Source organism: Megascapheus bottae, chromosome 13, assembly GCF_031878675.1.
Source record: "Megascapheus bottae isolate mThoBot1 chromosome 13, mThoBot2.hap1, whole genome shotgun sequence".
NCBI lineage: Eukaryota > Metazoa > Chordata > Mammalia > Rodentia > Geomyidae > Megascapheus > Megascapheus bottae.
The window spans coordinates 6,188,273-6,258,105 of NC_143521.1; the positions used below are offsets into that span (position 1 = coordinate 6,188,273).

General features: G+C 38.2%; 1 protein-coding gene across 2 annotated transcripts; it reads right to left on the reverse strand.

Annotated features, from left to right (window-relative positions):
* Window positions 1-4,791: 4,791 nt before the first annotated feature.
* Window positions 4,792-54,494, reverse strand: Gucy1b1 (guanylate cyclase 1 soluble subunit beta 1). Of its 2 annotated transcripts, none has more exons than XM_090343208.1 (14): window positions 54,396-54,494; window positions 53,766-53,839; window positions 38,852-38,952; window positions 37,064-37,182; window positions 20,883-21,080; window positions 19,484-19,714; window positions 17,883-17,999; window positions 17,089-17,222; window positions 12,234-12,431; window positions 9,775-10,012; window positions 8,306-8,446; window positions 7,687-7,841; window positions 7,261-7,387; window positions 4,792-6,194 (listed from the first exon to the last, which is right to left on the reverse strand). In XM_090343208.1, the coding sequence occupies exons 1-14, from the start codon at window positions 54,396-54,398 to the stop codon at window positions 6,171-6,173; spliced, it is 1,860 nt and encodes a 619-aa protein (XP_090199334.1). In that variant the 5' UTR covers window positions 54,399-54,494; the 3' UTR covers window positions 4,792-6,170. The 2 variants fall into 2 exon arrangements, with proteins under 2 accessions (XP_090199334.1, XP_090199335.1); XM_090343209.1 differs by lacking the exon at window positions 54,396-54,494 and adding an exon at window positions 54,072-54,092.
* Window positions 54,495-69,833: the final 15,339 nt, after the last annotated feature.

The following is a 69,833-nucleotide window of genomic DNA, read 5'->3' on the forward strand; positions in this document are numbered from 1 at the left end:
AGAAGGTGCATTACTTCACATACATTGATACCCTTTCTCATGTCTTGGTTCCCATTGCCCTCCCTCCCTCCCCGACCCCTCATCTTGTTTCCCCCCCTTCCCTATCCAATTTCAAATAGCCAAATATGCATATATCCAATATATCAGATAACAAAGTGAAATACTGTAACAATATGATATAACCAAGGGACAGCAAAAGAGATGAGAGATAACATAGTACATTAAGGACAACAATCACTCATTATATGGCTTTTGTTTTAATATCCTAGAGGTCTTTTCATTTAGCGTCATACTGTATGGCCTTATGTATCTAGGTTTTGCTCTACTGCATATCTCTGCTAGAACAGCCCAAGGTTTCTACTGATTATGACAAATGAGGGAAACCATTGAGCCTATCTTCCGTTGAGTATGGATTACTTCACTTAATATAATTTTTTTCTAAGTATTTCCATTTCCTTACAAATGGGGTGATGTCATTCTTTCTGACAGCAGCATAGAATTCCATTGTGTATAAATACCACATCTTGTTGATCCACTCATCAATTGAGGGACATCTGGGTTGGTTCCATATCTTCACTATGGTAAATAGTGCTGCAATGAACATCATTGTGATAGTGGATTTAATATGTCCTTGTTTCTGGATGGTTGGGTAAATGCCAAGTAGTGGAATTGCTGGGTCATAGGGGAGCTCTATGTTTAGTCTTTTGAGGCACTGCCATACTGCTTTCCATAGTGGTTGAACGAGTTTGCACTCCCACCAACAGTGTAGTAGTGATCCCTCCTGGCCACATCCCCTCCAGCATCTGTTGTTATTAGATTTCTTGATCCAGGCCATTCTAACTGGAGTGAGGTGGAATCTTAGAGTTGTTTTGATTTGCATTTTTTTATGACCAAAGCAACAACCATCCCATTAAAAGATGGGCCAAAGACTTAATGAGAGTCTCTCTGAAAAAGAAATAAGAATGCCCTGTAGACACACCCACTTCTCTTTTGAAATCAAGGAACTCCTTGGTGATTTTCTGCTTATATTCCTGGAATTGTTTTTGGAGTTCTGCTTTAATCTCTTTAGGCATGTCCGCAATCATCTCCTTGAACGGTCATGTCTTATGTCTCTTCAGGTGTCATTTCTTTGGATGGTGACTTCCTCTCGTCCCTTCACTCTTCTTTGCTTTTGTGATTTGTGTGGGACTTGGATTTTTTATGAATTTCATGATTTGTCTCTCTGATTTCTGCATTGGGAGTTCAGAGCTTGTTAATTACTATTATAGGTTTGCTTTGCGGTCAATAGATGGCAGTCTTTACTTGGTTTGGGGCTTATGGTTCTTTCTGGCTATCTGTGACTATGTGTGGTTCTCAGCCCAATTAATTCTGTTGCTGACTTCAGGTAGGTGGGTCCAGGTGTGGATTTGCTCTTTTGGTGTTTCTGGAGTCAGAAAGAGTGTACAGTTGAGTTCTCATAGTGGCTCTCAGTTATCTGTGTGAGTGTGTGGGATTAGCTGGGTAGAGATGCTATTGGGGCTTGTCCACCAGGTTCTCAGCAGCAGGGTCCAGCTGCGGATGTGCACCTTTGCTTCTATTGTGGCAGGGCACACAGCTGATTCCCGGTATGATTGGGCAGCTGTTGTTGGCATGCCCACCTGTTCTGAATGGTGAATGACACTTGCTTTTTGAATGCGTGGATCTCAGCTGGGTAGCACAGCTCTAGTTTTCTTGAACACCTGGTGACCAGCAGAAGGGCTCCGCTGTAGGTGCTCTCTTGGTTTTTCCGCCCTTAGGTGGGTGTGTTCCCGATTCCCAACAGGAGTGAGTGGCTATTGCTGAAATGCCCCCTGGTTCCCAGTGGAAACAGATAGTTGCTGGCTGTGCCCACCCTCTTGACTTAGCACTGCTGTAGTGGGGTGGCACTCCCGATTCTGGGTCTGAGAGTGCATCCTTTACTGCTGTGCCCACAAGTTCCTGTGTTCAGCTTCACGCCTAGGTCTCAGCCCACCTGGTGCTGGTTTACCCGCCCTGTTCCCAGGGGCCAGGCCCAGCTTGTTTGAATTACTGGAGGGGGCTTTCCATTTTGTTTCAATATTCATGAAAGACAACAATGTATTATCAGATTTTTGTTGTTGAGCTTCTTTTGTTCTCATGATGTGAGCTGTTCATGACTTACATTTAGTGCTTCCTGTTACCAAAGTTTTGCAAATTTGCATTTTATGGATTATCTCTCCAGTATTCTCAAAAAGTATAAAAAATTTCCAACTTCTCTGATTCCTTTGTTGTAATTCACTTTTCCAAAAATTCTAGAGGGTAGCTATGCTAATCCATTGTTTATAATTAAGAGGCCTGGCTATGGAAAGGCTTGTTGACTGCATCAATACTGGTTGTTTGCAAAGTCAAGACAGGTTGGCCAAATTTGCAAACAAACAAACAAAAAGTGCTACTCTTTCTAATACTTTCTACATAGATCATACCTTACACCATCATGGCACTTGGGGAGAACAATGATTTATCTTTTAAATAAATCAACACGAACATAAAATCTGTTTAGTATTGTAGTATTTCCCATAAATGTCCCTTCTATGTCATCCATTGTGTTTAAGGGTATCATCATCAACCACTCACTAGTCATTAGCTCTCTCTTTGGCTTTCATCCATTCCCCATTCACTTTGGCTCATCCATGACTTAGGTACTTTTAGTTTTGCTTCTGCTCCATAAGCCACTATTTTGCCCTAGCAAACAAGTCCATGCAAAATGCCAGTGTTAGCTGGGTACCAGTGGCTCTCACCTGTACAATCCTAGCTATTTAGAAGACTGAGATCAAACAGCCCAGGTTTGAAGCCAGGCAGAAAAGTACATAAGACTCCCCCAATTTACCAGCAAAAAAGTCAGAAGTGGCACTGGGGCTCAAGTGGTAGAGTGTTAGCTATTAGCAAAAGAAGCTCTGCGATAGCCCCCAGGACCCGAGTTCAAGCCCCAGGACTGGTACACACACACACACACACACACACACACACACACACACACCACCACCGACAACAACAAACTCTCCAGTCTTTCCTCCAAACACAATGGCATTTTAAAATCATCTCTGACTCCAGTTTCAAGAGATTTCATCTATGAGACTATCACCTCTCCTTCATTCAACACATTTATCAAGCAATATCTAAAGGAAAAAGTAATTTTAAGAAACCTCTAAAAGAAAAAAAAGAAACCTCTAGTGTATAAAGCAGCAGACATACAAATAAAAATATACCACTGATTGCAAATATTATGGGTCAGATTTTCAGATTGAGATTTAAGAAGATAAGTACGAGCCTGTAAGCAGTACTGGCCCAGAACAAGACAGAGTTACAAACATAACCACAATGAATCAGTCTGGTAAATGTGACGATACTTTAAAATTTGTTTTCACAATCTCTCCTCATTATTTTTTTTTGCCAGTCCTGGGGCTTGAACTCAGGGCCTAAGTACTATCCTTGGGCTTTCTCGACTAGGACTCTACCACTTGAGCCACAGCACCACTTCCAGCTTTTTTTTTTTTCTATGTATGTGGTACTGAGGAGTCGAACCAGGGTCTTCATGCATGTTAGGCAAGCACTCTACCAATAGGCCAAACTCCTGGCCCTCCTCATTCTTATTTTCACATACTAATTATACCATGGGGAAGATTTCATTTTATTCCAAACAGGCACCTGACTTAGGTCATACATTCTATTCTTTCACATGCCTCTTTCTTATATCCTCTTTCTTCTCTAATCCCTTTATAAACCTTTCTTGCAAGAGAACCTGAACAAAATAAAATAAAATAGACATTTAGAAACAATTGAGATGTAAAAAATGGAATGTAAGTTCTTCAGAGGCAGAGATCTTTTTTTTTTCCCATCGACATATCCTGTGTGAGTCAGCTTGATGCTGTTATCACAAATATCTGAGATAATCGATGAGGGATCAACATTTTGAAGTTTTCAATTCATCATCTCCTGGCCTTGTTGCTTTCAGAACTGTCATGAGGTAGCAGATGGTGGAACTACTGTATGGCATAGGGGAAACAGAGCCCAGGAGAGGGAAAGGGATGCACCCTGAATTACCTAATACTTTCTACTACGTCTCCCCTCTAAAACAGTACTAAGACATTTGAGATCTGTGGACAAAATAGATTCCAACTATAGCAAAGCCTCCAGTCACCAGGACATTGACTACCAAGAATAAAGTCTTTATTCTGGGGACTGATGCAAAAGAACCATAAGTTAGAGACATGTCTGGGCCAACAAACCCAAGAGGCTCTGAACTCCTATTATTAACTAGCCAGAAAAAAACCCTGAAAGTGAAGTTGTGGTTCAAGTCATAGAGTACCAGCCTTGAGAGGAAAAAAAAAGGTGAGTGAGAGAATAAGGCTCTGAATTCAAGCCTTAGTACTGTCACATACTACACATTTCATAATATTAATAAATAATAATTGCTAAAAGTAATAACAAGGGCCAGGAGTTTGGCCTAGTGGTAAGAGTGCTTGCCTAGCTTGCACAATGACCCGGGTTCGATTCCTCGGTACCACATATGTAGAAAAAGCTGGAAGTGGTGTTGTGGCTCAAGTGGCAGAGTGCTAGCCTTGAGAAAAGCCCAAGGACAGTGTACAGGCCCTGAGTTCAAGCCCCACAACTAGCAAAAAATTAAAAAAGGAATAACATACAACTATAACAGTAATAAATTAAAATTCATATAGTATATAAAATTATAACATGCTTCTGCAATATCACATTAAGAAAATTACAAATGTTAATATTGTATTGAAAAAATTGTCTAGAGACAAGTGAAAAAAATAATTTATTGTAGATTCTTTTACACATCAACATGGAACATTTATATATGTATTAAATGGGCTGATACAAAACACTAAATTTAGGGACAGACTTTTTTACATGTAAGTATTTGTACTCTATTTTTTGGAGATAGATATTAATAAATTATTAGCGGCATTATAAGAGCAACAGGCTTTTTATTCCAGAATACACATTATGTTGAAATTAATTAAACTGACTTTCCTGAACATGATGCCCTGGATAAAAAATCCCATTCTAAACTAAGGAAAGGAAGCTCGTTTCTGGAAAGAGCTGGATCAAGAATTGCTCAGATAGCAGAATCTTGGCAGTGCATTTCCATCCTTGTTCCTGGGGAGAGATGTCCCTAGCTGATGTCATCATTCAATATGAAACAGCAAAGTTAAATAAGATCTGTGAGAAGCTAAGAAAATGTATTACTTTATTTTATTGTTGTTACAGTCCTGAGGCTTGAACTCAGGGTCTAGGTGATATCTTTGAGCTTCTTTGCTCAAGTCTAGTGCTCTAACACTTGGGCCACGGCTTCATTTTTTGGCCATTTTTAGTGGTTAATCAAAGGTAAGAGTCTCACAGACTTTCCCTGTCTGTACTAGCTTCCAAACACAATTCTTAGATATCAGCCTACTGAGTGGTTAAGATTACAAACATGAGTCACCAGTGTTTAATGAAATTTAAATTTTAACACAATATAAATGATAGCACTTCAAACAAATTATAGTTGCTACATGACTTAAATCCAAAGATTTAATAATAGTAATGTGCATTATATTTTCAAAAGAAAATTAGCATACTTCAAAATAGTCACTCTTTCCTTAGCATGGTATTAATTCTTACTTTGGAAATCTGAAAATAAATTTCATCTTTTCCTAAAACTTAGATTCACTCCATTACAAAATGATTTCTAAATGATATACACCAAATATGATATAAAGTTTATTCTAGGTTATAATCATTAAAATATACATATACATATATATGGAGCATTAAACAGATTTGATGAAGCATGATTATATATGTACACACACAGCAAAATACTCTTCACTTTTATTTAATTTCAGCACATATTTACTGGATGTCTACCACTTGCAGACCACCAGTCCAGGTAATGCTTGCAGTAGATTTTAAGATACATGAAGCTCACATCATTCACATCAAAGGCTAAACTTTACATAATATACTAAAATCTTAAAAAAAAGAATCAAAATCAGAGCTAATACTGACTGAATAATGGATAGTATGAAACTGATTTAGGAGTGCAGGAAAAATCAAAGAGGACAGTCAAATAGAATCTTCTCCTTGGTTTGAGGGTGTCTGGAGATCACAGCCTCCCTCCCAGTGGAAGATGTTCAGTTATCATCCTGGCTTGTTTCCTTAAAAGAGTGGAAGGAATGTGGGTTTTATTTGGGAGGACCATAAAGTTTACAATGTCCCTTAAATATAGATGTCTCTCACAATGCTATCTGTAGTCACATGGACAGCTTCTATAGATCATACCTATCAAAATTATGGATGAAATTATTCTTAGGACCACCCAACTAAGCAGGTCCACATTTACATCTCATTGATGCACATGCCAAGCTAATGGATAAACCACTTAAGAGGAAAACCAAATGAAAGAAGACAAATATTTAAAACATTGGCATTCCATTCCGTTGAGGTCTGGATTGCATGAAAAGAAATAAGATCTAGTGTCACTGTTTCTGATGAACCAAGGGGTCCACAGAGAACCAAATGTCCCTGGCTTCTGATATGAGTCCACCATCACCCATGTGCAACAGGATCCAGCCAGCCAGGACCTAGGGATAGAGACCAGTCTGGGATGGGAAATGTCCTAGGATAAAGGGTTCTGGCTAGAGTTAGAGCCACAGTATTCTAAGAATCTAAGGGACTTCAGAAATTCTTTCAGAGATTGTTTAAATGCTGTCAAATAATAAATCACTCATCTTGCTAGAAGAAACTCCCGAGGGACTTGACTTTGACTCTATCCCCATGGGAGCCACAGGCCTTAGGAAGTATCATAGGCTTGGTGTTTAAGGAAATATCCATTCTGTGTAGCCCTTTCTTGATGAACTGGGGATCTCAGAACCAGTTCAGGGAGTGCAGAAGAGAGGGAAGGATTGGTCTGGTCCTTCTTAGTCCACTTACCTCAGTCATTTTTGAGCTGGGTTACAAGGGAAGAGCAAATCTCAGGTCTGATCTAGCTGCTGTTTGGCTTGGAATTTCATTATAGGACCAAGACTGGTAGTTATAAAATGCTCCCAAAAATATATATTCTTTTAACTGGTTCTTGAGCTTGAAAGATTTCCATCAGCTTATGGAAGAGTTAATTTCTAAAAGAATTCTTTTCAAATGAAGTCAGTTTTCATTGATTATAGGGGAACTCCCTGTTTTCTATTCTCCTCTTAGGAACAAGAATTATGCTCAGATTAGTCATACCTCTGTCCCTGTGTTTTTTCTGGACAGAAACCAGACTTGCATTGGTTCTTTTTTGCCCTTCATGGACACAGGGCCTCTGTGCTCCAACTGGAATTGAGGATCTGCATTTTCTGGAGACATAAGGCACCTGAAAGAAGGACAGAAGGAGTAGAGACAGAGGAAGACCAAGGTTGTATAGAGACTGGAACTGCAAAAACATACTGCAGTCCTATTTAAAGGTATTAAAGGTTTTAGTAACAATGATCATGTCATGTACTGATTTCCTGTGTAATCATTTAAAACAGAAAAATGGTGATTTTTAAATTTCTAATACAGAAGGAAGGAGTAGAGATGAGAGGTGTCTATAGCTACCTTAACCACCCAGTTAACTTACAGCCACGCACAGTCTCCCCACAACTCAGTAAACAGCAGGATTATTATTCATACCTGTATGTGTATTCAGACACATTGATTTTCCCCTTTTCTCCTGTGGTTTCTGTTCTGCTGGTGAGATTGACAGTGTTTCCAAAGAGACAGTATCGTGGCATTCTCTGTCCTATGACGCCTGTCACCACTTCCCCAGTGTGTATCCCTATTGTTATCTGCAGAGACCAAAGCTTGGCTTCAGTAAGTGTGATCGCATACGCCTGGCATTTTGCTTTCTTTAGATTACAGAATAACATGTCTATGAAAACCACAAGCTTACTCCAAGCTACTTCCTATACCCTAACCAAATTTCTGCCTCCCAAAAGAAATATTTGAATCCTGCTGCAGTTATTAAAGATGTGACTAAAACATCTTGTATGAGATGTGGGAAAGAGATTAATAAATAAAAGGGGGCAAGAGTTTCCTTCTTGTCTTTAGGGATATGGCACAGGCTAATTTCAAGTAGATATTTCCCATTTCTATGAAATTGTGAGCTCAATAAAATATCTTGGTCTTTAGTCTTAAAATAACCTTCTTTGTGCATCTTAATAATTTGCCTGGGCAAGGCTTTGAGTCAGTTCTCCAGAAAGGATCTCTATGAGTATTATAGTATCTTTATAATATCTTTGAATATACAAACCTGAACAGATTCACCATCTACTTGAACCTGGCCAGCAATTTCCATCATGTCCAAGGCCAAGTGGCAAATGGACCGTGCGTGGTGGATGCATGGCTCGGGCAAACCACTCACTGTCATGTACTTATCACCAACAGTCTCCACCTAATGCAACACACACATGCAGAGGTTCAATGGTTAGCATACAAATGACTCTTTAATTTACTCCTCTAGCAAAAAGTATCTTTTCAGGTTATTAGCAAGTTGAACCTCTCTTTCCTCTCAATTCTCTCCCAATTATAATGTATTGAACTCTGAAAAAAATAAACCTTTACAAAGTATTTGCAAAGTATACACTATGGTCTATGACCATGCATATGCATAACTATGGATTTTCCCCCAGCAAACAATGAATTTTCCATCTGAGATCTACTAAAATTTAACAGAATAATGGGATACTGCACTTGTCCCTAAAACAGTGATGATATAAAACTCATTTGCTAAGCTGAGTGCCAATGGCTCACATCTGTAATCCTAGCTACTCAGGAGACTGAAATATGAGGGGAGGATTGTAGTTTGAAACCAGCACAGACAGGGAAGCCTGTGAGACTCTTACTCCAAGTAAACATTGAAAAAGCTCAAAGTGGCTCTGTGGTTCAGGTGGTAGGGTGGTAGCCTTAAGAACAGTTCAGGGAGGGTACCCATAACGTGAGTTTAAGCCCCAGGATGAGCGCATACACAGACACACAGACACACAGACACACAGACACACACACACAGACACACACACACACACACACACACACACACACACACACACACACACACACAAATGTCACTGGCCAAAGTTCAGTGATTTCTCATGGCTAATGACCATTTATTTTCATAAAATACTCAGCAAGTGTTGCACTGTACCTCAGAAAATGACCACAAAATAAGTGTTCCTGTGAGATTCACATGCCTAGAGATTATTCACATTCTTGCCTTATAAAACAATATTCCACTGACTTAATTTTTCCAATATTTTATTTGTTTCTCCTTGAAACTAAGGGCAGAAATACTTATAAATGTTTATCTTCCAGTTGATGTTATCTAAAAGCACACTGGAGTTCTACGATCGTTCTCAAACTCCATGATTTCTTTACAGTACAAAGCATTCATATATTTCTGTAAAAGTGTCTTTTGCAGGCACCCACATGAATGCTATGTTTATAGTAAATGTGATAAACAGTCTGACCAGATTTGGTAACCTAAGTGCAAAGAAGCTGTTGAGAATTCCACTTTAAGCAGAGAATCATCAGCTCCATGAAACGCCTGTTTGAGTTACAGGGAGAAGAAGGTAATTATTTAAGGAAATGGTAAACCAGGATTCATGGAGACTCATTGTACCCAGATGCAGCTACAGTCTGAAAACCATGGTAGCAGAATTTGTAGAAAGAAAACAGAATCTCAGACCCCAAACAGCACTGCCATGGGTACTCAAGAAGACTTGCCTTGTACACAAAGGGGTTTTTCCGTGAATCAGTCAGTGTGTCAAATCTGGTGTAGAGGTCATTGAGAAGATTGACAATCTTCATGGCTCCTTCACCGGATGCATGCTTGCTGCAGAACACGTTGAAGCCCACAATTCCACTGAACAGGATGGTCACATTGTCATATCTTTTGGCAGGCACTGGACGCTTATGTCTCAGCTCGTTGGCAACAGATGGAGGAAGGACAGAATAAAGCAATCTGTGGGGATTGGGAGCAAGATGCTGTAAGACATGCTGGACAAACCTTGGGTGCTTTTGCTGTCCCTTTCATACCACATCAGTGATATTGGTTCCTTCTGACAATCATCAAATATCATCAAAGGGAGACATTGAACCCATAAACCACTTGTTCCTTTTGATCATAGTGTGTCCTAGATTTAAGACAATCCAAACCAAAATTAGCTAAACAAACCAAAAGAAAATTTAGAAAGAACTAGCAACAGAAAATCAATGTCTGTATATATAGTTCTGTGTTTGGCAGCGCTATGATGATGTTGACCATTACAGTTGTCATTATCAGAACCTTGAATGTTGTGTGATAACATGTGATCTCAGAAACCTCTCAGGATGCAAAGAACATTATCTCAATTTTGGCAACTCATAGCAAATGAGGTAGGATGATTTTCTGTAATCCCTACCTCACAGCTCCATGGAAAAGATGGATAAAACAGGAGGGACTGGTCCAGATGAGAAAATATTTTATTTGTGTCCATAGGCAGAACTAAAACTACCACCATATCATGAGGCTCATGCCAGGGGACTAGTTCTGCCTGTACATAGGAAAGACACAGCTGGCCAAATTAGGAGAGAATCAGAGAACACTTGGCTCAACAAGAAGTATTAGGAGTAAATGGAGCCTTCTTGTTTGTTTCTTTCCTAAAGTCCAGAGGTAAAGTTGAGATAGACACAACTGAGATGAGCTCACACTCTTTCTCCTACCCATAATGAGTTTTCTCCAGTGTTCATTCTAAAGTTCTAACCTGAACACAGTTCATGAAATATTGATGCTATACTTGAATATTAAATGATAACTATAGAACTACTCAACTTTAAAGGAAACTAATGGGTTTACCTTGAAAATACTATCCAGAAAAAAACTCCATTCAAATCTATCAATATAAAATTACTCTAAGACTTCCTAAGACACAGGATCTCGAAACAGATGAAGTAGACTCAGAAAGTCAACTCACCTTGAGGAAACCAAAGTCCTGTGATGAGCCTGTCTCAACTACCGGATAGCAAAGACTGGCTCAGTACCCAGACCTAGGAACTCCCAAGGTCTGGTCTAAGACTAGATGCCCCTGAGGGACTCCATGCCTCTGCCAGCTGGCAGTAGATGGAGCCCTCTGAGCATCGATGGCCAGAGCCACCACTGGCCAAGGCCACTGCAGCTGTGATGTGAGAGGAAACAGTGGGCTTCAAGGCCTTCAGCAGAAATGGCTGAGGCTTCTGCCCAGCCTCCTCCCTGGCCACTTTCTAGGACAAATGGAGCTTATGTCTACCAAGAACCTTATGCAGCATTTTATCTATACTTCTGCCAGGAGCCTGAGGGCAGGTCACAGAGCTCACAGGTGCCCAGGCTCTGGACATGGGAGGCCAACAGAGACTTCCCAGGGTGAGAGAGGCTGTGCTTTGGAACACCTGGTCCTTCGACTCCAAGGGACCACACTTTCCCTTTCTGCCTCCAGCTTCCAGCTGCAGCCCTAGTCTAGGACTAAGCCCCTGGCAAAATGGACTGCCAGGACTCTGCCAGGAGAGTCAGAGATCACAAACAGTGGCTGATACCCAGAGGACAGACAACAGTAGCCTGCCAGCTTCCAATATCACCACAGCTGCTGGAATGGGAGCCATTAGCCCTGAGCACAGGGTTGGTTCCAAATGTATATAGTGTAACATCTCCATGATTTACACTGTCTGCTCCCATTCTTCCTACATTCTGCCAGGTGCATGGTGAACCATTTTATCTGGTTGTAGCTTAGAATTATGGAGCTAGGTAAAATGACCTCAAAGGGAAGAACTAGACATGCTTTCAGCCTAATTATACAAAGATTCCCAGTATGTGAATTAAGCAGTTACAGGTAAAGACAAGCATTTGTCTCTAATTCATCTATGCTAATAGGAAACTTAACTCATGAGTTAACTTGTGCACAGCAGCTGACCAAGACCATATACTCTTGTATTAAAATTGGCCTTAAATTTAAATGGTATTAAAAGAAAAGAACACCTAAGGCCCTGGATAAAAATCTCTTAAGAAAGTCAGAAATGTACTGCCTTTCCCTAATATTTGGAAGCAGGCCAAATACGATCCGAAGTGCAAGGAGACATAGATGCCTTTGTAGTTTGAATATCAATCTTAGCTACAGTGGAGTTGTGATATAGTAGCAACAGAAGCCAGGCCCCATCTTTAATCACATTCTTACGTGTCTGTCTTTTTCTTTTCATCTTCCAGAGCTCGTAATGTGAGCTGCAGCCTGTCTGTGAGGATTTCCAGTTCCTGTGTCAGTTTGTATTCCTCCCTAAACTGCTCTCCCAAAAGAACGAGGTCACGTGTGGCATCGTGCAGAGGAATGTCACTCAGGTACAGCCCCCTCCTTGTCAAGTCGTCCAGATTCATCACACTGCCACACAGAGAATGAGGCAAAGTCAGGCCCAATGCATCCGCGTGAGCAGGGATTAATCCTGCCAAGTCCCACCGTACAGAAGGTCACACTGAAGAATTAATAATCTAATCAATATAATGATTTTATTCTCTGACACATTTAAAAGTCTATCAGTATTCAGGAAACAAAATACATTTTTATCAACTTGTACTTTAAGGAGTGTTATGCTTTGGTTTTACAGCAAGATACACCTAGAAATTACTCCATGAAATCTACCAAGATGCTTATCATGAGGCTGTTTGGTTTTCATTTTCTCATATGTTCCTTATCAAAAAAGAGAAAAATTGCTTTTACTCTCTTAAAAGAATAATATTGTTCTCTTTAAAAGCCAGAATTTTTTGCCTTATGGATTCTACAAATTTTATTCCCATTTAGAAGCAATGATTAAAAATGTCCAAAATGCTGAAGAGTGGTTTGAGTAGTAGAATGCTTGTCTAACATGCCACATCAGAACCTGGTTGGGGGGGAGGGAGAGGGAGAGGGAGGGAGAGGGAGAGAGAGAAAAGGAGGGGAAGAGGGAGAGAGAAAGGGGGAGGGAAAGGGAGAGGAGAGGGAGAGGAAGAGGGGGAGAGGGAGAGAGGGAAGAGCACATGAAAGAGTATTTAGGCACAGTTGCTAGTAGCTCATCACTGGTGTGAGTGGGGATTACCATTCAAAGCTAGCCCTGACAGAAAACTTTACAAGAATCCATCTCTAAAATAACCAGCAAAAACCAAGCTGCACTTTGTTACCTGGTATATTGTATATATGTTTATTTGAAATAGGAAAGGGAATGGGGAAGCCAAGATGACTGGGAGGGGGTGGAGGAAGGGAAACGGGGATAAAAACATGAGAAGGGGTATCAATGTGTGAGAAGTAATGCACCTACTACCTGGTGAATGTAACTGTAAGCCCTCTATACATTACCCGACAATAAAAAAATAATTTAAAAAAACCAGGCTGGCGACAACTCAGGTTGTAGAGTACCAACTGAAAAATAATGAGGTTCTGAATAGCAAAGAGCTTGTCTAGCTAACATGAGAGAACCTCAGTACCAAGAAAAATTCGAGGGCATTGTACTTCAATAGTGTGTTGTAAACTTAAGAGTTTCTGGTGTGTGTGTATGTGAGCATACATTTTTGAGGGGGTCATGGGGCTTGAACTAGGCCTGGGTGCTGTCCCTGAGCTCTTCAGCTCAAGGTTACCACCCTACGCTACCCAGTTTCCTTTTTTTTCCCCCTAGAGGTTAATTGGAGATAAGACTCTCGGGTTCTTTTGTGCCCGGGCTGGTTTTGAACCTTCATCCTCAGATCTCAGCCTCCTGAGTAGCTAGGATTACAGGCATGAGCCACCGAGCCCAACAAGCATACTGTTCTTAATTCTGGCTCTCTCCTATCTATTCCTGCTCCCTTTCACTTTGTTTGTTGGTTTAATATTATTATTTAAGCACTAAAATCTATTAATCTTTGTTATTTTAGAAACAAAATAATAATGTTTATTGGTTGCATGAAGTTCCAGCAAGTATAAAATTGACTGTAAATATATATATATATTCATTAGTTAAAATATAAGTTTCTATTATTGATCTTTGATTCTTTAGTGAAAACTAAGAATTTTTGTGAAGAATTACTAATTTCTCTAAAAGGATGAAGCTTGGTATGACCTTACTAAAAATATGTATTAACAAAAGATTTCTATGTAAGATATTCTCAGAAATGTTCATAACTCAAAGCAGAATTTAGCATGCTAACATATTAAAAACAAAATAATTGAAAATTTTATTGACAGAGTACATTATTGTTTTAGATTTTGTTGAAATAAGCATGAAACTTAAAGCTCTCTTGTAGGAATAAGCATACGTGGACAAAAGTGAATTTATTTGCTAAATTATAAGCATGATGATTTTTCTTCCTTTTTTTTTTTTTTACCTGTCATGGAGTTTGAACTCAGGGACTGAGCACTGTCCTTGGACTTTCTCAAAGCTAGAGCTCTACCACTTGAGCCACAACAGCCACTTCTGGTTTTTTCTTTGTATGTGGTACAGAGGAATCAAACCAGGATCTTTGTGAATATTTGGCAAGCACTCTACTACTAGACCAAACTCCTAGTGCAAAAAAAGATTTCTAAAAGCTTACACTGGAAATAAACAGGGAAAATTCTCATACTAAAGTTTAAGAAACAATCAAATTTAGACATCTTACTGTTCTAAAAATTCCTATTATTTTCACAAAGTATGAATACAAGTTTTTGTTGATAGTGAGTAAGATTTGAACTCAAGTCCTAAAACTTGTTTAACTAGTGTTCTATCACCTGAGTCAGGCCTCCAGTCCTGATTTTTCCTGGTTAATTAGAGATGAAGTCTCATAGACTTTTCTGCCTCAATCAGTTTTAAACCAGGGTCTTCCATGTCTCAGCTTCATTAGTAGCAAGAATTATACTCATGAGTTACTGGTAGTAGTTATGAGACTTTCTTGATTTAAAGTAATTATCGTGGAATTATTTATTTTGTAAGTAAAATCCCTCTTACTTGCATTTTTGTATTATTTAACACATGCTCAATTCTTTTTACAACCATAAGCAGACACTAACATAATCTTTTGGATCCTGTCTGCATGCAGCAATTAACAATGTACTCCACACTGTCTATTTCTCTCTCCAAAAAATCCTTTGTCTCCATGAATATGAATTTCCCCTAATGGGAAGTTCACCCTGAAATGAGGAAGAAGAAAACATCTGATAGCAGAGACATTACTAGATCCCACAGACTGCTGATATTTAAAAATTTGTATTATTCCCAATTTTGTTTATATTATTTTTTATAATATATTTTACTCAGGAAATAAATCATTGTTGTTCTTTTTTTTTCCATTTTTTTATTGTAATTAGTAAAAGGGTTACATGATATTTGCCAGATAGAAGGTGCATTAATTCACATACATTGATACCCTTTCACATGTCTTAGTACCCATTTCATTGTTGTTCTTATATAAGGAAAATATTCCATAATAACCAGTTCTACAATTATCTTTTCCTATTATTCTAATGCAAATTTAGGTATAGCTTCATATTCTGAATTCCTATTCATCTTTTGTTCACAGTCAATCTGGAATTTGAAAAATGTCAGCCATAGTTTGTCCTTGTTCCAATTTTATGATATATTCTGAAGGCCACATCCTGATGAAAATGAGCATTTTCATTTTATTTATTTACTTATTATTTTTTACAGGGGGGTCGGTTTTGGGGCTTGAATTCTGGGAGTTGTCCCTGAGCTCTTCAGCTCAAGGCTAGTGCTCTACCAGTGGCTACAGATCCACTTCCTGTTTTCTGATGGTTAACTGGAGAAAAGAGTCTTACAGACTTTTGTGCCTTGGCTGGCCTTGAACTGTGATCCTCAGCTCTCACCCTCCTGAGTAGCTAGGATTATAGGTGTGAGCCACCAGCTCCTGGCTAAAATAAATATTTTTTAACACAAAGTAGCCTAAATTCAAAAATGATTAGTTTTATAATTTTTCTCACATCTTATGGAAAAGTACATTCAGGGTACCAACTGTATCCATGCATACATGCTATCATGCCAGGTGTTTTACACAATTGCTTTCTGAAGCTTTTTTAAGTCAGTCCTGAGGCTTGAACTCAGGGCCTGAGCACTGTCCTTGGGCATTCTCAAGGCTAACACTCTCCAACTTGAGCCACAGCACCACTTCCAGCTTTTTCTGTGTATGTGGTATCGAGGAATCAAACCCAGGGCTTTTGCATGCTAGGAGAGCACTCTATCACTATGCCAAACTCCCCGCCCCAATGCTTCTTTTAAAAATATAAAAATAAGAACTCAGTTAACTATAGAGTAGTCATCCCTACTAAGTACTCCACAAATACAGTATCAGGTGGCATATGCATGATTTCTCGAGTTTATTAACAAATGTTCAACGAGCTCAGTGCTGTCATGGAGGACTATAGGGCGAGTGTTGGAAAACCTAATTTCGAATCAGCATATGAAAGCATAGGGAATCAAATCTCATTATCAGGACATTCTACAAACAAATATTAAATATTATACTAAACCCTATTTTTTTGTAGGTCATGAGGCTTGAACTCTAGGCCTGGGTATTGTCTCTGAGCTCTTCAGCTCAAGGCTACCACCCTATCCCTTGAGCCAAGCCTCACTTTCGGTTTTCTAGTGTTTAACTGGAGATAAGAATCTCAGATCCGGCCGAGAGTTTGGCCTAGTGGTTAAAGTGCTTGCCTAGCATGCATGAAGACCCAGGTTCGATTCCTCGGTACCACATACATAGAAAAAAGCCGGAAGTGGTGCTGAGGCTCAAGTGGTAGAGCTCTAGCCTTGAGAAAGTCCAAGGACAGTGCTCAGGCCCTGAGCCCAAGCCCAGGACTGGCAAAAAAAAAAAAAAAAAAAGAATCTCAGATCCTTATGTGCCTGGGCTGGCCTTGAACCTCGATCCTCAGATCTCAGCCTCCTGAGCAGCTAGAATTACAACTGTAAGCCACTGTGCCTAGCTACTAAACCCCATTAATATATGCAATTAAGATTCGTGAGTAAACATACAAATATTAAGTGTTCCTGAATTCATTTAAATTAAGATGTAGTCATATGAATTACAATTCACACCACAATTATTACCTTGGTGAACAAAGGAAAAGTATGCTATCTGCCTCAGGTAAGTAGATCATTTGTCCTTTGAGACGTAAGCAACTGATCTCCGTCCCGGTCAGTTCACCCTCACATTCTAGTTTCTCTACGTCCAACAGTCCTTCCTTGGAAAGGTAAGACAAAGTGTTAATTAGTACTTTACCTGACCATTGAGCAGCAAGGAAATAAGAAGGACTTTCTCCTTTGATCACAGAAGGGCACCAGTTAGGGATGTGGTCATGTATTTAAGTTTCTTTCCCTCTCCTCACCCACAGTGACTTTCCAGAAGGGCTCCAGCATATATTACCAAGTTTAAAAAAAAGGGTATTCTTCATTAAACAGCTGACTGTAGTCAGTAAGAAAGAGGAAGCTGTACACTTAGAAGACTGATTTTGCTGAAACTATCTTAGGAACACAAACTATAAGATGAGGAAATGATGTAAATTACCAACAGTCTTTGTTAGTTCAAGTTCTAAAATAAGGCATTGTGGCTCCATGGGGAGTAGAAGGTGTTGGTTTTATTTTGTGAAACTCAAATGTCCCAGCAAGACACTCTCTAAAACTTACTTGAGATCATTATAATTCACTTGCCTGAATTCCATGCTCCTCAGCCAAGCCACAAAGCCACAGCACTCCCTTTTTAACAGCCATCTTTCTGAGGATTGCTTTCCTCTTCCTATAATTTCTCCATCTCATAGAATGTGAACATTGGTTTTCCTCCTTTCTTTTTCTAATTGCTAACATCTTCTTTACTGATATTTAATTTTTTAAAAGGCCTTGATTACCTTGCTTCTCAATACAAAAACTGTATTGATGTGTGAAAGGATTCCGTGGAAACTAATGTCAATGTGAGGACGAACCAGCGAGAAGACAGAGAGAAGACTGCAGTTCCCAGGCTGGAGCTGAAGTGGAGGTAAGAAAAGGACATTTTGTTAATTAAAATGATCATTATAATTTGAGGGGTCACTATTAGGTTAAGCATTAGAGTACAGAAAATGTACTCTATAGACTTGGATTTTTCTTTATGCAATGAAGTGATGTCTTGGACATCAGGCTGAGTGCCAGTGACTCACTCCTGAAATCCTACATACTCAGGAGGCGAAAAGCTAGAGATTCTGGTTCAAAGCTATCCCATGCAGGAAAGTCAGTGAGACTATTCCCTCTAATTAACCAGCAAAAACTCAGAAGTGGAAAATAGTTCAAAAACCAGTACCCTTCCCCCAAACACACAAACATATACAGACACAAATACAACAAACACACATATACACACAAATTAGTTGCATAGGCAAGAAACTTTATACATATATAGTTAGCTGAAATTCAAATGTAAATTAGTACAAAGAAGATAATCATTTCTCAAAAGGAGGAAGAAGGAAACATCATCATGAAAATGTCTGTGTCAAATGCTTATGCCTTCAATTCAATTTAAATATCAAAACAACTGCAGGCACTTTATTCAAGTTCATCAAAATAAGGTTGGTAATAACAGCCATGAGTGACACTGATTGCTTATGACAGTGGGCCATGTAGACTTAGTATTCTTCATGCATTCTGTGTTTGGGTCCAAACAGAGGGAAGAAGGACTGAGGCACAGAGACTCAAACACTTGGGGCAGTGACAGTGTAGTGCCACTTTTCTGCTGCCAGATTTAGAGATTTCCCATTTCCAAGTAAAAAGCTCTTCTCTAAGAGGAGCCTAAAGCATTAGTGCATGAGAAAAAAAAGTATGGTTTTAGCAATATAAATCAAATGTCAACTCTAACAATATTTGGTCCTGAGCTTCTTTTTCTACCAATGGTAATTTCTATCTTGATTTTTTTTTCACCAGTGCTTGGCTTGAAGTCAGGACTGAGCACTGTCCTTGGACTTTCTCAAGGCTAGAGCTCTACCACTTGAACCTCAGCACCACTTCCGGCTTTTTATTCTATGTATGTGGTACTGAGGAATCAAACCCCAGTCTTCGTGCATGGCAGGCAAGCACTCTACCACTAGCCCAAACTCCCAGCCCTCATCTTGAATTTTTTTAATGCCTTTCTTTTCCCTCAAAATGTTCATGTCTGATTTTTTAAGCAGATTTTTAATATGGAGATTGGCTTTCTACATGCACACAGAAGGGAGAGCTGGTTGCTATGCCAAAGGTTTCTCCTTTGCTCATGAAAATAAGTCTGTCAATTCTCACTAACCACTTTTCTCTGTGCATGATTGAAATGGAAACGCATGAAAGGTGTCCTGGGGAAGCTGTGGAAAGTCTAAGCACACTTAGGTTAAATCGTGGCAAATGCCTGTGTGATGTCACCTGGTACATACTCAGAGGGTGGAATGAGCATTCAGAGGCTCAGATATGACAAAGGTGTCAGATTCTGTGGAGGAGTGTAGTGGTTTACCTGGGGGAGCACTCTGTATATGGCATTGCCACACTGAGTGACCACGAGGTCCCGGTCGAAGATGATGTGGAAAGGAAAAGCTTTGCAGAAGGTATATGGGCTGATACGTGACTCCTGGGTACCATTTTCTTCAAATCTATCAAGGTCTTCATAAAAATCTTCTTCTTTTGATTCTTTTTCTTCAATTAAAAATTGAGTATGATCACATTCTTCATTTCTTTGCTGAATAACCTGAAAATCAAAGGAAGGAAATTATGTGTTGTTTGTTTATTTGTTTCTGTTTTTTTTTTAATTTGTTATGGAGCTTGAACTCTGGGCCTGGGCATTGTCCCTGAGCTTGATCCTCAGATCTCAGCCTCCTGAGTAGCTAGGATTCTTGGCATAAGACACTATGCCCAACAGAAATTATGTTATCTGTATTTCTGTTTACTTAAAACACCTAAGAATTCTGCGCACTGGTAGCTCCCACTTGTAAACTCAGGAGGCAGAGGTCTGAGGATTGTGGTTCAAGGCCAGCCCAAGCAGGAAAATCCATGAGACACTTATTTCCAATTAAGAACCAGAAAACCAGAAGTGGATCTGTGATTCTAGTGGCAGAGTGCTGGCCATGAACAAAAAAGCCCAAGGACAGAATCTAGGCCCTTATTTTTCAAAAAGAGAAAGAATCATGAAAATGTATACGCTAACTGCTTATGCCTTAAATTCAATTTAATTATAAAAACAACTGCAGACACTTTCTTCTTCAAGTTCATTAACATGCTAAACATAGTAAACACATAAAGCAGCTGACCAGGAGACCATATGACAAAAAAAAACATGCCGATACTCCTTGTCACACAATTGTAATATGTGAGATGCCTTGAAATTACCACTCAAAACTAACAGCATTTGGTAAGGTTCCATACTGAGAACTTTCAATAAATTCGCTTGTGTATTAAGCCAGATTTTTTTCATTCATAAGACAAACATTTCAACTACATTTCAGTGCAGACAAGAATACACACAAAGATAGAAAAAGGAATCTGAAAAATCGTAAGTTGATACACATTCAGTTTGACTATGCATTGGAAGAGTCTCTTCATGCTGAAACCAGCACCTCAATCAGTCACATGTTCTTCTGCCTCCCAGCTAGTGAGTGCTCACAAGAAAAACCAAATAAGTCTCCTCTTGCCTCAAGCAATGTTATCATTAGAAGAAAAGTCTGCTGTCTGGTTCCAAAAAATAAATATACTACATACTACATTCCAACATCAAATATAAAAGATTGCTCAGGATTTTACCACTCTGGCTTATATGTGCTTCTTGTGAAATCCACTGGCAGGTAAATTCAGATAGTATCATTTGCAGTATCAAAAAAATGTCATCAGTGCTCAAGGCAGCCTCCATCCTTGACCCTTACCTTCATATCTATTTCAGTGCCATGTATTTGTTGAGCAACAGTTTTGATGATCCCAATAACAATATCTTGCAGTCCTTCTCTCTCTGAGTAGTAGTGCAGAATGAGGCCTTTGCCCTTCTCTGCATCAGTACACCTGAAGGAAGGCGCACGCATGCCTGGGTAGATGGTAGCAAGGTGATCGTGTAGTGCATCGAGGTTCTGCAATAAGGAGGAGAGAATGATGAATCAATAAAACTTCCACAATGATAGCACAGTTTTCAATGCAAGATATAGAAAATGTCTTTGGTGTGAACGTACCAGGACAGGTCAGCAGAGTCAACAAGTTGATCTCATAGCCTTTACCAGGATCTATCAGGCAAGTGTTATAGAGAAATTGGAAGGAAACTAGGAAAATTATGACAGACCTATGTGGCTATTAATACTTAGAGTGTTTGAGGAGAGAACAAACAAGTGGTACCTGAAAAGAAATGCCTCCTATAGAACAAAGAAGATAGTTATGTGTGAAAGCAAAGGCAAGTATACATAGAAGGGGTTTAGGATAGAAGTATGTATAGGTTGTGTTAAAAAAAAAAAGAAGCCCTAGAGCAAAATCTAGATACATAAGGCCATACAGTATGACGCTAAATGAAAGGACCTCTAGGATATAAAAACAAAAGCCATATAATGAGTGATTGTTGTCCTTAATGTACTATGTTATCTTTCATCTCTTTTGCTGTCCCTTGGTTATCTCATATTGTTACAGTATTTAACTTTGTTATCTGATATATTGGATATATGCATATTTGGTTATTTGAAATTGGATAGGAAAGGGGGGAAAACAAGATGGGGGGGAGGGAAATGGGGATCAAGACATGAGAAAGGTTATCAATGTATGTGAAGTAATGCACCTTCCATCTGGCGAATGTAACCCTTCTATTAATTACAATAAAAATATATGGAAAAAAATAAATTAAAAAAAGAAGCCACAGTGACCTCCTATAAAAGTCTTCTGTTTTCTCTATCACTATCAATTTATGTTTATTTTAAACAGCACCAAGAACAGAAAGCACATTGAAGTAAAAACATTATTTTATAGACATATTTTTAAGCATGTTTTACAAATTAAAGTAGTAGAATCTCTTCCTATTCACCAATAGTCTCCAATCAAGGCAAAGAGTTATGGAAAACACATAGAATAACTTTGAAAACTGAAGTGTTAGAAAAGTACACCACTCACTTTGAACCAGCAAATTTTCCCCAGCATCATTCACTATTCAATAAAATACAAAACCCATTTATATAAAGTGGAATACAAAACTCGTTTGTATAAAGAGGCCACAGTAAGAATGTAAACGACATATTTAGTGTTTGTAGTTTGTCATTGCGTCATGTTTGAATGACCTTCTCAATTGGATAAACCTGATTTCCTATCAATTAGATAAACCCAATTTGCCTCTATCACACTGATTTCTGTTTTTTTTAAATTACATCTCTTAAAATCCAGTCATGTTAGTCTCTACCCAAACACCCAAACCATCAACTCATCCTGATTGCCTCTAGCAACTGCTGTTACATGCAGATGTAATCCAATATGGTGATACCAAGCACTTGAGAGTTTATATTAACTACAGATCTTCTGTTTCTTTTTACATGGTTGATAATAAAAGGGTCTGTTTCTATGACAAGTTCTTCACTGAGAAGGAATAACTGAGGGCTTCTGTTCACAAACTCCCAGATGACTTGTAATCTTTTGAAAGAAAAATCTCCAGTTTTATTTTTGTCTCCATTTTCCCCAAAGTCAAAACTGACATTGGGGCTACAAGAAAAATGTTTCTATTCTAGTTTAGCTCAGGTCTTGCATTGTGTGTAGCTCATTAAAAAGAATGGAAATGGTCTCAAATGGGTATTTTTTTCAGAATTTCTTTTTACAAAAAGCTTAAATATTTAAAGATGTCAATATAAACATATAGCTATCTGCTTTCCCTTTCTATCCTTGGTAGTAATATCCAATTTCACATAAAATCAAGCCACTGACATGCAGCAATGCTAAATGGTATCATATGTGTTACCTTGGACTTAATGAAGGTCAGACATTGCAATTGATCAGTCAAATCTTGTATATACTGACTTTTTAAATATACAGCTACCATGGAGCCTCTGTGGGTGGGAGGGGGGGGCTGGGGCTAGGGAAAGTAGGAGAAAAACAAGGGAAGGGGTAACAATGTTTGACAAGAAATATATTCATTACCTTGCATATGTAACTATAACCCCTCTGTATATCACTTTAACATGAAAGTAAGTTTTTTTTTTAAAAAAGAGATACAGATATTATACCCTAGGAATGGTTTGAACCACTTGATTTTATGATTGAACTGAAGATTGAACTGAGGGCCTAAATACTCTACCATGTAAGTCGTGCCTCCAGTCCTTCTGCTTTTTGTTTTTGAGATAGGGTTTCACTAACTCTGCGTAAGATATAAATAATCCTTCTACCTCTGTCTCTTTGACTTTGCTAGGATTATAGGTGTGTATTCATCATGCCCAGTCTCAGAGTTATTTAACATGAAAAAAGTGAACAATATTAGATTGTTAAATTTGATAAAATATTACTTACATTTGTTCCTCAACACACATGGAAAACTAAAAATGCAGAGTAAGAATGTTCAAGTTTTATGATTTTTGTGGTCACCAACTCTACAGAGATCAATTTGGTTATTGAATTTGCTACTAATTAATTGGACAAGTAAAGTGCTTTTCTGAAGCATGAAAAATTTAGCAACACTTAATGTCATATTGATTTTCTTTAGATAGTGGCTAACACAAAAGATACTCTTGGGGTTTCTTCAGTTACAGCTTTCCTCACTTGTTTATACTGTCTCAAAGTTAAAGTGATGGGGCCAGGAGTTTGGCCTAGTAGCAGAGTGCTTTGTCTAGCATGCACGAAGATCCAGTTTCAATTCCTTGGTACCACATACATAGAAAAAGCTGGAAGTGGTGCTGTGGTTTAAGTGGTAGGGTTCTAGACTTGAAAAAAACCCAAGGAAAGTGTTTAGGCCCTAAGCTCAAGCCCAGGACTACAAAAAAGTAAAGGAAAAAAAAAAAGAAAATTGATTACCACAGCTTCCTTATTCTAAGTAATGGGATTCATAATTCAAAATGAGATTATTTTTGTTTGAGCCAATTTTTATTGCTAATAAATTTGGCATTTCATATTTGTATTATAATAGTTGCACCAACTTCAAAAAGTCACAAACATGATTCTCAGAAGAGCAAGAGTAAAATCGTTTGCAGATTGGATAATGCTACCTCAATATAGTTGAGTATTCACATAACTGTAGTAACACATTCTGAGGGATCAAAACTTGACATTAAAACTTATGTTCTGGACCTAGGTACTTGTGGCTCAGGTCTGTAATCCTAACTACTCAGGAGCTAGAGATCTGAGGATCACAGCTTCAAGGCTGCCCAGCAAGAATGTCCATGAAGCTCTTATTTTCAATTACCTATCCAAAAGGCTGGAAGTAAAGCTGTGATTCAAGTGGTGAACCTGAGCTCAGGGACAGCATCCAGGCTCTGAGTTAAAGCCCCAGATCTGGCTCATATCTCTGAATGACCTCAGAAGCAACTTGTGAAGAACAGTCCAGTATACAGAACTGTACATATGTTTGAAAGCCAAGGAGACATGAAAAATGTCAAGACATATTCTACCACCTAAGGAAAGTACCAGTAAGCAATGGATCTTATCAATAACTGGCAAAATAACAAGACACAAAATTAACCCACAAAAATAAGTAGCCTCTCCATATACCAACAATGCACAAGCAGAGAGGAAAATTAGGAAAACAACTCCATTCCCAATAGCTTCCAAAATAGAGAAAGAAATCTGGGAATAAACCTAACCAAAGACACAAAAGACCTTTATAATGAAAGCTATGAAAATTTGGAGAAATAAATCAAATAAATCAAAGACACCAGGAAATGGAAAGACTTTCCATGTTCATGGATAGGTAGAATTCATATTGTAAGTAATAGCTATTCTGACAAATATGGTCTACAATTTTAATACAATTTCCATCCACAATCAAATGAAGTTCTTTCTAGACATACAGAAGGAAATCTTGAAAATTCATAGGGAACAACAAAAGACCTCAAGTAGCTAAAATAGTTCTAGGCAATAATAATAATAATAATACTGGTGGTATTATAATCCCAGACTTGAAGCTCTACTGAATAGCTCTAATAACAAAGACAACTTGGGCACAAAAATCAACCAAAAAAATCAATGGAACAGATTCGAAGACCCAGAAGTAAAATCATATACTTACAGTTATCTGATATTTGATAAAGGAGCCAAGGACATATAGTTGGAGTGGGGGAAGGAAGATACCCTCTTCTTCAATAATCAGTGTTCAGAAAACTGGCAATCCATATGCAGAAAACTAAAAGTGGATCCCTGTTTGTCATCATGTACAAATATCAACTCAAAGTGGACCAAAGATCTCAACATCAGAACTGTAACTTTGGAACTATTACAAAGGGAGTAGGAAATACACTAGAACTCACAGGCATAGGTAGAAACTTTTCGGAAAAAGTTCCAAGGGCATAGCAAGTAGGAGAGAGACTTGAGAAATGGGATTACATCAAACTAAAAAGTTTCTGCACACAAAGGACAAAGTTACTAAATTAGGAAGACAACCAGCAGACTTGGAGAAGATCTTCACCAGCAATGCACCAAACAGAGGTCTAACATTCAAACTATATAAGTAGCCTAAGAAACTATCCCTACCCAAAGCTAATAAACAATCACTAAATAGTCAAAGACACTAAAAGAGAGACTTCTCAGAAGAAGAGACAAGAATGGCAAAGGAAAATTTGAGAAATGCTCATCATCCCTGCTCATAAAGGAAATGAAAATCAAAACAACTCTCTGACATTCCATTCCACCCCAGTGAGATTGGCCTACGTTGTGAATTCAAATAACAACAAATGTTGGCAGGGATGTAGGTAAAAATGAATCCTACTGCACTGTTGGTAGGAATGTAAACTTATGGATTCACTCTGGAAAGCAGTCTGGTTCTTCCTTAAAAAAATACTAAACATAGATTCTCCCTGTGGGCCAGTCATACCACTCTAGGACATCTACCTAGAACATTAGAAGCTAGGATACCATAAAGACTTGCACATCCACTTCCATTCACAATAGCCAAGTTGTGGAAACAATTCAGATTTCCTATAATAAATGAGTAGATCCAAAACATGTGGTACCTACACATGTGGAATTTTACACAGCCATTAAAAAGAATAATGTCATTTATAGGGAAAGGGGTGGACCTAGAGCAAATCATGTTGAGTGAGGCAAGCCAAGAGCACAGAGAACAAATGCACATGTTTTCTCTCATATGCAGATGGTAGATCTAAAATACACTGGGATATAATAAATTATATATGTCTCTAGGCATTCATACACAGTGAGACGGAAGGAAAAGACTCGTAAGAAAGGAACAGAAAGATAAATGCCTATATGCATCCGCTCATACAAATGAATATTTATCTAAATGAACTCCAGGAAATGGAAATAAGAAATTTTTTTGTTTATATTCTTCTCTTTTTGTCTAGATTGTTTGTCTATATGTCTTTGGGAGTGTAAGAGCTAACACAGAAATGGAGAGACAAAGGGTGAACAAATGCAGCAATAGTTCTCGCTGGACACCATGTTGAAAATGAGCTCTACAATTTGGAAGTGGGGATAGGAGGGAAAAACTGGGAAAGAGCAAGGGAAGGGATGATGTTCTCCAAAAGGCAATGTACTCTTTGCCTTACTTATGCAACTGTAATCTCTCTGCTTTTAATATTTCTCAAATAAAATGTGAAGCAAACCTCAAATATGCTTGTACTCATTTTCTTATTATCTTTATACAATTATTTAAAAAAGAAGGGATACTTTATTTTGAGGTACCAATCTAAGGTTAGTTTAAGGATGCAATTTTAGACTACAGTTAAAGCATTTATAAATGTCTTCATATCATTTGTATTTTTTTCTATTAGCCAAATTGATGTACTTTTTCTACACAGCAATTCTGCTATCTCTAGTCCATTTCACTTTACCATTTAATATTTGTTATTCATAAAAGAAAAAGTAGTTTTGGTGCCTAGTAAAGTATGCTTGGGTTCCAGTCTTAGAGAGATCCACAGATTTAGAGAGCAAATATTTTATCATTCCTTTGAGAAATTATAAAGTTCCATATTTTTGAAGATCATGCAACTCTTGAAAGTAAATGCAAATTTCATTTTTGCAATAGGCATGCCAAATACATCTCCTTCATAGTAAAGGAGACTATACAAATCCCTAGGTAATCCTCAAGAATACAAAAATATGAGCCATGCATTGAGATGTGAAAGAGATCTGAAATCAGTCATTGATTCTGTCCCTCTTTCTCTCAATATTTTCAATGAAGATCATGTAACATGGAATTATCTCATGAAGTTTTCTAAGAAGCCATTTGAGAAATCGATAATTAAAATAGTAGTTTCAATCCTAAATAATGGGAAGCACAAAACAGACATAAGGTATAAAATCAGAGCAAGTAATACATTATGCTTTCAGAACATTTTTCTACCTTTGCTTCTGGAAGCTATTTCCTAAGATATAAATATCTTCCAAATGAAATGTTCAGAGTCATATAAAAAAAAGTAAAAAGCCCTAAATGAAAAAAAAACTGTACCAGAGCCACTGATATTATTTAAATAGGAATAGCTGTCCAGCTGTATATAGTTATCGTACCATCTTCTTAAAAAGAATTTGTGTATGTGCCTGTTTGCTGGTCCAGGGACTTGAACTTAGGATCTGAGTTTTCTTTTCTCAAGGCTAGCACTCTACCACTTGAGCCATAGCCCTACTTCACATTTTTATGGTACATAATTGGAGATAAGGGACTCACTCACAAAATTTCTTTCCTAGGGTGGCTCTGAATTACAATGCTCATATCTCAACTTTCTGAATAGCTAGGATGAGTAAGGTTTGAATCAACAGTGCTTGGCTTCACTGTATCCGATATTGTTACCCGGTATATTGTATATACAGTTATTTGTTTATTTGAAACAGAAAAGGGAAGGGAGGAAAACAAGATGATTGGGAGGGAGTCGGGGGAAGGAAATGGGGACAAAAACATGAGGAGTAATGTGTGAGAAGTAATATAACTACTACCTGGTGAATGTAACTGTAACCCCTCTATACATTACCCCCAGAATTAAACACACACACACACACACACACACACACACACACACACACACACACGAAAAAAAAAGTTCTTGGCTTCGAGAAAAATACTTTAATCAAAAGAAAACCAGAAACATATCAAAGAATTATATCTATGAAAATATATAAACAGATTCTTGGGATTTAAACCCATGTCAAGAATAAATAAATAATGATCCTTCATCCAAGTGCATATCATGGCTCAGGCGTGAAATCATTAGAAGGCTAATCAGTAGAGCATTTCAGTTTGAAACGGGGCAGCATAGAAAATTCTGGAGAGTTCATTTTCAAAATAACTAGCAAAAAGCTAGACTATAAGCAATGACCAAGTGGTAGAGAACCAGCTGAATTAGCAAACTAAGGAAGTGGAAGACACATGTACTAGCACAAAGTAAAAAAAAATAAAAACGATTCCCTCACCTATAATGCCACATCTGACAATTAATCCATATTGTGTGGGATTATGAGAATATATGCTAGTTATTCTATGAGAAAAAATAATCTGGTTTAAAAATATTTCTTACTATTGTTCACAGATATCTTTCAAAATGAAATTAAACCCTTGTATGCAATTTTTTAATTGTAGATTGTAGATGTTAGATTTTTTAATTGTAGATTGTCATTTAGGTTGATGAGTAAACTGTTTATTTTGAAATTCCAAAGTTAAAAATGAAACAAATGGTGCATTCTTTTCAAAGAAATAAATAATTTAGGGACTTATTAGAATTTTACAGCTGTTCAGGAAAATCCTCATATTTCCCAAAATAACTCTTAGCACAAACATTTAAGAATTAGATAACTCATCAATCCTTTGATGCTAGTTGGCTGGCCAAAACACAATGTTGTATTTTATGAGCCAAAACCGGGAGCTAACTGGAATTGAAGAAAATCTCATTGGAGATTGATCACAGACACGAGTTCAGAAGCATGAATTTATGTAGATTGAGTGAATAAAGGAAATTACCACCACACCAGCATCAGCAGGTAGAGCTAGGACTCCAGCAAACAATGTAAATGTAGTGCAATATTCAAATGAGGTCTTGTGTAGCTCAGTGAGGTCATAAGTTAATTCCTAATGGTTGTTTTCTAAACTACACTTACTTACTTTTCAATAGTTAATATATATTATCTTCATTTACCCCTGATACTGAATATAGAATGTCATAATGCAATGCTACTGAAAATGGCGGGTGGTCCTGCCATGTACTGACTTGATCTCATTCCCAGAGGTCCTATATTATCCTGTTCTTGTGATTTTATAATAGCTCTTGATTCATTGTATATGTCTGCACATACATACTATCATTGACACAAAGCAAAAAAGAATATTATTCCAATGATCCATTATTCCCACTTATTCATTACTCTGTAACAGATCACAACAAAATGCAATTGCTTGCAACGCTAATCTATTAGTATCATTGATAATTCTGCGGGTTGCCTGACTAAATCTGGAAGATTTTCATGGACTTGAAGTCATAGAATAGCTGGGGCTGATGACTCTCTGTAGTAGATTATCTTTCTAAAATGAGCCATTCAAATGTCTACAAGTTATAGCCGACTATTTGCTCCAAGTTCAACCAGATCTGCTGTCTGAAAGTCTTTCTGTGGTGCTTCAGCTTCCCATGTCATGTATCCGAGTTCCTAGAGGGAGCATTATCTGGAAAACTATTTAGAGACCAGGAATAAACCTCAAGACTTCTTAGGTTGTAGCCCAGGAAGTTTTAATATGTTAGGTCTGCCATAGCTCATTGGTCTAATAATAACTAAAGCCAACCAGGATCCAAGGTGAGAGGAATTACATCTTGTGACAGGGTCAGGCAAAGCCATATTATAGAATGGACATGAGCTGCAGATGCTCTTTGGAGAACATTGCCTACCATTGGAAGTAGTCAGTCAGGAGCATGGGTTAGGGTGGATATGGCTTCCACTGAGCCTTCATGCCTTCAAGTGTTTTCTCCTGGAGTTTACAAATCCTGTCTGTATTCTGCAGTGGTTTAATCAATATGCTAAAAAGCCTGGGTAGAAATCTATATAACCTAAGCATGAAAGAACATATTTTTTGCTGATTTAAAAACAAAAAAAGTAAACTGTGTGTGGGGGGAGAAGAATGCAATAAAAAAAATCAATGTATATCCTCCAAAATTTAAGCAAAGTAAGGGAAGTGATGGCTTGGGAATAAAAAAAAAATCAATGTATATCCTCCAAAATTTAAGCAAAGTAAGGGAAGTGATGGCTTGGGAGAAATGTGTGACAATGTTGAAAGGGGTGACATTAATCCAGATGCATTGCATTCATAAATTGCTTTGTTGAATAGCAGCTCTTCTGTGCAACTAGTTAAAGGTAATCAAAGTATTTTAAAATGAATCAAAACAGAAAAAAATCTTATTGTAAGTCTGATGTTTAAAAACAGTATATCTAGATAATATATGGAAAATCCAGCCATCAGGAAAAAAAAAAAAAAAAAAACTCTTTTGGGCCAGGAGTGTGGCCTAGTGGTAGATTGCTTGCCTAGCATGCGAGAAACCTTAGGTTCCATTCCTTGGTACCAAATAGACAGACAAAGACAGAAGTGGTGCTGTGGCTCAAATGATAGAGCACGAGACTTGAGAAAGTATGAGGACAGTGTCCAGGGCCAGAATTCAAGCCCCAGGACTAGAAAAAATATGTATCCTATTCAGATAAATCATGTTTTCAGTTAAACATTTCTTTTCACCAATAGCCTATAAATGGATGGCTTAACAGAAACTACAAGAAAAATCAACTCCAAACTTCTACACTAAGAAATATGTTTGTAGAAAGTTTCTTCTGAGACTATCTCTCATGTTTTATCATTGGAGCCAATTGGATTTGGGGCTATTTTTTGTTAGAAGTTCAAGATGGTTTAAAACAGGCACAATGAAAAAAATGTACTTAATTTAAAAGTACAAGAGAAATTGTATAATCATAGTCATAAATCTGATATAAGCAAAATCTTCAAGAGAAGACATATTAATATCAGTTATTTAAATCAACTAAATAATGCAAATAATAAAATCAGTGAGAAAAAGGGTACTTTTTTGGAAATAAACTACAGACATTATCTACATTGTTCCCCCCTCCCTTTCTTTCTTTCTTTCTTTTTCTCTTTCTTTCTTTCTTCCTTCCTTCCTTCCTTCCTTCCTTCCTTCCTTCCTTCCTTCCTTCTTCCTTTCTTTCTTTCTTTCTTTCTTTCTTTCTTTCTTTCTTTCTTTCTTTCTTTCTTTCTCTCTTTTTCTTTTTTTTTGTTGTGGTATCAATATTGAGGCTTGAACCCAGGGCCTTGCAACCTTGGATTTGTCACTGAAGGCTGGCACTCTGCTACATGAGCCATATATCTGCTTCTGATGTTTGGCTGTATAATGGGAAATAAGCATCTCATGAACTTTTCTGCCCAGGCCTCCTTTAAACAGATCCTGGTATCTAGAATTACGGGCATGAGCCACCCCACTGTTTCCTTGAACCCTTGAACTTGGAGTATAAAATTTAAGGCTTATTTATCAGCTTGTCTGTAGCTAAGTATGAGCCACCAGTGTGGCACATAATGTTCCATGCTATTTCCACAAAGCTCCAAATTTCACATAGGACTGTTAAAGCAAACATCTGAAAAATGATTAACAGTGATTAACTTTTACTCTGTGTTAAGACTTCTATTTCAGTTTATGCTTCATCTCCAAAGGGGTATTGGAGTTTGTAACTCCTGAGCTGTGACTTAGTTTGTGTTGTACTGATGTTTTCTTTCTATGTTGGTTCCAGTGGTCAATTGTGAATTCCTTCTTTAAAATGATATTCACTGTTCTAGACACAGTCTGTGGAGATACTGCCAGTAAGAGATTATGCATGTCCTCTTGAAGTTTACATTCCAGTCTGACACACAGGAAATGATAATGTGACATAAGAACAACTATGGCTAGGCAAACAGTTCCCTGAAAGCAGGAGAAAAGCAAATCTGATTCATGCGGAGTAGAGATTGGAGAAGAGAGAAGTCTTTCCAGAAGAGACAATTTGACCTGCAGGTGAACACAATGTAATGAGGTGAGAAGATGGATGCTCTAGGCCAAGTGATAAAGTGTGTACAAAGGAGGGAATTGAGAAATGTAATTCACAACCGATTTTTCGAGTCTCACTCCAGCTGCATTAGATCAGACCAGGATAAGAGGCATGTAAATGTGCATTTAAGCAGGCTCTCCAGAGCTGATGTGTTCAAGATGTTCAGAGTTCAGAGACTAGGGACGGAAGTCCAGATATTTAAACTGCCTATTCCTGATGACATTGAAGAGTAGAAGTAGGATGATGTGAGGGTGGTGAGGATGAGGTGGGAGGTGTTGGGTTTTGCCAGAGGCAGGGGTTTTAGAGCTCAGTGTGAAAAGCCCTGTGCTGTGGAGTGGTTTCTTAGTCATGAGCCCCAAATAGAGATGCCCTGGCTTTCGTCTGTTGCACTGAGATTCCTTCAGATTTGTCTCATCAAGGAATTCTCCTATTTGCCATAATATTCAATGTACATGTGCAGAGAAATAGAACCAGATAACTGGAGGGAATGAGTGCAGTTCAGGTAGATAGGGGAAGGGATGATGTGGGAAAGGCTGTGTTGTCCTCATAAATGGAAATGCTGAATACAAAGCCATCTGAACAGCTCTTTAACAATAATGACAATAAAGAGTTCTATTTTTCTTCACAGAGAGAAGATGAATGAGTCAAAATCGACACAAGGATCTAAAAACTGGTTAAGAATGTCTAAACTTAGAGAGAAAGGAGTGGAACAGAGGATGAAAATAGCTTCCATTGTCTGAAATGTTTGTTAATATTTCCAACTACAAATGAAAATCTGATCAAATGTTTAAGCAAGAAAATACTGTAGTGAGATGTGTTTATATTTCAGACAAATCATTAGAACGCTAGAATGGCTAAGAGATAGGAAATATAAAGAAAAAGAAGCGGGCAGGGAGTTTGGCCTAGTGGTAGAGTGCTTGCCTAGTATGCATGAAGACCCAGGTTCGATTCTTTGGTACCATGTACACAGAAAAAAACAACAACAAAGAAAAGAAAAAGAAGCAGGAGATTTATCAATCTCCAGATAACTTCCCAAAGAATTATGTGGGAGAAATGTAAAACCCAAATGACTGAGTTCTTTAAATCCAGTATTTAGTAAATACGGTTTAAATATTTGATGACTGATTAAAACTAGGGGATAGAAAATATATAAAAGCTTTTACAATGTCTTCACAATAGTCAATGAAGTTGAGTTCACCTTACTCCTTACTAAACGACTGAAGTGTTCTGTGTACAATGTTTGATTAATGTCTGAGAAGAAAAAGGTTTTACATGTGAGCTAGGATTTTAAAACCATGTATGAACAAATCAATTGCTTTATTGTACAGATACTTGTTTTAAATTTTGTTTACTTAGCCAGGCACTAGTGGGTTATGCCTGTAATCCTAGCTACTCAGGTTGAGATCTGAGTATCATGGTTCAAAGCCAGCCCTGAACAAAAGTCTGTGAGACTCTTATCTCCAATTAACCACCAGAAAACCAGAAGTGCAACTGTGACTTAAAGTGGTAGAATGCTAGCCTTGAACAAAGAGTGCAGAGTTCAAGCTACATGACTCACCAAAAAAAAAAAAAGTTTACTTAGCCTATTCATAACAAAGAGATTTTTAAGAAAAACACTTTTAAAACATTGGATTTGTCATGATATTTACCAGAAAAAAAGTGTGTGTGTTGTGTGTGTGTGTGTGTGTGTGTGTGTGTGTGTGTGTGTGTGTGTGTTGCCCTAGTATCAGGGCTTAAATACAGTGCTTCTCATTCTCACTTGGTTTTTTCAGCTCATGACCAGTGCTGTATCACTGAATCCATCCCTCTACACCCTGAAAATTGTGCAGTGGCCTCAATTAGTATTTCCTTCATTGTTGTTATTGAAAACTCACATTGAATTTAAAGATACGTTTGATAAATTTTAATATAAAATTAGGTAAGAGGTATTTTGTAATCTCTTTTTGCTCCGTTTGGGGATCTGGTAAATGCTGTATCTCATGGATCCCTGAAAGACACAAGTGCAGAGCTCAGAGAAAGTAATACCTATAATTGTGCTGTAGGACTCCCTACTAACTTCCAGGTAGGGGTCACAATGACTACAGGTGAAAAACTTCCTAAAAGCATTTCCTTACTGGCCCTTTGAGAACAGCATGTGACAGTGGTCAATAGGAGAGGAGCGGGGCACTGGTGGGCTTGTACTTGTAATCCTAAATACTCAGGAGGTTGAAATCTGAGCATCAACCATTCCAGCCTAGGCAGGAAAGTCTGTGAGAATCTTATCTCCAATTAACCATCAGAAAATTGGAAGTAAGGCTTTGGATCAAGTTGTAGAGTTATGCCTTGAGCACAAAAACTCAGGGACAGCCTCCAGGCCATGAGTTCAAGCCGCATGATCAACCAAAAGCTAAAATAGGACAGGTACTTTATCGCAGTGATGGCCCCTTGTATACTGATGTATGCAAATATAATAAAATACAATTCGAGACTATCCCAAAATCTAAATTCCCTCAATTTTTATGTATCATATCAATCCATTCAAATAATCTCCTAAATTCCCCCTACTTCATAATTTCAGACCATCCCAGTAGCAGCTTCATTAGAAAGAGGAAGGTTTTGTATTCTTTTTTCGACACTAATTTAGTAAATCCTTGGCAGAAGCCTGAAAACGAGTTTCCAACATGATTTAACACTGTTTTAAGTTTGTAAGAAAAATGTCTCTGTGTAAACAGCAGACATTTTGATTAAACATGAAAGTTCTTATTTTGGTTGTTAAATGAATAATGCAGCTGGCCTGCAAGTAGTTTACATTCCTCCAATGCTGGGCTTGGGTTCAGCTGGTACTGGGCTGACATCATTTTCCAACAAGGTCTGGCTGCTCTCTGCAGCCCTCTTAGACATGATCTTTGCAGACAGTTCCATAATTTTCAATGTTAAGACACTGTAATAAGAGGGTCTCACACATACTCAGCTTAAAATAGAACTATAATTCCAAAAATACTCTCCCACCTAATATGTAAATTTCTAGTATGTGTGTATATATAAATATACGTAAACACACATACATACACACACACACACACACACACACACACCCACACACACACACAGTCTGTATGCCTGTACTAGAGCATAAAGTCAGGGCTTAAATACATTTAGCTCTTTCTGCTCAAGGCTGACACTCTACCACTTGAGCCACAGCTTCACTTCCAGAGTTTTGATGGTTACTGGTGAAAAGAATCTTATAGATATTTTCCTGCCTGGCCTGGCTTCAAACCATAAGATCCTCAGACCTCATTCAGCTGACTAGCTAGGATTACAAGCTAGAATGACCATTACCAGGATCTAGTAATTTTTTGTGCGTGTCCCAGTCCTAGGTCTTGGATGTAGAGCATGAGCAGTGTTCCTGAGCTTGCATGCTCAAGACCAGCGCTATGCCACTCAAGGCATATCTTCACTTCTGGCTTTTTTGGTGGTTAATTGGAGATGACAGTTCCATGGATTTTCCTGCCTGGTGTGGCTTTCAATGGCAATCCGGAGATCTCAGCCTCCTGAGTCACTAGGATTTCAGGTGTGAGTCACTGACATCCAGCTTCTAGAGACAGCTTTTAACAAGACTACAATATAAAATAATAATCTTTGTGATTTTTTGTGTTTTTATTTTTGAATACACAAACCTGAAATAACCTTTGAAACTCTTCTATCTTCTTTTCTGTAAATGATGACTCCATATTATCAGTTCTCCAACATTTTTCAAGGTGAACACGAAAAGTGCTTTTTGCAAGTTAAAACGTTTAGGTAAGAGTTCATAAATCCTATTTAATTAGACTCCAAGTTATAGGGATGCTATACAAACAGAATATAACGCTATATTATATGTATAATGCACAGAATTATGCCAGTTGAATGCATAATCATGAAAAAGCAATTGAATAGATCATAATTGACCCTGAGAGATTTTTAAAAGAACACTAATTTAAGATTTGCATGTTCAGTGTAAGCGGCTAGGAATTAAGAAGACATATAATATAAAAGTGCTAAAATAGAATACAGTCCCTCTAATAAATATTATTCTATGTGGAAAACATCACTAGTGCTCCTTTTTAGTAGCAGGACACTCTTGTCTAGCTGACTGAATAAAACTATTCTTTTTTTTTTTTTTTTTTGCCAGTCCTGGGGGTTGGATTCAGGACTTGAGCACTGTCCTTGGGCATTCCTCAAGGCCAGCACTCTACCACTTGAGCTATAGCACCACTTCTGGGTTTGTTTGTTTTTTTTGGTGTATGTGGTACTGAGGAATCAAACCTGGGTCTTCGTGCATGCTAGGCAAGTACTCTACCATTAGGATATGCTCCCAGCCCCATGAATAAAACTATTCTTAAGAACCATAAACTCGACTGGCACTGATGTGGCTCAGGTCTGTTTTCTGAGCTACTAGAAAGGTGATAATTGAGAATCACAATACCAGTTCAGTTACTTAACCAGCAAAAAGCTGAAACTAGAGGCTTGCCTAAAGTGTTTAGAGTACCAGCCATGAATGCAAAAGCAGAATGACATCTGGAGGCCCTGAGTTCTGATTTCAAGCCCCAGTACTAGAACAACAACAACAACAAAAGGAATCACAAACTCAGCTGGGTGTTTGTCTGCTTCACATCTGTAATTTAGGAGTCTCAGATTCAGAAAACATTGGCTTGAGATAATCCTAGAGATTTCACTAGACTCCATCTCCACAATAACAATAAAAAGGTAGACTAGTGGCATGCCTCAAGTGGTAAAACAATGGTCACGCAAGGCAAGTAAGTATGTGATCTTAAGTCTAAATCCTGATATCACACAAATAAAACATAAAAACCTTAAAACTTCAAAATGCAGAACTGCAGAACCTCTCATTGCTCACCTGCAGAAATTCTCTGACATTGGATCCTAGGACACGCAAGATGGTATCATAACCAGATTCTTGGCAGAAGACAAAAAACATCTTCCCAAACATTTGGAGAATTTCCCCAGCATTGAGATCTGTTATGTAGGTTTGAAAGGAGGGAAAAACACACAAAATAAGTGAGATACTGTTCATGAGAGGAATGAAAGTAAGATAATGATTTAAAATACCCATGATTCTGTGCAGGGTGAATTTGAATCAAGAGACAAAAATTTCAGCCAGTACAATACAAGAGACACAATATCTGAAAACACAATATCTTAACATGTTACTAGTATCTATTTGTACTTAACTAGCAATATAACTATTTCTCAACATCTATACTTAATTCTGTTATTATTATATATCATCAATGCATTCTTGTTTCTTCAAAAAAATACAAAGGTTGTTTTAAATCATCAAGAATATGCAGAACAATATTTTGATGCAAAATACTTTTATATAGATATTGATATTTAACAAGTTGATCAGAAGTAGTACATATCTCAAGATCCGGCTTTTCTGTATTATCAGTACTATTTCCAAAAGTTTCCATTTTAAATATTATTTTATTCAACAAATGGGTATAAAAATTTATAAAAAAAAAAAAAACCTTCTCTAACTGATTGGATTTCCAACCCCCCTTTTCATTATAATCTTATTGTGTTTATGTAGTTGTACAAAAGATAAACAATTTAACATGTCAGTTTATGAGTATACTGCACTTTGATCAATATCACACCTTCTACTATTCTTCCCATCTTTCCCAACTCCTCTATCCCCTTAATTTTCCTAGTTTTAACTTTACATATAAATATTAAATAGTATCACAGCATTTTCCCACCCTATCTTTCTGCATCAATCCACACCTCTCCCTATGACCCCTCCCTCCACCAACTCAAGGATAAGTTTGTTGCTATTCATGTTGTTAGACTTTAATTGTTCAAAGGAGTTGCCTTAATGAATTTTTTTACTTTTGCTTTATTAATCTTTTACTTTTGCATAACACATACAACCCCACCATTACCAAAAAACCGCAAGAATATCTTCACACGTGAATGTAAATGAAAATATCTAATTTTGGGGGGGAGGGGGAGAATTCCTTAAATGTTTGAAAATATTTTTCACAAGACTTTAATGATACAAAGTCATTCTCCAAGAAAATCACTTTAATGTATCATTAGATTAAAATTTTACATGATATCCCTTTTAACTCTACTCCTGACCACACTGTTTTTCATGATTACAAATGTTCAAACTTGCAGTTATCAAGCTTGTTTCATGTTTGTGTCAATAATTAATTATTGTGTCAAATATTATTAAACACTTATTTTTGTTTCTAATTCTTATTTTCCACTAAGTGAAACTAACCAGCTTGCTTCTATTCTACATGAAATGTAGTCCAAGATAAATTAAGAAATATGGAGATTGCAGATGATACTTTGAGAAAAACTATTTTTCCCTGAGAATTGCCTTCTTCTGGAATAAACTCACACTCTCTCTCCCCCCCAGAAATGTCTTTGCTTTTGTCTTTTGCTAATGGCTGACACAACTTATGATAGTCTACTACACTTGTGTGACTACTACATTCTTGACATCATAACGGAAATTATTTCATCAAGTATCCATATTAAAATTCCTTTCTAGTACATTGCTTTCTGTAGAAAGGGAAAGAAAGCCCTCTTTCCATTTTCCATTCTTGAAAGATCTTGTGAAATAAAGCATGCTTTGAGTTTCTCCATGTAACTGAAGTTGCAGCCAACTTACTGAGTACTTTGCTTGCAGCAGCAACCAAATCATAAGTTTTGGAATCATCATATATTATTCTGACAAGAAACTGTCCTTCTTCATCTAACTGGGCCTCTTTTCTGCAAAACGAAAGTGAGAGAAAGATGAGAGCAGGGAGCTGAAATACAACAGCCAATACCTCTATAATCAATGCATAAAGTATGTTTTTATATCTTAAATAGGATTTGGTTTTTGGCAAGCCTGTTTAAATTAACATTGTGATTAAGCAATGTCCTATCCTTCTCCCAAATCAAACTTCACACTTAACTATATTTTAGTAAAACAAATCTCTATAATAACTTGTGTTAAATAGAACCAAGAATTTTCATTTGGGGGAAATGGCACTGTGGCTCAACGGGTAGGGCAGTAGAGCTCAGGGACAGCGCCCAGGCCCAGAGTTCAAGTCCCACAACTGACAAAAAAAGAGTTTTCATTTTGGAGTTCTTATCTATTCAGCAACTGATTGTGGAGACCCTCTAAGTTTAAGGTACTAATATAATTTTTAGCAAAACAGACCCAATTTCTTGCTCTTTGGGAATATAGAGACTATAGTAGGGGGGCAGAAAGAACATAAAATTCGGATATTTGGGCATGAAGGTGAAAAAGGCCTCCCTAAACAGCTGGCATGTAAGTTGCGGCTAGCAGTCTGAGGAAGTGTATCATATGGTAGGCTGCAGGAGGCACAACAGAGGCCAGCTAGGCTGAAACAGAAGAAAGGAAGAAAATCAAGGTCAGAAGGGGCCATGGTGCCTGGCGTGGTTGAACACAGGGAAGACCCACACGAGGTGAGGGGAGGAGAGGCTGAAGCTGTTAGGATATGAGCAGAGACAGAGACTGATGCAGGTGGACAGGATTCATCTGTGCACTGCATTGAAAAGGGGCAATGGTTTTGTCCATGCATTGCAGGGCCAGTGATTGGAAGCAGAGCTGGCATGAGCAGTGGTTCAACGCCAAGTGAATGCTGAAGGTAACTTCTGCATAATTTTCTCATAGATTGGATACTGAGTGTGAATGAAGGGGAAATCTCAGAGCAGACAGGGATTTCTGGCCTCTGTAATTGGAAGGAAGATGTCAGTAGCTGAACTGAGAAAGGCTATTAGGGGTAGACTTGGGTTAAGACCAAGAGTGATGTTTTAAACATGAAGTTGGAGGTGCCAAAGTGCACTGATAAAATCATCTGCTCTATTCATTGCTTATTAAACACAGTAGCTCAAAATATACACAGTGCTAGTGGGAGGAAATTATAGTTAACAATGTTAATAGTTGTCATGGTTCTATAAATACATTTATTTAGATAGGATTTGGAAGACTTCTCAAACAAGTGTCGAAAGGAGAAGGCTAAGACATGGCTCAAAATCTCTCCAAAAGTGAAATCCACAGAACACATGGAGTTTGGCAATCCATTCTGACTCTCATCCCACTCACATAAATCACTGTATGTAGACAGCAGAGTACAGAAAAGTGATCAGAGGAGTCAAGTGATCTTCAAGGCAGATCAGGGTGACCGTCGTTCTCCTCAGAAGCTCCGAAGCTCTGCTTTTTCATTCAAAGAGAAATTCCTGTGATGGCCTGTCTTGTCATAATCTGCACATGAAAATATCCTTCAAGACACCCTATGTTCTTTTGACTCTATCAGTTGTGTTTGTTTCCTAATGTTATGCAGAGCTGGGGTATCACTCAGGGACAGAACATTGATCTGGCAGGTACAAGAACCCCAGATTCCATCTCCAGCACTTCAAAAAGCATCCACAATTTTGTTAAGTTCTGGGATCTGAATGCCTAATTTCATAGCTGAGTGAACTTGAGCAAATCAGATTTCCCATGATTGAAACCTCTTTTTTTCCCCTTAAAATGAAATAGCAATGTAATTCACCTCCACAATTGTAAAGATAAATTATGTTCTAAAGGCATAAATCATTATATATTACTAATGATTACAGTATTTCATATGTATACAAACTCAACTGTAAACCTACACATAAACTCTAAATTTAGTCTCTCCTTTCTCAGACATATAAAACTATTAAAGAGGATTCAGCTCTTCAAGGACCTCTCGAGTTTCCCTCCCTCCCTCCCTCCCTCCCTCTAACTCTTCATTCTTTCTTCCTTCTTTCTTTCCTTCCTTCCTTCTTTCCTTCCTTCCTTCCTTCCTTCCTTCCTTCCTTCCTTCCTCCCTTCCTCCCTTCCTCCCTTCCTCCCTTCCTTCCTTCCTTCCTTTTCTTCCTTCCTTCCATCTTTCCATTTTTGTTTTTCTTCATTTCTCTCTTGCTTTCTTTCCATAATTTTACCATGTGCCAGACCCAGAGCTTGAACTCAGAAGGCCTGAGCACTGTGCTCAAAGCTAGCACTTTATCATTTGAGCCACATTTGCACTTATGAATTTTTGGTGACTGATTGTAAATCAGTCAAGTCAGCTCAGGTTAGCCTCCTACTTCAAGTTTCAGGTCGCAGCCTCCTCAGTATTAGGATTACAGGTGTGAGCCCCAGGAACCCAGCCTCAAGTATTTTGATCTATCCCCAAACAATGGATATGCATAATGTAGAGCCTCTCACTTCACTTTTGATGAATGCTACCTGTAATATCATATTCAAGTTACTCAGGTTTGAATATACTGGTATATGTAATATACTGCTTTAAACTCATTTTGTGGGGGGAGGGACATCCTAGTACTTTGAGCTAAGTTGTTCCCATCCTAAAGGCTAGCACTCTACCACTTAAGCTACAGCTCTACTTCAGTGATTTGATAGTTAATTGGAGTTGAATCTTGCTTGCCTATGTGAGCTGACTTTAAACCTGGCTTCAAACCCGGATCCTCAGATTTCAGCCTCCTAAGTAGCTAAGGATTACAGACATGAGTCACAGTGCTCCACCCCAAACCCCTGGATTTTCTAAACTTAATGTGAAACAAATATATTTTTGTTGTGTGAGGTATTTATTTATTTATATATTTACTAAGTCAGGATCGGGATCTTTTATGTAGCCCCAGCTGGCTTAAATCTTTATTCTTACAATCTTAATTGCCACAGTGTCAGGATTATGGTCATGCACTATTCCACATAATGAAAGACACTTTTAATGTCAATAAATAGAGTTCTATATCATGACTACATAAATTTGCATTGTCTAAATATAGTTAAATGCTGGTAGTAAGTTGAAATGCTTTTATCTTTCCTACAAGGGTAAACACCACTCTGATAATATATTTGCAGCTAATATTTACATGTAAAAGAATAAATTCCTAAGAATAAAATCAAGACATAGAAAACCTTATGATTATAATTTTTATTAACATTATTCCATAGATGGGAATATGAAGCCTCTGATTTAGAACATATGCATAAAATACATATAAAACTATACATTAATTCCAGTTCATTATGCTGTTTCTTTTTCAACTGGAATAAATCAGACCACATAAATTTCTGAAATAAATTTTGTTTGTGAAACTCCACACATTCCAAAACAACTATTAAGTGAGACAGATATCATCTACACACAGAAGTCACAGGTCATTTCCATGAAATTAAGGGAAAACCTTTTCCAAATATTCTCTAGCCATAAGGTTAGATATTCGCAATTCTTTTTCTCTTTTTACTAAAGTTAAATATTTTATCTCTTGAGCTTTACCCTCTGAAATGTTCATTTACAGTGAGCTCTCTGTTGGGTGCACAAACAAAATCAAGCTATTGTATGCAGGAGCAAACATTCACCTCTTAAAAAATGTAAGTTTTCAGAAAATGAATTTCATAAGTCTTCAGAAATCAAGACTGTTTTCGTGTATCTTAGAAACTTTTGGAGATGTTGAATTGTTCATTTTTCTTCTTCCCTACTTTTTTTTTTTTTTTTTTGGTCAGTCGTGGGGCTTCAACTCAAGGTCTGGGTGCTGTGCCTGAGCTCTTTTGCTCAAAGCTAACATTCTACGCTTTAGCCACAACTCCACTTTCAGTTTTCCGGTAGCTAATTGGAGATAGGCTCCTGCTTTTTGTGCCCAGGCTGGCTTCAAACCGTGATCCTCAGATTTCAGCCTCTTGAGTAGATAGGATCACGGGCATGAGCCACTGGCATCCCTCTTATCTCTTTTTCCCATCCTCCTCCCCACCCCTGACCCACAAATATTATAGTACTTATAATGTTTCATGCTTATATCAGTGAGCAATGGGGAAGTCATAAGGGTCACTGCCCTTACTGAAGTTTCTTTTCTTTTTTCTTTTTTTTTTTTTGCCAGTCCCGAGCCTTGAACCCAGGTTTTCGGCACTGTTCTTGGGCTTTCTCAAGGCTAGAGCTCTACCACTTGAGCCACAACACCATTTCTGGCTGTTCTATGTATATAGTACTAAGGAACCAAACCCAGGTCTTTGTGTATGCTAGGAAAGCACTCTAACCACTAGGCCAAACTCTTGGCCCTGAAGTTTCATTTTTGCTGCTAGAAGAAAGCAGGCACAATGTGGGGGGGGGGGTGGCACGTGCGAGCAAGCACACACGGGGTGGGAGTGGGGGTAGGGCTGGACATGGGGAGTGTAGATGCCATGTCAACATAGTGCTCCCACAACAATGATTCCCATCACACCCCCAGCAAAGAGCTGATGAAGCTGATCTCTTCCATCAGTTACCTGACTCCTCCTAAACCAATTCCTTTCTTTCTTTAGGTCATTCTTAATCTTCTTCCCTATTTGGGAAAGAAGTGATTGCCATAGCTCAAAGCCTAGTACCAAATGCCTTGTGCACTAGACTGAAGAGGAGTATATTCAGTGCAAAGGGAATAATAACCAAGAGAACTAATGGCAGGAAGGCAGATCTTCCATGGAATCTCCTGGCAATTCCCAGATAATGAAGCCTTCTGTTTGTCTCTCCTTGCTCATTCACACTGTTCTAACCTCCAGCCAAATTAATGTTAGATCACACCTCAAACTCACATTTGTCTTATCCTTCATGTAACACAGAGATCGTAATGAATATCTCCTAGAACTCTTCTGGCACTACTCTGGGGGAAATTGTTAATGGTTTCTTTCTAATACACACTTCTCTCCTCCATTTTGAATCCTATATTTTTACTTCCATGGAAGAGAAACAGAAGTAAAGCTAGGATGTAAGCTAATATTTAGCTAATGAAGACAACTTTCATAGTACAACTTACATTTCTTCATAATCCTCTAGAACTTACTTTGTTATCCTATAACTCTCATGCTATTCCCTAAAAGCAAAGAATAACTTATCTTTATGAGTCTATATATTATATAGTATATGTACTTATATACTGAACATTGTATTTAGCATTTCTAACCATCTAAGATTTATTTTCTTAAAATACAGTTTTTGAGGCTTGAGAGATCCAAATCTAGTTATGTATACTAGCCAAATTTTCTAGACTCACTCAGTCTTTCAAAATTATTTTTGAGCATCAACTTCTACATTCAATGAAACATGTAATTTTTCCATTTAAAAATATATAAATTATATATAAAAATTTATATGACAGGAGAACCACTGGTTTCTCTGAGAGGTATAATTTAATAATCTTCCAAATGAAAGAGTATAAATACATACTTTCATTTTTTTAACTCTTTCTAAATTACAAACACACACAGAAAAAGCAGTCCATATACCATAGGAAAACTGGATTAAAATTAATAATCAGATTCTCAAATGACAACCAAATGAGAAGTAATCGTGTTTTATATATTAGTCTCATTATGGTTTAAACATTGAATATGTATATGAAAAATTTTCTAAATATCAACTTCCATTTTTTTCTACTCATGTTTTAAGGTTGTTATTTGTTGGAAAATAAAAATGAGTTTACTGACAATAGCTAAGATATGGAACCAACCCAGATGCCCCTCTGTCGATGAATGGATCATGAAGATGTGGTATATTTACATCATGGAATTCTATACTGCCATCAGAAAGAATGGCATTGCCCCCAAAGACTTGGAAAAAATGATATTAAGTGAAGTAAGCCAGACCCAAAGAAACATAGGCTCCATAGCATCTCTCACTTGTAACAATTAGTACACATCTAGGATTCTCCTAACAGAAGATCATAATAGCTCAAAACTATGAGCATATGTCCCTATAGGATGAGGCTAAGTGAAATGAACTCCAGATATGGAAACAAGAAGTTTATCTTTATGACTGTTGTTCTTAATGTGCTATGTGAAGCTATTTCTTTTTTCTTCTTCTCCCCTTAAGGTTTATCTCATGTTGTTATTGTATCTGACTTTAGTATTTTGTATATTATATATATATATATGTTTATTTGAGTATTTCAAAATGGGAAGGTAAGGGAAAAACAAGACAAGTGGGGGGGGGTAGAGGGGAGGAAAAGTGGGAGAAAAACATGGGAAAGAGTAACAGTATTCATGAAGTAATATACCCCTTATCTGATGAATGTAACTGCAACCCCTCTGTACATCACCCCAACAATAAAGTAAAATATTTAAACAATGAGTTTACTTTTTCTATCAATTCTATTTCCCCCAAATAGTAAAGGATACATTATTAATTTTGAATTAGTCACTATGGGGTAACCAAAGTGACAGGAGCAAAAATTATCTTGTTGTTTTAAAATGAAGAAATAAACTGATTAAATCATTTCTCTTCACATTTTCCATATTACTAGAAAATATCTGGAATTTGTTTCCAGTCAGTCAGCATGCCACTGGTCCAAGCTTAAATGAATTACACCTATATCTCAATTTTAGGCAAAGCAACATCATTTGTTTGTTTAATTTTCTTGTTTTGGGTGTTTTTTTGGTTTGCACTCCAGGTTTCATTTGCCATACCTCCAGCCTTAAGCAATACTACTCTTGTTAGATTATTACTTTTTTATTTTTTCTTAATGTAATTTACCCTGCTTTCCATATTACCAGTTCTGAAAATGCATTCACAAAAGTTTCAAACGAGCCTTTACATAAGCTTCCCTAAATGGATGAATTCACTTAAATCAGTGTGTGTGTGTGTGTGTGTGTGTGTGTGTGTGTGTGTGTGTGTGTGTGTGTGCATGTGTGTGTGTGGTTCATATCCATGATGGGGGTCGGGGAGGGAATATTGAGTAGTAGCTCTTCTCATAGTAAAGACCTTGCTCAAATTTTTGGACATGAGATTTTTGTGACCAGATGTGCTGGTTGGTAGATAAAACAACCTTTAAAAATATTATAATTAAAATCACCTATCCAAGGGCTGGAACATCCCAGAAGGCAAAAAACAAGATATTGACAGTGGTGATGTGTGGGAGGGGGGGTGTAAAACTTGTGTGCTGCTAAACTGATCATCTTAGTAAATAAGAAGAGTGGAGAGGTCCTTCCTATTGGGAGACAGCTTAGAGGATAATTCCCAGTCTACTTTTGTCCAAATCAGTGCTCTGTTCTCTTATTTGTCAAGTAAGAATGAAGAGTGGATCCCTTTTCTACAGTGCTCTGTAAGTTCAGTGAGTTCACAGGTATGAAGTATTAGGGACACTGTAGAACCATATAGTAAGTGTCCAACCTAAGTGAGTTACTGCTTTCAGAGTGAGATAGCATAGTGAGTATTGCCATCTGGTTTTCTAATTTAATTTCAGTATTGCAAATATTAATCTGCAGTCTACAACACTGAGTTTAGAAAGCATCTCACAGACCTGCTTTTAGATACAGGCTAAAGTCATGACTTGAATCCAATTCACAATCCAGTAACTATCTTGTGATAATTGAAATTGGCAACGCAGTCACCAGCGCTTTAAATCCTAGTCGTATGTTCATAAGAGACTACTACAAGGACTCTTACATTCCAAAAGAAATAGTACCTTTCCTTGTTTTATTTTCAGCCAATACTAATGAAAAAGATGGTCACTTGGTATGGTAATATGATTATTCTATGCTTAACAACAATGTAATGTATACTGGAAAATGTCCAAAGGCTGGATTTACCCCCTTTTCACCACCCCCAAAGGGATGGACATAATAATAATATTAGTCGAGCAATTGTTTAAAAATGCATACCAACATGAAAGCATCAACTAGTACAAATGTATGCCTAAATACATACAATTTTTATTTTTCAAGTATATCTTAATAAAAATGGGAAACTATGTTAGCAGATATTTTGTTAATTCTTGAAGGTGATCATTCTCACATCTCATATTATGATTGAAGGAAAAGGTATATGTAAAGACTATATATTTCCTATGTGGAAATTAAGAATGTGAATTTATGAGTATAAATATAATGTGCATACATGTGTGTGTGTGTGTGTGAAGGCTTGAGTCTAGTGAAACATGACAATATTTTGTGACATAGTACTCCTGCATGTATCATGAGGGGAAATTAAAAATTTGAATATGAAATGTTTCTCTTAAGTAACATTTGCTGTTTCTCTTGATGCTTAGACAGGAGGAATGGGAAAATTGAAGAAAAGAAGTGGCTCTTGGATGAGTGTCAATAAGATGTAGGCTCTGAAAAGTCTCCATGATTGGATGATTAGAAGACTTACCACCAAGGATTTCAATAAAGCAGGCATTTAATACTTCATGACCCAACCAGCAATGAATGGTAACCAGATAAGATTCTGTAATATTACCAATGCCAGAAAATGAAAACCTTCAGAATGCTGATTTTTCATTTTGACTAGAAACTTGTAAAATCTGAGTATCTTTTGATAAAAAGGCATTCTTTCTCTTTTGCTAGGCACAAACTAGCTATTTCCTCCCCAATGGGAAAGTAAACAAAGTAGCAAATGCAAAAGCTGCAAATCCTCATGTTTTAGTCTGCCAGGTTGTCACTTCTGAACTCAGCCAGTTAGATTTCTGTAGAGTGTTCATTTCCTCAGGGTGCTTTCCTGGCTTTCCTGTGGATGTCTGCACAGCATCAGCCCCTAGCTATGGTTTGCCTTCCAGCACATGAAAGTAAACATTTGCCAGAGGCCCTGATTCTGAAGAAAAGAGAGCAAAAAAGAGCATTGCTCTTACAAACAGTAGCCGTGTCTAGGTAATGCACACCACCTGTATATAGTAAGGATGAAAGGGCAGAGATCCTGCTTTCTCCTCTAATGTGCTGGGCATCCATAGAATGTGTGTTTTGAAAGGTCTCTAAGATTAGATGAACTGTTGATGGATGTGCTAAGGTCCTTCTCTTGTACACCAAATTAATTGCTATGCTTCTATGAACTGTTTTAATTCACAAACCTGTATAATGCAAGAAAATTAAAGTCTCCAAGACTAACTTTGATTTCTGAGGCTAGGTCAGAATGTAAAAGCACAGAAACAAACAAACCAACCAAAATGTCTCAGTTGCAATGATGAGTTGGTGACATGTCATTCCCAGTACTGTCATGGTTGAGGAGAGGTCTGTGTCAAGAATACACTGTAGATGAGTCATTAGTGAGTTCATCAGCTAGGTAGTAGTCTTTTTAGAGAAAGAGGTCTTGGTTCTGACAAGCATATGGTATGCTTCCATTTTGACTATATTAAATGGGTTCATTTTTTCTGAGAATGTTCCTGGGTGTGAAAAAAAACATATAGTTTCAATTTTTTTGCCAGTCCTGGAGCTCGAATTCAGAGCCTGGGCACTGTCCCTGAGCTTCATTTGTTCAAGGCTAGTGCTCTACTATGTGGAAACTTAAGGCAATTTGCAAAGTCACATACCCATTTTAGAGTAAAGTGTTTGCTTGTTTGAACCAAAACATTTATTCATAATTAATAAATTCAGCTAGAACAGTTAATTTCAAAACTGAAAGGTCAGTCCACACTATGCAACAATCAAGCTGTTGTTTCCATGTTCCCATACTGGAGTTACAGACAGGAACATTAAAAAAAAGACTAAAAATATCCTGATATCTCTAGACCATTTGAAAGCAAGCATTACATCATTTGCTTTCTTATCATCAGTGCCGAAACACTAAATAATGCTAACTAAAGATGATCTTAACAATAAATGAAAGAGAAAAAAGCATCCATAAATAAAAGTATGTCACCTTGTTAGAATTAGACAGCCAAAGGATCAAATACAAATCCATTCCATAGGGAATTGTAAGTGACAGCCTTCCAGTCATGGTAACACTGTCAAATGTACATCTTTTGTACACAAATTCAGATCTAGGTATTGATTTCAAATCAGAGCAGGCATATCAATACTCTGTGCAGCACTCCAGAGTTTAAAGGATGGACAAGTAATTGCAGCGCCTTCAGAAAGAAGGCTTTTTTTTTTTAATCTGTTAGTTGGTCTGTTGCTATGCTGGGAAATCATTCCAGGGTCTTAGACATGCTATGTATGCATTGTTTCGTGTGATAACCTTTGCTTATTTTGTTTGTTTTACCAGTTGTAGGGCTTGAACTCTGGTCCTGAGCTCTGTCCCTGAGCTCTTTTGCTCAAGTCTAGCACCCTACCACTTTGAGCCACAGCTCCACTCTGATTTTATGATGGTTAATTGGAGATAATAGTCTCACAGGGACATTTCTGCCTGGGCTGGCTTTGAACTATGAACCTCAGATCTCAGCGTCTTGAGAAGCTAGACTTATAGGTATGAATCACCAGTACTGGCTGATAGCCATTTTTTAAAATATACTTAGTCATGTTTCTTTTGACCTGGTTCTTGGGCTTGAACTCAGAGCCTTGGCTTTTTTGCTCAAGGTTAGCATTCTATCCCTTGAACTACAGCTCCATCACCATCTTGTTGGTGGTTAACTAGAGATAAGCATATCAAGGACATTCCTACCTGCATGGACTTCAAACCATAGTACTCAGGGTAGGTAGGACTACAAATGTGAGCTACTGGCACTCAGCCATGTTAGAATTTTTACCTCAGATGAATCCATCTTTATTATCCATATGTTTCTTTTCAGTTAGAAAGACCTGGGCTGGAGTTTGGCCTAGTGGTAGAGTGCTTGCCTAGCATGCATGAAGACTCGGGTTCAATTCCTCGGTACCACGCACATTGAAAAAAGCCAGAAGTGGTGCTGAGGCTCAGGTGATAGAGCTCTAATCTTGAGAAAGTCCAAGGACAGTGCTCAGGCCCTGAGTTCAAGGCCCAGGACTGGAAAAAAAAAGAACAAGAAAAAAAAGAAAAATCTAAAGTTGAACTCAATAATTTCATTCGACATCAACTTTAACCAGAGCTGGCACAAGGAAAAGATATGGCTAAATGAAGTATGTAAATACTATTTTAATGTGCAGAAATCTAGCCTTGGGGTATTTAATGATGGAGTTTTTCATATCATCTAGGAAATATGATTCTTAAAAGGATATTGAAAAATTAAAAAGCAACTGACAATATTTCAGTAGAGTCTGAGATTTCTTGATTTCTTCCATTTGGGAAGATATAGTGCAAAAATTAAAATGAGTGATGAACACCTCAAGGTGAAATCTCACATTTTGCTTGGTTTACCCTGGTCCAGAAGTTAAGAATAATGTTTGGATACGTTTTGATAGTTATTTAGATACCTATGTAATATTTGTACTTATACCACAAACACTTAGAACATTATGTACCTTTCACTTTTAACAGAAGTTTTCTATTCCTTGGTCTAGGTAATTTTTTTTAACAAAGATGAAATTAAAGCTTTTGAGAAATGATTGCATTGCCAGTAAGAGGATAAGTGGATACTGAGTTTACTATGAAATATTTTGGCTCCTCTCCACTAAGACTTTTCTGTCTGGAATCTGTTACTTAGTGTTTTATTTGTCATTAAATATTTGGCATCTTTCTTAAGATGGATGGCCATTTCCTACTAAACTAAAAAAAAATTAAAATGTATTATGTAACATTTTATAAACATTCATTTAGATAGATAGACCCAAAAAGCAAGATAGTGGAATCTGGTTCTTATTGAAGAAAAGACAAAGAATGTTTTCTCATGTATTCAATTTATCACAAAATGGTACAAGTGAAAGTATCTTGGCCCAATGACTGGAGATCACCTCCAGACAGTGAGGCGAAATGGGCAGGACAGCTCAGAATTAGGGCAGCAGGCTTTTCAGTTGTACTATCCAGAGCATCTCTCCTCTGGAAAGTAAATTGTCTTTCAGCAATCATTGAGGAGTCACTCAAAAATTCTGGGCTGGAGACCACTGGGCAACTCCAGTCTCCTTGGGACAGAGTTCAACCCTGTTCTCTAGCTCAGATAGCAAACTGAATCAAAATTAACCCCTGAACAATCAACAGTAGTTCCACTCACAGTGCTCTCGTTGCTGACTCTTTGTTTTTCAAGTAAGTTTAAAGAAAAGACATCCATGTGATATGTTTCTGTTTTATCAAAACAAAAACATTTTGGATGACTGGAATTATGATCACTTGAACAGTTTAGCAATATTAATGGTGATTCACATCTATAACCCTACCTACTTAGGAAGCTGAGATTTGAGGACTGTTTGGAACCAGTATGGGCAGAAGAGTGCATGAGATTCCTATCTCTAATTAACCATCAAGAAGCGGAGGTAGAGTTGAAGCTCCAGTGATAGAGTGACTGCCTTGATGAAAAAAACTGATAGACAGCACCCAGGCCTTGAGTTCAAGCCCTCTCCCCCTGAAAAATAATATTGTTTAGTTGGGTCTGGTGTTTCACATATGCAATCCAAGCTAGTTAGGAGTTGGAGATCAGTAAGATCTCAGGCTCGCACAGGTAGCCTAGTTAGTACCGCCCATCTGAACCAATAAGCCAGGCATGATGCTTCATGTCGAATCTTAAATATGTGAGAGGAATAGTTAAGATAATCGTTGTCTGAAGCTAGCCATAACCCCCAAATACAATACTCTATCTGAAAGCAACTAAAGCAAAAGAGTGCTGGTGGCATTCCTTATGTGGTAGAGTAACTTTCTAGTAAGTAAAAGACTCTTACTTCAAACTCCAATACCAAGGAAATAAGGAAACAAAATTCGTAGCTACTTAAGTTAAATGATACCTGTTTCAATCAAAGTAAATACATACTCTATTAGAGAGTAACAATATTCTTACCATGCATTGGTAGGTAAGTTCTCATTGATGGAACTATATTTTTAGATTTTTATCACCCCTAAGTAAACTATGACCAATATAAACAACTTTACCAGTCATTTAGTTGTAAATTACTCAGTTGTCCCTCTAGGTAGCATAATTTCATATCTGTATATTTATCTGTTATATAAGTTGAGAATTAGCCTTTTCACTCTGCTACTTGAGCCATGGCTCCATTTCTTGATTTTTTTTTTTGGTGATAAATTGGACACTAAAGTTTCAGAGACTTTCTTCCTGGGCTGGCTTGGAATTATGATCTGTAGATCTCAGCCTCCTGAGTAGGATTATGAACTAGGACTATGGCCATGAACCACTGATTCTGACCTATGTCAAGGATTTTAAATGTGATTAAATGACATAATGACAACCATGATCGACTTTATTGTGCTCTCAAATTTTTATTCATGTTTATTTTTATAGTATACCTATGAGGAAATTTGGACATTAAGATTACCAGTCATATGGGGGTAAGGACAGGTTGCTCTCATAAATGCACAAAAATGATGGCGTAGAAACAATGCTGTATATAAGTTGCACTGTTTACAACTTTTTTATTTTCTGCCTTGACTACCGGACAAAATCAACATTATGAAGGTGTTATTAATGCAGAAACTTGTCCTGAAGTCTCCTAGAGTGCCTAGATTCTCATTTGATGCGACAGTTTGCAAATTGTAACTTTGTATAATACGTGTATATGCACTCTATGAGTAACAGAAATAATTCATAGAACTTGAAGGAAATATTCAATTCAACAGACCTAGAGGAAGGATTCACTACACTCTAGTGTGTCATTTAGAATCTTGATCATTTCCAGGGTTACAAATAATGATAGGAAATCACTGTTGTGATACTGCATAATAAAGCCTGCTAAAAATTGATTTTTCATAATTTGTTTAGAAAAAAATCAGCGGGAAATGAACTTACAGTGCACACACACACACACACACACACACACACACACATCACAGTAACTAATAAAAATACTTCAGTCGGTCCACCCAAGTAACCAACCCTTCCATCCACCTTCAGGAGACTCATGAGAGTCAGACGTTTTAGGGATGGCTGGAGGGTAGGATCTACAGGAGAGGGAGAGATGGTTGTGCTGGGAACGCTGAGGGGTCTGCAGAGTTGATGTGCATCTTTACAACACGTTTAGATCCTCAAGTGGGCGCGGTATTTCCGTTCCCATCAGAACACCAGGCTTCAAATTTCTAGACTGAAACTTCAGTTGACCCCTCCACCCCAGAGCTGCCAGTAGGAAACAAATCACAAACACTCCCCACCCCCACAGCTCATTCCAAGAAGTGAAGGAGAAAATACTCCAGTCTCACTGGATTTGGGGTTGAATAAATGCATCTGACCATTTGCTCAAGGTATATCCTAAGTGTATTTTATATGTGAAAAGGCCTGTAGGTATTTTGTGTATTTTTTATGATATGTACATCATTAAAAAAGAAAGAAAGAAAGAAAAACATGGCAGAGCCAGGTTTGTTTGGAAGGGCTCTGGTTAAACCTATGACGTCCCCCAGGGGGCGAGGGGTTGCCCCTCCGCGTGGAAAGCCCTGCAGCCCACGGAGCCTGGGAGCCTCTGGGGTTCGGGCCCCAGCAATTCCCACGCTCCGGCCGGGTCCAGGGCTCCGTTCTGCGGCTCTCACCCGCACGGCCCCGCCCCGGCCGCCCCTCCTCCCCGGGTCGGGAGCGTGGGAGCGCAGCTGCGGCGGCCGGGGAGTCAGGGGGCGGAGGCGAAGCGGAGGATGCTCACCCACGAGCCTCTGAGAAGCCGGGGATGCGGCGGCGGGGCTGGGGGCGGTGGAGGAGGAGCGGGGTGGGGGGTCCCGGGAGTGTAGGGGGGGGGGGGTCCCGGGTCCCAGGGGCTGCCTCACCCTCGGACACAGCCTCCCCTCCAGGCAGGCTGGAGCAGCTTCACTTACTTGATGTCTTCCCACACCTCGGGGCCGTAATTGCGGATGACCAGCAGCTCCAAGGCGTGATTCACAAATCCGTACTGCAAGGGCGGGGAAGAGACCGGAGCGTCAGGGCCGCGCGCCCGGGCGCGGGGCGCAGCGCCTGGGACCCGTCCCCTCCCCTCCCCCTCGGGCTCCGCTCTGCTAGAGGGTAGCCCACACTAAAACGAGTGGATCCCGCAGGAGGACACCTCCCAATCAGGGGTCTGCCACCACCCACGCCGTCCCCACGCCATCTTCCTACCCTCACCCCACCCCCCTCCGCTCGCTCACCTGTCTGGGGACCGCGCAGGGACGTGCGCCCCGAGCCCCGCTCGCCGCGGGCGCAGGGTCTGACCCACAGGGAAAACACCTGGCTCCCGCCGCGCCTCCCCTTCCCAAGCTCGCCAGGCGGGGGCACCGGACCGGGGACCCAGCTGGAAAGCAGAGGCACCCGTGGTTCTGCTAACTGAGGCGGCCGTAACCACCTGGGTCGCCGGGGCGCGGGCTCCGCCAGTGGCGGCGTCCTTCGGACCCAGGGTCCCCGCTCCGCGCTCCCCGGGGACAGTCAAGATGAGCCCTCCCGAAGGTCCGCCCGACCCGCCTGCTACCACTCACCATGGTGTCAGAGCCGGAGCCCCACCGGCAGCATCCACGCACAGGCTCGGCCTAGGGACCTTGGCGACAAGCAGCAGCTACGCCACCGGGCTGGGGAGGCAGCCTAGAGCCGCTGGGAGCGTCTCAGCCCCCACCCGCCTTGATTGACAGACCGTCTCAACCAATGGCCAGTCGAGCCACAGAGGCCGGTCGCCGCTTTCCAGGCCGCAAGAGCCAGAGAAGGGAAGTAAGCTGCTTTTGGTGCTTCCACTCTCAGTGCCTTCCCTCCTCCATCTGGTGACAAAGCCTTCATTTGAGGCCCTGACAAGGAGGACTTAAAGCTCTGGCTGTGCTCCTTGCATCAATTCTGGTGGGTGATGGAGACAGAGAAACAGGGGAATGCAGATACAGTGATCCTGCTACATGTATTCTAATGGGGAGATTGATAGGTCTGTCTTCATGTGACCTGTGTGTGTGTGTGTGTGTGTGTGTGTGTGTGTGTGTGTGTGTGTGTGTGTGTGTTCATCCTGGACTCTTTAAAAGGAATATGCCCCTGTGTTGGTCAGCCTTGTACTGTTTATCACTTTCTTGAAGACAGACATTTCCTCTGTGGCTTGGTCTTCCAATAGTTTGTGGCTAGTGGAAAGCTAATAGTACTGATGATTATGTCTCACTTTAAATGAATGAGACTTCAGGGAGCCAGCCAAAATGTTCAGTAACATTGGGGTAGGTCTCTGTCACTTGTAAAGTATAACAGGACCCATTTAAGTTTTGGGTTTGGAAAGTGACATCAAAGCCCTACACCTGAGTTTTTAACCCTCTAGAATTGGCTTTAGTTGTTTCTTGTTAGGTAACTTAAACTAGAAAAAATAAGTATGAAATCACAAATTTTTAACTAATCTTCCTTCAATCTGTATCTTTACAGGCCAACGAGGTACTTAAAGCCTGGAGCCTTAGAACAAGGAGGTCAGAAGAGCCTGGGCATCTGGATTGTGGCTGTTATGCTGGTGTAACTGTCCACACAGTGTAAGGTGAACAGCGGTGCCATCCTTCTCAAGAGAACCTGAGAAGCGGGATGATATTCTAAAATGGGAATGGTTTCTCATGAGAACATTCCAAATATAGCTAGAGCAAATGTCAAAATAATAAAATTGTACTGCTGCCAGACATTGTTTACAGTTAGTGGTACTGAAATAATGAGATAGGAAACAAAACAATATATAACCTAAAAATTTTCATCAATGATTTTATGAGAAAAATGAATTGTAATGGTTAATACCATGGAACACCTTTTTTATGAAATATTAAGGCATTATTTCTCAGCACCAGTGGTACATACCACTTCTCTAACTACTCTAAAGGATAATCTGTATAGACTTATGGTTTGAGGCAAACCCAGAGAGAAGTTTATGAAAACTTGTCTCAGTAGCAAAGTTTGAATGTGTTGACACATCCCTTGTCATCCAGCTAGCTCTGGAAGCACAGATAGGAGAATCATAGACCAAGATTACCTGGGTCAAAAGTATCAGAGACCCTAACCAGAACATAAAGTGTTAAATGCATGGCTTAAGGATTAGAGCAACTACCTAACAAATAGGAAGCCAATAGTTCAAGCCAAAATAACAAAATTTAATCTAACCTTTAATATTAACCTTTCAATTTTCTAAACCACTAAATTTGCAAATTACTATGAACAATCACATTAGACATTAGATACATCATAATAAAGAAATACATTATTGTGTAAATAAGGATATCCAAATAGAATCACCCACAATTTTCAGTCATTCCTTAGACTTTGCAAGGTGCTAGCTGGGTGAAAAGAATGAATGAACAGCCACATACATTGCTATAAGCAGAGGCCAGGTGCCAGTGGCTCATGCCTGTAATCCTGGCAACACAGGAGGCTGAGATCTGAGAACTTATCCCATGGTTCAGAGCCAGCCTGGTCACAAAACTCCATGAGACTCTCATCTCCGATTAACCAGAGAACCGGAAATGACACTGTCACTCAAAATGGTGGTATACTATCCTTGAGCTGAAGAGCTCAGAGACACTGCTCAAGAGTTCAATCTCTATGACCAACAAAAAAAGAAAGGAGAGAAAAAAAGAAAAGAAAAGCTGGTTGTGTGAGAGAAAGTACAACAAGCATTGTTTGGTCACTGGAAGGATTACAACTTTTGCTTTTTATTGCATAGCCTCTCAATTTTAAAATGTAAATATATATATATATGCCAGTCTGGGGCTTGAGCTCAGAGTCTGAACACTGTCCTTGGACTTTCTCAAGGCTAGAGCTCTACCAGTTGAGCCTCAGTACCACTTCCAGCTTTTTTTTTTTCTATGTATATGGTACCAAGGAATCGAACCCGGGCCTTTGTGCATGCTAGGCAAGCACTTTACCACTAGGCCAAACTCCCGATGCAAAATGTAAAGAGATATTTTAAACCATATCTTTGTCTTCATTTGAACAGCAGAGTACCCACTGTGTCTCAGTATATAGCATTCCACTGGGTCTTCCACATTAGACTTTACACAGTTAACCACCTTCCTGAAATTTGCTGTCTGGGAATGAAGGGTGAGGAAATTTTAACTGGAAAAACTGAAGCATAAGCATTCTTCTAATCTCTCTCTGTATTTCCCTTTGTCTCTCTCTCTCTGTCATTTTAACATTCACTCTTTTTCCAAACTCACTTGTCCAATTACAATTTTTTCACTTAGTGTCCTTTTGCCAAAAAATAAATTTGTTTTTGTTCTGAGCAAATAATTTTCGCTATTTTTTGATTATCCTATATTTGTTCTAGAACTATAGAAAAGTTCACAAACCCATTGCTGGCTTTTTACTTGACCCACAAGATAGCACAGAGGAGATGACATTCAAGACCATAAGGTTCCCTCAGGGGGTAGAGTGGGTCACCAAGCTTCTACAAATAGCAGATGCATTGTCACCACTGCCTACCAAGGATTACAGAAACAATATGACAAAATGGTTTTTACCATAGTCTCAGAAATGACATAGTATTCTCTTCAAGCTGAGGAGAATCAATTGAAGAACAAAACAGAGCAGCTTAGGGCATGGTTTAGCCAACTTGAAAGTCAATATTTAAGTATTTGGAGATCAGCCAATAAATGAAAAACAAATAAACATATGGCAATATGAAATGTTAGCTGAAATAACACAATAATACAAGTTTATTTTATAAAAATAAATTCGAAATTTAATATTAAAACATACTATGACCACTGTTTTCAATTTTTTGATCAACATGATAGCAATTTTTTAAATAAATATTTTGTTAACATTGATTTTTACATCATATTTCAAATGACATATTTAACAACCAAGTATTCAAGAAGGGAGTCATTCTATATACAATCACTGGCACTTAGATTTTAGAACATAATTAAAAGTAGGCTGAGAGTTTGTATGTCACAGATACATACTAATCTATGTAATAAAAGATCATGTCTATAGAATAATAAATTTTTATGTCTATGTAGTTGTGTTTATATTTCCAGTACCATGTCCATAGCATTGGGTATGCAACTATTGAGTCCTCCCTCTTGTATTGTTTGGCTCTAATAGCCACATATTAAGGATACCATGTGCCTTTTATTCCTTTGTTCTTGACTTGTCTCACTCAACATGATTCTCTCTAGATTCATCCCCTTCCCTGCACATGCCGTTATTTTATCTTGTCTGTTGGTTATGTAGAATTCCATTGTATATGTATACCACATTTTCTGTATCCATTCATCCGCAGTAGGGCATTTAGATTTTTTCCTTCGCCTGGCTATTGTGAATACTGCAGAGATGAACATAGCTGAGCAGGTGTCCTTATCATATCTTGGGTTATGATGTTCTGGGTAGATGCCCAGAAGTGGTATGGCGGGATCGTAGAGAAGGTCTATTTTCAGTTCTTTAATAAACCTCCACACTGCTTTCCAGAGTGGCAGAACTAGTTTACAATCCCACCAGCAGTGTAGTAGGGTTCCTTTTTCTCCACAACCCCACCAGCATCTGTCATTGTCTGAGTTCAAAATCTTGGCCATTCTTGTTGGGGTAAGGTGGTATCTTAGGGTTGTTTTTATTTACAGGTCCTTTATGACCATAGATGATGAACATTTTCTAATATGCTTCTCCGCCATTTTAATCTCTTCTTTTGATAAATCTCTCTTAAGTTCCCTTGCCCATTTAGTGAATGGTTTGTTGGATTTTGGGGGGGGGGGATTAGTTTCTTGAGTTCCCTGTAGATACTGGATATTAAGCATTTGTCAGGTGTATTATTGGTAAAGATCTTTTCCCATTTGGTTGGCTGTCTCTCTACTTTTGTGGCTATGCTTTTATCTGTGCAGAAAATTTTTATTTTTAGGTAGTCCCATTTATTGAGTCTCTCTCCAATATGTCGTGACCCTGGGATTTTCTGTTCAGGAATCTTTTGTCTGTGCCTATGAGTTCCAGTGTCTTTCCTACTTGATTGTGTAGCAATTTCACAGTTTCTGGTCTGACATTGATGTCTTTGATCCATTTTGAGTTAATGCTTGTGCATAGTGAATGGCTAGGGTCAATTTTTAGTTTTCTCCATGTCGTTGCCCAGTTTTGCCAGCACCAATAATAGAATAGGCTGTGTTTGTTCCACTGTATATCTTTTATGATGGAAAACTTAAATTCAGAATACATATTTTGGAGTAATAAGCTTTGCTTAAATTTTGTTCATGCTTTTGGTGTTCATCCCACCAGTTTCTGTCATGGAAGCAGAATTTCTATGGTGGATGGTTTTGTGGAAGAATGAGCTTTTTAATTTCAAAAATTCTTCAAACAATAGCTTGTTTTTAACTCATATGCTTGAATATTCCTATCCCTGTGCCTCATTATTGTTCCTTCTTGAAACTCTTTTGCAGAGGCACAGTAAAGTTATACTTCTAGGAATTTTTGCTAAAAGTTACTCTGTAGTTAAAATGAGAAGGTCAGAATGCTTCCAAAGAAATAGAAAAGTGCAATCTAATATTTATAAGGGAGTCAAAAGTATAAATTGGAAAAAAAGACAGCCTCTTCAACAAATGGCTTTGGGAAAGTGACAAGCTACAGAAAAATAAAACTGAACTTCTGTCACTTACATTAATATCAACTGAAAATTGATCAAAGACCTTCTGAAACCATAAAACTACTACAGAAAGGAGTAGGAGAAACAGAACAGGAACTCTCTGAGTACAGTTTCAGGGGCTCAGCAAATCCAAGAAGGAATTAACAAATGAAATTGCATCAAAGTAAGTGTCTGCATCGCAAAGAACATATTTAACAAGAAAAAAGAACAAGCTACATAATAGGAGGTCATTGCCAGCCATATCTCTGACAATGACCTAAAAGAAACTCAACCCTCAACACAATTAATAAATGGTAAATGAGCTAAACTGAATATTCTAAGAGGCATAAATATAAATGAACAACAGACATATGACAAAATATTCAACATGTCTAGCCATGAAAGGAATGCTAATCAAAACCACACTGGGATTCTATCTCATCCTAATTAGAATGGCTATCATCAAGAATACAAATGACAACAGAAGATGGCATAGATATGTGGAAAAGTAACCCTATTACATTGTTGGTGGGAATGTAAAATTGTTTAACCATTCTAAAAAGCAGCTTGAAGAGGCCTCAAAAATCTAAATATAGAATTACCCTAGGATACTACTCTTTGACATTTATCTAAAAGATTACAAATTAGGATATAATAAAGGCACCTATAGAATCATGCTCATTGCTTCACTATTCTCCATAGGCAAGGTAAAGAAACTGCCCAGTTGTCCCTCAGTGGATGACTGGATCAAGAAAATATGCTACATATAAATAATGGACATTCACTCCTGCATTACGAAGAATGATAGTACAGTGGAAAAACTTGGTAAAAATTAGGTTGAGTGAAGTAATTTAGGCCCAGAAAGACAAAGGACTCAAGTTCTGCTTCATATGTGAAAGATAGAACTAACAAGAAAACACAATGAGGATGTATGCAATCATATACAAATTTATTAAATGATATATAGTATTTGCAGTGGATAATTTGAGTAGTATAATTCCTCCGAAAAAGTAACTCATAGTCCAACTAAATGAATACCAGGAAACTGATAGTTGAAACGTGGATGGAGCAATTCAAGGGAGAGGGCTTTTGCAAATGAAGAGAAAAAGGCAAGGAGAATGATGTGATACTTAATGTGTATCCTATGAAGCTAAAAAATTGAAAGGAGGGGTTGGGTTGAGAGGGATGTGGAAGACTGTTGAAGGGGGTGACATAGCTCAAAATGTATGTACTCATAAACTAATTCATTGAATGATCAATAATAATATATTAACCATATGCATATAGTTTTAAAAAGAAATAGCCTATTTGAGAGTTTGTCTTGAGGCCTACACCCTGCTAATAACTTTTCCATTTGTAACTGAGGACACACACACACACACACACACACACACACACACACACACACACTCCTGTTTGGTCAGACTTTAAAAAATACTTCTGAATCTTCTACTGAGCCCATGTGAATTCAGTATTGCTGAGTACTTTAGAACCCCTGTGACTGGGATTTGATCAGATATCCTATCCCCCAATCTTCCTCAAGTAATTGGTAATCATCAGCTTGTTTTTGATAAAAATCCTGTTAGGTCAGTTCAGTCAGACATTCCTTTAAGCCTGATGCTTCATCTCAGCAATGGACTTCTCACCTTCCTTCTTAGCTGTAAATTCCCGCTTTCCTCCTCATACTGACCTTGAACTGGAGCCCAGTCTTTCTACCCTACTGGAAAATCCCATATCAATGGTCCCTGTACCTCTCACAGTGATCCTACTTTAACATGGATCACTGAGTCATTTTTCCTTCAACAAGTGACACTCAACAGGGATGTCTTTTGAATATATACTTTCATGTGCAGATTACTTTCTTTCATTTTTGTTTAAAACAAAATTTCAATATAAATAGATGATACAAGTGTATTATGAATTTTTAACAAATATAATAGGAATAAAATAATAAAAAGATGCTCTCCTAAATGGGTTCTCACATATAGTTGCATAAATATGCCATTAGTTGGTGCTAGTGGAATGATAAAACCTTAGTAACTTCCACTGACATACAAAGAGGTACAATTGCATTGGATACATTCATTTGCATCCTTGCAAGATGTGCATATTCAGTAGTCATTTAAAATTCATTTCAAAGAATCTTTAGCTTTCCAATATTTCATCATGAATCTCCAAATGCCAGAGAACTTTATACTGAAAGATAGAAACAAATGTCCAAAATGGCTTTACTGAGATTCAAAGCTACTAATTATGTTTCACTTGAGAAGCATCAAAAGCCCATTGAAAAGATTCAAATGCGAACAGTTTTTGTTCCAATGCAATAATTCTAATGCAATATAGTTGATTTTGGAACTGCTTGTAAACAACTTTAGTGAGTTATTAATTACTTTCATATTTATTATCACCTCTCCATATATGTGGCCTCAGGGAATGGGGACTCCTGCCTGTAATCCTGCTACTCAAGGGTAAGATCTGAGGATCATGGTTCAAAAAGAAATGTACTACTTACCTGACTTATGGAACTGGGAGAAGATTTTTTTTACTAACTATGCATCAAACAGGCCTCTTATCTAAAATATATTTAGAGCTCAAAAAATTAATTTCTCCCAAAACTGAACCTCAAGAAAACAACCCCCAATTAATAAATGGGCTAAAGATTTAAAGACAGGTTTCTCAGAAGTGGCCAGTAGACAAATGAATAAATATTCATCATTTCTGGCCATAAAAGAAATACAATTAAAAATTACATTGAGATTTCACCTGACCTCAGTTAGAATGGCCACCATCAGGACTAATAATAACATATACTGGTAAGAATGTGGCTAAAACAGAATGCTACTACACTGTTGGTGGAAATGTAAACTTACTCAACCATTATGGAAAGCAGTATGGAGGTTTACTAAAAAAAATTGAACATAGAACTCCCCTATAACCCAGCAATCCCACTCCTGGGCATTTACCCAAATGACCAGAAACGAAGCCATGCTAAAGTTACCAGCACAACCATGTGCATCACTGCTTACCTCAGCCAAAATACAGAATCAACACAGATGTCCCTCAGCAGATGCATGTATCAAATGTGGTTTATATACAAAGTAATTCTATGTAATGTACTTCCAGCACAAAGAATGATATCGTGCTGTTTTTAAGTATATAGAAAGACTTGGAAACCTGATTTTTAAAAAGCCGTTTGGAACATATACTAAAAATGAGTTATTTTTTTTAATTTAATGTTATTGTCAAGGAGTTACACAGGTCCAAGTCTTGGATCATGGTCCAAGTCTAGCCTAGCTGAAAGAAAAAGAAAAGAGAAAACAAAAATAAAAGTCCCTAACTGAAAAACACTAGAAGAAAAATGACTGAGAATGTGCTTAGTTCAAGACCTTGAACTGTGAAAAGAAAATTACAGACTTCAGGGTCCTACCTTGTCATTTTCATTGTTGAATATGTACTTGCTTTCAGAGTTACATCACTTTGGAAAGCTGAACTAGTCTTCCAGAGCTTTTTAAGCAGGTCTCTTACATTTAGTCTACGGTTTGGTTTCTGACCTAAGTACAATGCCTGTACTTTCAGGCTCCTCTCATTTGATTTCAAGGTTGAAAAGTGAGAGACAGAGACAATGAACTGTCTGTAAAAATTTGCCAGAGATTCATACATAGGCTGCATCAATAACAAGAAGTTTCTGAATACACCATTTCCATCTTTAACAGTAAAGAGTTTCACTTAGAGTCAGGCACCAGTGGCTCATGCCTAAAATTGTAACTACTCAAGAGGCTGAAATCTGAAGATGGAAATTCAAAGCCAGCCCAGGTAGGAAAGTTTGTGAGACTCATACCTGCACTTAATACCCAGAAGTTGGATTGTAACTCAAGTGGTGAGGTGTTAACCTTGAGAAAAAGGTCAGAGGCAGTACCCTGAGTACAAGACCAAAGAGAGGCACACACACACACACACACACACACACACAGATTTGCTCACCACCTAATTGACCACACTCCAGTTCTTTATGCCAAACACTTCCTTAGAAGAAGCTAGCATTCCTGTGCAGTCAGCTAAGTGGGATGTAACTTGATTACAAAGTGATCTCCAGGGACCCGGAGTGATTGCCTAGCATGCACTAAGACCAGGTTCAATTCCTTGGTACTACATACATAGAAAAAAGCCAGAAATATTGCTGAGGCTCAAGTGGTAGAGCTCTGGCCTAGAAAAATCCCAAGGGCACTGCTTCGGCACTGAGTTCAAGTCCCAGGAATGGCAAAAATAATGCCATGAGAGAAGATTTTGAATATTCTCACCACCAAAATTGTGATGTGTACGGGAAAAATGATTGATGCTTTCCATGATATATAAATAAAACATCATGCTATCTGTCATTATCATGTCTAAACTTTAGTTATTAATTAATTATTGCCTTTAAATATAAGTTGCAACTCTTGTATGAAGAAGGTCTTACCTTAGCTTAGCCCAGAGTTCATATTTGTATCAATTATTACAAAGTAGCAGACTTGAGGGTATCATTCCAATTACAGAGAAATCCTGTTCAATTAGCAGAAAATAAATAATATAGCAACACATTGTATTTGAAGCTGTCTTCGAACCTTCTCTTTAAGGTAACATGAATCTTTGTCTTCATTTTTAAAACTCTTCATTCATCTTAAGTACAATGAAGGGCTATTTGTTCTAGTGTTGAATAATCAACTGGTTAGCACTTTTGTTGCTGATTCCTATGAACATTTCCCTCAAAGAAGATTTATTACTCAGCTTTGTTTTCCTTTTAGACAGCCATGACTCTTGGCATCTTTCTTCATTGACAGAATAACAGAAAAAGGCCTGGTATTTTGCAAGTTACTAAGTCAGTTGTCACTATTTTCATGCTTGCTCACAGAAGATCTATGAGTCCTGGAAGATCAGTGACCAAGGATTGACTTCCTACAATAGTACCACAGAGAAGGCATTAGAAGGACATGGCGTTGATTCCCTAGCCTCCACTTTCCACAGGACTGAATCACATCTATGTGGAGGACAGGTGACACCTGCACAGAGAGCAGTGGACACTACAAAAAAAAATCCAGAGCGCAGGTGCACACATCTTTTATCTATGCAGTAAATATGCCTGCCCTTTTCTATGAAGGGAAATATTATTTCTGTCATTTAAGTGTGCATGCTATAGAAAAAATTCTTAAAAAGATAACGGAGAATGAAATCAGCCAACATGTCTTTAATTTTTTTCCTACCCTAGCCCAAACTCTAATTTTCTGATAGAAAATTGTGTTGCAACAAAGTGCAGTGGAAACAAATTGACTATAACTTTGTACTATAATCTACTTGATATGTGAGGATAATTTTATTTTTGTTAAAGTTTTAGTTTTCCATGATTTGATGGACTTCATAAGTTTTGTTGGAACAAGTAGCTTTATTACTAAAATGTTCTAGGTCTTATTTTTCAATAACCTTAAACAAGGGATTTTGTGTCTATTGACTGTTGCATACAAGTAGCCTCACATAATAGATTTTATTTTTCCCATACCAGTATTGGGGCTTAGACCCAGGCTTGCACATTAGCTTTGGTGCTCAAGGCTAGTACTCTACCATTTGAACTCCAGCTCTGTTTCTAAATTTTACTGTTTAATTGGTGATAAACCTCAAAAACTTTCCTGCTTAGGGAATGTTTAACTTGCCATTTTCAGATCTCAGCCTTCTGAGTAGCTAGGATTACAGGCCTGAGCCAGTAACACCTGCATGTAATAGCTTTCTGTCCTCCTGTGTTGGAGGTTTTGTCCACCTGTAGCTGCCAGATCTACATCAGGACAAATGTATTTATGTATTTGGAATAAGATATATTAATTTGGTGGTTCATATTTCTTTTCAAACAAAACTCATTTTACATTTTAAGAGGGTTTTTATTTAAACATTTTTATTACCATTATATTTATGTAACAGCAAAGTCTAACAAACTTCTAAGACATGGCGTAATGTTTTGATAGACTTTGCCAAAAGCAGAACTCAAAATGAATGTGTTATTTAAAGTAACTGAAAAAGCAATAAGAAAGGAGTATTCTTTGTTCCAAAAGGTTTCCAGTGCAAAGTCTACTAACTATCCTTTACAAAAAAGCAAAATAAAAGAATTACTTAAATTAGAAAATAATGGGACACCTATCACAATGAATATGTATCAAAAGTGAGAGAAAAGTGTGGTGATGGATGTTAAACATTTGCTAAAAAGAAAGCTCTGGATGCCTCTGTATGAGACTGTAGGAACAAAATATTCACTTCCTTTTTTCCCTCAAAAAATAGTTTCAAAATTTATAGACTTCTTCCAGTTATTCATTCTCTCTTCACTTCATATATCATTTACTATTTTCTCCCTTTGAAATAAATTCTGGAACAAAACTTTCATGTATAACTACAACATGTTGCTCTCAATCCATATACTAAATATTATTATACTTTTTATATGAGTGTGAATATCAGTATAAATGTTTTATTTTTCACTTACTCTATAGAATCATTATTATAGAATCATTTGGAAATGGCTCCAAATTAGCCAGTGATTCTTTTTTTTTTTTTTTTGATCATGGGGCTTGATCTCGCCCTAGGAGCTGTCCCTGAGCTCTTCAGCTTAAGGCTCCTACCCTACCCTTGAGCCAAGCTCCACTTCCCATTTTCTAGAGGTAAATTGGAGATAAGAGTCTCAGGTCCTTTTGTGTCTAGGCTGGCTTTGAACCTTGATCCTTAGATCTCAGCCTTCTGAGTAGCTAGAATTATAAGCATGAGCTGAGCCACCACACCCAGCGCCTAGTCAGTGACTCTTAAATTACATTGAACCACATGTCACTTGGAGAAAGGGGAAAAATATAGTACATATATGTATATCTATCTATACACATGTATGTGTGTATGTATATACACACACAGACACACAATATAGGGCTATATGGGAGAAGCTATATATATGTGTGTGTGTGTGTGTGTGTGTGTATAGTAGTGAATGTGCATTCACAGAGCGAGCTAATATGGCATACAAACATGTTGCATTCATAAGGTTGGAGAAAAATGCTCTGGAATAATGAATAGCAAGAAAGTAAGTCATACAATTTACAAATTTTCAGTTGCCATGTGAGAGGAGCTGTAACAGTAATTTTTTTATATATTAAAATGTTTTATTCACCTCAATTTCACAGGATACAATCTATTCAGGTAGGAAGGCAGTTGCTTTGCCTAGATTCTCCTCTGCAGTACACCCCAAGAATTGATACCATGTCTTTAAAGTCAAAGAATTCCATAATCACTGTCACCATATGTTTTTAAAGAGCTCCATTTCTGAGCATTGATACCAGGCATCACTCATTATCAGGTATCACTGGACTGCCAAGTTTCTATAATAGCATATTGTACTTTGACTTGTAGGGTTTTTTTTAAGTATTTTTATTACCATTAAGTAGTTGTACAAAGGAGCTGCCATTTTACAGTTTATAAATATAGTGCATGTTTTCCATATCACCCTTTTCAACATTCTCATACATCAAATTCTTGACTGAATTTTCTCTATCTTCTTCCTTCATCTCTCCTTTTCCCTTTGACCCCATCCCTATCTTTCAAGTACCTGCTCTGAGTGTTTATTTTGTTAAGCTTTGACTTTGCCTAATGACAATACAGCAAACCCACCAGCACAACCATATTCATTGCAGCACTATTCACCAAAACCTAGGTATGAAATCAGTCCAGATACCCGCTAACTGATGAACGGATCAAAAATACGATACTCATGAGAATGAATGCTCTTGTACCATTTACAAAGGAATGGAAAGACCTATACTTTGTTTAAATTAACTTTGAAGTTAGCGCATAGTTTTTTTCCTACACTAAATATGGATCTGGCAGCATTTTGGATTAAATAGGTATCTTATCAGGTTCTTCAGGGTTTCATAACTAAAGATTTAAGTTGTGCTAGCATTTGTTAAAAAAATATTGCAAGCTTGAAAATTAGCCCACTCTGTTCTGAAATCTTTTTCAAATATTTCTGAGGGTAAGTCTTGACTATGCCACCAGGATCCTATACTGACTTTTACCCCAGTGTTTAAATCTATGATATTTATATTTCATGAAGTTAAATTGAGTAAGATGGCAATGAATCTGAATGGATGGTAAGATAAGTGTAGCCAGTAGGATATTTCCTTTTTCTTTTTGCTCATTTTTTAATAATAAAAAAGTGCATTTACCAGGACTTGGCTATTTTTTTTTCAGGCATAGAATATAAGAACAAATGAACATTCAGGAGGTAAGAAGATGGTTGTTTCAGATAAGAGATTCCAAAGAGGAGTCAAAACAGGTGCAAGTATGTCTAAAACCTAAGATTGTTCAAAGGAATATAGAGAGAGATAGCATGTATGCAGTTTGAGGTGGCTTAAATTCAGGATAAAGAAATGAATACCCTTCATGAGCATAATGAAAAGAGCATATAAGAAGGAACAACCCTTCATCTACAAACCTTGAAGTTAGCCGGGGTGGCGGTGATGTTGAGGTTTTTAGTCCTGGGTCCCTCCCTACGTGCAGGAGGGATAGAGAAAACATGCCCTGACCTGGAGGAGCCGAGAAAGGCAAGGGCTGACTGACCCTCTGCACCCAGGCCTCCCTCGCTGAGGACAGTCGCGTCAGGGAGACTCATCCAGCCAGGCCTCTTTTACTGAGGAAGTCCATTCAGCTAATATAGGGTGCAGGAGCCTATCAGCACAAAGGTGGGGGGGGGAGGTAGGTAAAGAAGGGGAATCATGTGCTGTCCCAGAGGGTGGAAGGGTTCAGAGCCTATCCCAGAGGTAGCCTTACTTTACATCACAAGCCACAGCCAAGCCTTCCAACCAGGCAACAGGCAGATTGGGTCCTAAAACCCAAAATGAGCACTGGGCCATGAGTTAGGCCTCCTTTTACAGCATAGGTTTCCATTTCTCTGACGTGACATGCCCCGGCACAGGTGGGGTGGGAAGTGGGAGACGAGTGGTGGCTTAAGCCTGTAATCCTAACTACTCAGAAGGTTGAGGTCTAAGGATCGTGGTTCAAAGCCAGCCCAGGCACAAAAGTCCAAGAAACTTTTATCTCCAATTAACCACCAGAAAACCAGAAGTGGCACTGTGGCTCAAGAGTTAGGGCAGTATCCTTGAGCTGAAGAGCTCAGGGACAGAGTCCAGACACAGAGTTCAAGCCCCACGACTGACAAAAAATAATAATAAGTTAAAATACATAAATAAATAAATAAAGCCTTGAAGTCGGCCTGCCAAGAATCAAAGGAAACTGAACTCAAGAAAGAGTACTAGGTTCTAATTAGTTCTATATCAGAAATTCTGGGCTTTCAACACTGCATATTCTTGCCTGATTTTCACAAAACTTCTAGGACATGGAAAGTATCCCAGCCAAAACTTTCCATGGTGACACTGTAAATAGGCTGTCAGTGCTATTTATCTGTGTATAAAATGAACTGGGCTTCCTCCTAAGTTTGAAGCATTGAGTTTTTCTTGAAAGGGTTAAGGACCACAACACATCTGGCTGTGATCTTCCTACACAAGGGAGAACCCCAGTGTTCTGTATCCACCCCTGGGTCCTTTTAGTCTTTTTTCATCTACCTGCCCAGGTCCCATTATCTGAAGAGTGGGTTAGCACCAGTCTACACCATAGCACCATTAGGTGCTATGAAATCTGCTTTTACTGCTCACAGAAAGGCACAATCTGCATTAGTCTATACCTGGAATGTCACCCAAGGATGATATGTTAAAAGTATTCCCAAGTTGGCATTGCTGTGGGTGGAAGTGTTGGGAGGTAGATCATCCAGTACCTGCCTTTAAAGGGAATAGTGACATTCTTTTCTCTTTTTCCCTTTATTTACCAGCCATGTGAAGATGTTTATCTTAGCCATATGATCCTACTATGATATGTTCTCCCAGTCATCAGAGGAGTAAAAACCTAAATATGAACTGAGATCTTTGAAACTGTAAACCAAAGTAAACCTTTTCTCTTCATTATTTTCTCAGTATGTATTACAATAAGACAGTATCTATCGAATCCTCATAAATATATATTAAAAGGATTCCTTTACTTATCAATAATGACTTATTCAGGTCAAACACATGTACTTAGTCCTAGGCAGTAATTCAGCAACATGTTCTTTCTGGGAGACTTTTAACCATTGAGCTAACAGAGACTCCAATACATGAAATACAAAACAAACCTTGAAAAAAGCATCAGTTAGTGTTGACTTTCTTAGGGCTTTGAATGTAAAGCCCATCTGGGTAATTTCTGGAACCCCAGGCATATACCCAGATACTATTTGGGTTAGAAACTCTAATTCACAGAGTACCTGCTGTGTGCATCTTATGCCTTCTTTGAG

Coding starts and splice junctions, on each gene's coding strand:
- Gucy1b1 (XM_090343208.1), bottom strand. Junction 17,223..17,882: donor TTTTTGTATTGAGAAGCAAG/GTAATCAAGGCC, acceptor TACCTTTCCAAG/GAAGGACTGTTGGACGTAGA. Junction 7,842..8,305: donor TAGATGGTGAATCTGTTCAG/GTTTGTATATTC, acceptor TGGTCTCTGCAG/ATAACAATAGGGATACACAC.